Raw genomic sequence first — 72089 nt, forward strand, 5'->3', positions numbered from 1 at the left:
TTTTTTGTCGTATTTTTTTAGTCGGGTAGGTTAAGCTTTGTGTTAAGATAGATCTAGTTATACAAAGTAATTTTTTTGTGATTATTATTCATGAGGTGATAAAATTGAACCAGAATTATTATCATTATATCGTGCAAGTTCATTAGAAACAGGTAAGTTTTTATTCAAAATCATTTAACTAATGACACTTAAGTAAGTAACTCTAACGACTATTGTTATTGTTTGTGACGATAAACTATTCATAGAAATATCTATAAATGGAAGAACACATAATAGATTAGAACAGAGAAGATTTTTTTAATAGTATTTTCTTATTAAAGCGAAAATATTTTGTTATTAACTGATAATAATCGTGTTCTTCCTGTAACGCGTTATTCCTTGAACTGACAACACATCAGTGTGTTCCGAGTAAATTATATTCTAGTCAATATTATACATTGTGCTCTTATTGACGTTGTATTGTTTTCAAAGAACAAGACAATAAAATTTAAAACCCGATAATATAAGTATGAGGCCAAGAGTAACTGCTCATCCTACGAGTATGACGTAACTTAAATTAACAGAGTATTCACTTGTGTCCAAAATTACATAAGATAATGATTTATTTGCTTAAACATGCAATTTTTAATCACTGTCTTACTTTTTTTAACTGAATATAGAAGGGAAAGATACCAGGATTACAGAAACTGCCAAATTCAAACTTTATTTATGATATGATATAGGTTTGTTATGTCTGCCGCATACATCTGAGACGACTTACTTGGATGCATTTTACCCGAATTTGTGAGAAAATAAAATACCTACTATAAAAAATACTACCTATAGACTACAAAACTTACTATGACAATAACCCTCTATAAAGAGTATTCTCTTTGATAATAGGTAACTATTAAATAAATACTCTCATTTGTAAATGTGTTACCCGCTTATTCATAAAACTTAGCGAGTCTGAATTAGTTAAATTATTATGTTTTATCCCTTTCTTACGAATATATTTATTATCATAATTATATAACAAACTTAATACAAGTGCCTAAAAAATAAATTAACTAAAACTAAACCTAACAAAAAAATAAAAATCCCTAAAACCTACCTTCTAAGCCTAGGCCCCTCGGCAAGGTGCCGAGTCTAGCTATGACTCGTTTGTCTTTATCTGTAATTTTGACTTATATATTCGTAAGAAAGGGATATTCAGGCTTACAATGCGTTTATGAATAACGCCATTTAATATAGTTTAACCCACAAAACTGAAATAACTAAACATATAATTTTATTCCGTGTATTTGTTATTCAAATACGCGGAATTATCACATTGCTAATTATCAAGTTTAAAACCCTTTTCCTCATAAACAAGACCATTAGAAAGTACGATATCATTCAAAACAAAATACGACCATATGGGGAACTCCAAAACCATTTACGAGTTCATAAGTTAATTAATATTTACACAGTGCAGTAGCTGATATTATGATGTTTGTACGCTTAAGCGTGTGGTGGAAAAAGGTAGTAAGTCCTATTTAAATAGTTCGAGTTTGTGCCGTTTTGGTTTCGACGGTTGTAGTGGTCACTTGGTCAGAAGGTGAGCTTCATATAAGAATTGTATTGGCTGACCGGTTTAGTTTATGTTCGGTGGCCGTGCAAGCAACACTGGATAGCAACATGAATACTCTTATATTCTGTAAGTTTTTTTTTTGTTTTTTTTTTTATTTATATGTTTAAAGGCAGCCTCGATGTATGATATATAGAAGGAAATATGTTTTTTTAAATGCTATATGATGATATTTTTCTACTATACATAGACGTATCTGGATAACTTTATTGTCTTACCGGCTTATGTAGCTTAAATAATTAGCGTGATAGATTATACTTGTACTAGGTATTCATTATTCGTTTAAATAAAACTTACTTAGCTTTGTGACCTGCAACGCTTCTCCAATTAGGATGTCATCATATTTTAATTTTACGAAATCACATTTTAAATCAACGGTTTCTTTTTTAGGGCATACCCACTTTTTGTCACATTTTGTTGAACTAAGATTAAAATATCAGAGCAATATAAACATGATACAGTAACAGATCCATGCATTATCCGATCAGCAAAAAATTTGATACCTGGGTCAAAATTCTTCTCATTGTCTGGTTTTTGTCCACAAAAAATGTGACGGAGTGGAGCTTTTTGTATGGAGTGATTGTGTTTTTGTTTTTTCTTAAGAGAATTATAATCTACAGGGGAAAGACATGCAATAGCACTCAACTTTGTTATTTATTTGATAAAAGAGAAAAATAGAAGCGTGACAGAGTGGTCAGAAAGAAGACAAGGAAAATAAAGACCCACCGGTGGAAGTATTTTGTTTAACCTACTACAAACAATATTATATTTCAAGCTTGTCCTCGAATATTAAAAATACTTATAAATAAAATTATTATTAATGTTTGTAAGTCATCCTATCGTCTTGTAGCGCTTCTATCTATCGTCTTCGCGTTAGTATAATTTTAAGACAAAAAGGTTGAGTGTTTTTCGACTGTGTATTAACTAACAAGAAACCTATTTTTGAACGATCCTTGTATGTGTGTGTTTTGTATGTGTTTAATTTAAAAACGTATATGGTATGGACACTGGATTCCAGTAATATTTTCGTGGGTAGATAACACGTGTGATCTAACATTACCTACCTACTTTAAATGAAGATAAGTAAGTTTCTTTAGGTAAGGTCGAAATGTATCTATTATGTGATTAGTAGATGATGTTAATTAGGACTTAAAATGTTTCCATTGCTCCTATTGTTAATAATGAATAATAATTATTATCTTATGTTAAACCAGATTTGATATCAATTAAACAGTGTTTTTTCTTTAGAATTTTGTAAATTGGGCTAGTTGATATTTAGTATTATTTAACATTATTTGGTTTGAGGTATCAACAGCGATACTACTACGTATGTACCTATAAACTTCTTCCTAAATTTGTCTTTTTACTATAGTTCGTTTTTTTTAGCATTAGAAAGAACTTGAAAGAAAGTAAGTGATCTTGACATGTATTTTAATTCAAAAACGCTTTTTAAAATTCAGTAACGATTACTTATGAAAGCAGAAGAATATAAATAATCGTATTCGATTCATAATTGTTATATATTTGCCGTAACTTATTTTTAAAATATGTTTTTTAATTAAAAGACACATCAAGATTGTTTATCTTATTTCTAATGCTAAAAGAAACGAACTATAAAGGCAAATTCAATTTTCTTACTGTTGGTTTTCAAAGAGGGTAGTTATATTTATATGTCTCAAATTTAAAATAAATATACTTTGCCCCAAGTATCTATGAATTTCCTGTGATATTTTTCACTATATTATTATTGTATGTTATTAAAATTTTGGAGTATTTTTGAATACTAAATAAAAAAGGCATAATTAGTAGCATAACAAATATGTACGCACGTTTCTGAGAAAATACGATGGAAAACAATTATCTGCACTAAATCTGCAGTTAATTACTTGAATCATTAAAATAAATGTAATTAGCGTAAAATAATTATTTGCAAGTATGAGGTACTTGCGTTCCGGTTCTATAAATATCATTGTAGTAGGCGTCATAAGGTCTATTTTAATTAGTAGTAGTTTTAGTAGTAATTTTTTTATTTACTTGATTTATTAAGCTTCCATACCAGAGAGTAACAATACGATGGTTTATTAGGGAGGTACAACTAAATATGATATGTTTTAATAGTTCTTTCTGTCATATGCACAATATGCAAAATATTAAAAAAATATATCAATCTTTAAGCGTCAAAAGTGACGTTTTTGGTTGAAAAAATGACACTTTTGAAACTGACATATCGTTTTCGTACCACAGTGATGGCTTAAAAGCATTATTCGAATACGGCCGTTAGTCCGACTCTCCGTTGGCAGGTTTTATCACATAGCAACAACCAAATCGTTTTAATGCTTTGGAAAGAATACCTGCCTCATTCGATACACCCATTAAAACACGAAAATAATCAATTAAATACTAATCAAATTTATTTGTAGGCGTAGGCGCGTTGGTAATGTTTCGCCTAAATGAATCTCTTATCGCACATATGCTATGTGAAGTTACTACAAGGTCGGTCTTATACCTCAAAATCGATTTGAGAACCGTGAATGTACTGAAAGCAATTAAGATTTACGTAGAATACAGTAAAGTTGACGTTCGAATGTCAAACTGCCATTGTGTGGATCAAACTATTTCTTCTATGTCAAAAATCACAATAAAATAAAAATACAAAATATACAAACAACACTAAATTATAAACACATAACCAGATAAAGGAAAGAAGTAAAAATAAAAAATAATAATAAATACAAATGTCACAAAAACACAATTATTAAAACTCATTTAATTACGAATGTGAATATTTATGAAAATCATTTAATTTTTACTTTACTGTAGAATTCCCTTATAACCCTAAATAATGCCTTAATCAATTAAATAGGTTTTTAATTTTTTACCAAACAGCTTATAAGATCATATAAAATTGCTCGATATCTGTCCTATTCAATGTACCTAGCCTCTGTAGGTATATCTAATAGTCGTTTCAATACTTTTATTATTTTTTAAATCTGGACATCTTACGAGCATAAGCATACTGAATGTGGTGATGTCATTGTATCTGTATACAATTGGCGCGCCTAGGGTTACCAGATGACAGGAATTTTTCTGACATGTCAGGAATTTTGGCCTTTTCTCAGGAATGGGGACGTAACACGAATATGTCAGGATTTTTTTTAAATTGATAGACTTTTTTATAAAGTAACTTTTTATTTAATTAAATTAATCCAAAAAATATTTGTAAAAAATAATAAATGATGATAAACTTATTAATACAACAATGTAGGTAGAACATCTTGTTTAATCGGACTAAAGTTAACTACTAACGCTACGTCTTACGTAGGCGAACAACGCGCGAACGCGGCGCGGCGCGGCGCGGCGAAAGCGGCCGCCGCCGCGCCGCGCCGCGCCGCGCCGCCTGACATTCGCGTGCAAATCGCGCCGCACCGCATTCGCAACGAGATCGCTTACGTAGGACACTTCTATGGGCATCAAAGGATTGATTTCGCCGCGCCGCGCCGCGCCGCGCCGCGCCGCGTTCGCGCGTTGTTCGCCTACGTAAGACGTAGCGTAAGGCACCAAAATAAATGCACTTTTAGGGCCGCGTTGACGCGGCCGGCTATCGGCACAATCGGGTGGCCATCGCTAAAGGCTAGACCCCCCCCCCCCCCCATCCCGGTCGTCGTCGAAAATATGAATGTCAGGAAAAATATTCGGAAACCAGGAATTTTGTCAGGAAATTCTAAATTTGTATGTGGTAACCCTAGGCGCGCCTAAGTACGCTATTATGGTCTGGGATTCCCTGCCTATTTGTTTGATAAACATTATCCATCGTTAGGAAAAAGGGAGTTAGTGCGAAGAGCTTACACACGTTATGATTTAGGTATTAATGACTAGGAACTGCCCGGGAATCCGTCTATGTCATTTTTGTGAAAAACTCCCATAATAAGGGCAAATCATCTAATTTTACTCGTTGCCATGGTTACTTTCTCCTGACTTACTCTTTGAAACACGTATTCAATCTAGTATACCTATATGTATAATAAAATTTCGATAGCTATTTTACACAGATATTATAGTGATATCGCAAGTCTAGGATGTGCCTTCTTAAAACAAAGTTCATCGATTTTTTTTCTCAAAACTCGCCATAATTATAATGACCATGGGGCCGATTTTTGAAATTCGACCACTCGATTTCGTGTATTTCGTTAAATGATATCTTCACTACTAGGTGTTTAAATTCTACTAATAAAATTGAAATCGAGTGGCCAATACCACTAGATTGCAAATTTCGATCAAACTTATTTCAAAAATTTGCATTTCGCCGTTTTCCATCTTCGAGTGACGAAATAGAGCGATCGAAATTCAAAAATCGGCCCCCAGGTCTAAGAATCTTCTTCTCGTGTCGATATGTCTCGAAATGTTATTACGACATGTCAAATTCATTTATATGTTAGTCGGTATTCCGTGCAGGCTAAACAAAACATTCTTCAATTTGCCTATCACTTACGATCTATAGATCTGGCTAACAAGTTTTCCTCGTCTGGTCACTTCAAGTGTCAACGACATTGTAAATAAGACTCTATTTATATTTAAAATACGTTTTTATTTCGCTTGTTTGATTTGTTATGTCCACTTGACAAAGCAATTGAGACTTTGTTTGTATAGGCATTGAGTTTATTTCTGGCCGCTTGGAATTTAAGACGCGCGGCAATGCTTACTTCGAAGAGCGTGATGCTAATTTAGTTCTTGTTTATCTTTTTTTACCGGCTGGTTGCTATGGAAACTAAGTGATAATAATCGTAGGATAGTTAGTTGTATTAGCATTACAGAAGATACTATCTAACAAAGACATACATATACATAGTGTACATAGACGTGCGTTTGTACGGGGCCATACATATACCTATTGTGGTACCTGGATTATACCCATGGTCGTCCGTTTAAATTTAACACTGACACCTGCAAATGCGAGTATTCCTCACCTCGAAAGTAACATAATACTCGTATGTACCTATATTTTAATTCATAATTTTAACTTGTTTTTCTAACCTTCTTCTAACCTTCCTATCCTAATAACCAATAACCAAGCTGATTATTTATGTTATCCTGCTGTGGTTTTTGTAATGTATTTGCTAATGTAACGTTTATGCTATGGATTTTAATTCATTCAGGTTTAACAATGTGTTTACGGTTTTGATCTTATTTTGATAAGACCTTAAAGGTAGCTCACACTGATTAGTGCATGCGAAAAGAAGTGAAAACCGTTTGTGAGACGCGCGCTAATCACCAAGACGATCGTCATAGCAGTATCAAAACTATAGCAAGTTTTTAAATCTAAATCCAGCCCCAGTAATTTATCAAATTTGAATGACGCATTAGGTTTTACCCGACAAATACAAATTTAAGCAGCAAATAGCCTCGCCCGGACTAATGTATTCAAGAGAGAACATTTTATATAGTTACCTGTCTATAAAATTGTAATTGATTTTCTGAATTCTGCCCAGTGTAAAGTATTACATATTAAAGTTCCACTTTATAAAAAGATGAAAACTATTAAAAACTCGTTTTTTGGCAACCAGTGTGCTAGAGAAGGTCTAGTACCATAACATATTTAATTTAACAACTTAATCATCTAGATAATCATTAATATCATTATAATTATATTCTTTAACTAGTTTTAGTGGTTTGACCACAGTAATTTATAATAGATAATTTACTTTTGTTTGATTTTACAGTCAATATTGTATAGAATTTTAGAACATCAAAAACGTAACCTAAGACTAGGTCAATGCATTTACGATTGTCGGTGTTGGTTGGTATTTTTCCACATTTACGATTCATTGTCGAACTGTCAATAATCCAGGTAATGGAAATCATTCATCGTGGTTATCGATTCTGCTCAGCAATTGAATGTCAAGAGTATTCCATTGTGTAAGCCTTTGTCCACCTCACGTTATGTATCACGCCTATTTTGCGTGCTAATAACCAGGTACAGTCGCCATCAGATATATCGGAGCGGTCAAGGCGCTCACAAATATCTGAACACGTCTCTATTGTCAGGGCGTAAACGGCCTGTTCAGATATTGTGAACACCTTGGCTGCCGCGATATATCTGATGGCGACTGTACCACGTTGAATATTTTGTGGCCGGTTTCTTTATATTGACTTAATATATTTATTTCTTTTGAGGTTTAAATATAACTATGTGACTACACCGCATTATAACCATCGATTTAATTGTCTGCATCTGACTTTTTTATATTGTTTAAAATAGGAAAATGTTCATATAAAATTGAAAAATTAATACCTAATAGATGCAGATGTTATTTATAAAGTTCAATAAAATTTTACATAAGTTGAGTTACAAAGACAATAATCATAGACACTATATGAATATGTTCATTTACATATACTCGTAATGTATCCATCAAATTCTTCAGCTCGCTGTACGTGAGACGTCTTTAGATGTTTTAGCCACCTTGCAAAAAATATTTTCACACTCAAAAATTTGGTACCTATAAGCCGATTTTTAGTTCCTAACATTGTTATGTTAGGAACTCAAAATCATAATTAGCAGTGTTCGATTTAATGTTTCCTCGCCAGACCATGACAAAGACATGCACATTATTTCAAACAACAGCGCCATTCGAAGTAAAATAAAACTGCACTTACATATGCGACATAACTTTAAAACATGTCATTGGTAAAACCGAACATTGAAATCGAAGTGCTCGTAAACAGCGGAACCAATACTTCGCGTTACTGGGTTATTACGTAGCTATGGTAGTATGTATTGTTGTTATTACCTTGTAATGTGTGACGTTTACACAATAAAAGTGCAATGCGAACTACCTGCAGGTCGACATTCTGTTGTCAACTGTCATAGCGTGCAGACGGGTCGCGGAGCACATGCCTGACCAACTGAGTTTTATTTATTACCTCGTAATACAACAACAGAACCTAGACGTCACAATGGCGACGAGGATAAAAAACGTAAGAAAAAGAAAACAAAACCGATGTAGTTGCTAAATATCCGACAAAAAGTGATCAGTTTGAAATTATTTTTTCAATGAAAGGGAGGGAGACAAATAACCCAAATAGCACAGGTATGATTGACCCAATGTGGACTTAAAATATAACTCTGAGCACATAAACATCTTTATAAGGTACACTTCTGGTACTTAAACTATATTTTGGTCGAGAAAAAAAAAACTATTTTTACGCAAATAGTATTACTATAGGGCACATTTCAACGCCTTATTCAGTTTAAATACTATTTAATGCTTTTAGCTTTCCAAAAACGGGTCGGTGAACAGAAATTAAGCCAAATACGGTAAAATAAGTTATTATAAAATAGAAATAAAACTTTTATAGCGACTGTGAATTTATGGAAGCGTGTAAAACTATAATTAAGCTATACGTATAATAAATAAACTGTCGCGCATATTGCTGTATAGTGCTGAATATGTCTGTTCACCGGTAATTTATTATAGGTAACTAAGACAACTAAGTATACCAACGTGGTGCTGTCTGCGTTAACGGTTGTTGAAACAATATCTGGGTCCGCTGTAGTTTATTATTAGCTCACAAATGTATCAAATTAAGGGCAAATGCTTAGTAATACTTCACATAATAAGGTTTATTACTTTTAACCGGAAGTTATCTACCTAAATAAATAATAAATGTACTCTTTATTTCGAGTCAAACTCAATAATAATCAACAGATCAGCTGCTAATGCTGCTATACAATATGTGCTACTTAGTTTACGTGCTACTTAGATATGCATTTAAATTATTTAACCAAATGAGCATAATATATTATCTGAGTCTTGTTTCTATAATGTAAAAGGAAAAATAAGTAAACAAACTGATACTGTCGGTGAAATTTGTCGTAAAGCTTAAGCTCAATACGAGAATTCTCCAAAAAGGGAATTTATAGTTGTCAATGTTGTTGTGTTAATCTGATGGGTAATATTGCACTTACCCTCCTGGGGCCCAGCCATACAAGGAAAAATCTGAACTTGCTATTGAAATCTGAATCTATAATGTAGGATTCAGGGTTGATTTTGTTTTGTTTCAAATGGAACGAAGCAAAACAGATGCAACCGTGCTACAATTAAACACAACCTATGTCGCTAAGGAGCAAAATGTTATTGTTACGGCGACGCTGACGGCGAACATTGAATCCTGAACGAAGCGAGGGATTCTAAAATGGAATACTGAGTTTAGTGAGGGATTCAAGGGTTAACGCCCAAAGTGAAAATAATTTTGCTACCATGTGACCTATACGGTTTTTCACATCACATAATATATAAAGAAAAAAAAATAGTCTAGTCTAAAGAACTTAAAGAGTCTTAAGAGTCTAAAGGGTCTAAATAGTCTAAATAGTCTAAATAGTCTAAAGAATCTAAAGAGTCTCTAAAAAGTCTAAAAGAGTCCAAAGAGTCTAAATAGTCTTAATAGTCAAAAGAGTCTAAGGAGTCTACAAAGTCTAAATTAGAGTCTAAAGATTGTAAGAGTTTAAATGGTCTAAAGAGTCTATAGAATCTAAAGAGTCTTAATCTAAAGGGTCTAAGAGTCTTGAGAGTCTGAAGTTTAGAGTCGTACATGTATGCAGTAAACAGATTTTCCTGAAAATAATTATATTAAAATATCTATTTTCCGAATAGATGTAAAAAATTCAAATTTTACCGACCTTAGAAAGTATCTACTTACCTACTTCATCTGGTAGGACCGTGGGCCTTGGGAAGGTATGGTTAATAATTCTGCCGCGCCAGCAATGATTACGCGGTGATCAATTGCATTTGGAAACTCATGAAATGCTTACCCTGTCCTCCTTAAATAAGTTATTTATTTACAAACGAGTTTTCGAATGCAAGTATCGCGGTTATGGTGGTGGGGCAGGGTTGCTGATGCCGACTATGGTGTATTTAAAATGACTAACTACACATTGACACAACCTTGCCTGTAAATATGACAAACAGGCAAAGTCGAGTTTCATAGACTGAAAAGCCAAAGGTATTAATGCATAGTTTATGCAAGATACGAGTTCCGTATAAATAAATACCTACAATTGGAGTGAAATCTCCGCGAGTGCTGCATGGGATATCGGCCCATGTAGTGCAAATGATAAGTTCTTCATAATTAAAAATTAATATATTTCAGAAAAAAATCCATAAAACATTGTTAGTAATATGTGACTATAATTAACCTTAAAGATTGAAACTCAGGTTATTGTCACAAAGACTCGTCGAACTTTAATGTAATGTCTTGGGGTCCAATCCTATGTATATGTGTCTACCTGTTCTGTTTTTACACGTTGTGTTACTTCGATAACTCCTTAAGTACAGAAACCCGGTAGTTAGAAGGTACTTACCTAACGCACATGTTCCGTGCTTACTTACGGATAGTTTTACAATGATGTCTTAATTTGTACGCTTTAGAATGTGCCTAAGTGTCGTGTGCCTGCTAGCTGCGAGCACTCCTCCAAGTACGCACGTTTTAGAAGCTAGTGTAATGGACATTTTCAAAGTTGCTGTCGACGAATTACACTAATACCTTTCACGGAAACAGATTTGGTATGGTCAATTCATAATTCGACTGATGCAACAGAAACTGGACTTTGAAAATGTGTAATCTAATCTATTCCTAATGATTCTAAACGTGATTTCAATGCGAAAAAGGAAAACGATCTTATTGACAGATTCGTTGAAAATTGAGTCTGCGTGGATCTAAAAGAAATGTTGAATCTAGGGGTTTCAGTTACAATAAACAAGTGATTATGGAAAAAATACAGATAAAATGTTAGGATGCAACGGAAAGAGTTTTGGGCCAACATAACAAACAGGTAGACAGGATTGCGATAATGGCGCCGCCTACCCCCTAAAAGATAAAATGTGCCGGCATGTGATAAATGTGCCTACAAAGGCCAATTCAAAATGCAAAGCACTAGGACTAAATGAATACCGATAAAAGTCGACGGGCCGACTAGATAAAAGTCCAGAAATAAATAAATTACCTAAAGCCAATCAACTAATTTTAGTGCCATAAGAACACATAATTCTATAAATTGACAATCAGGTTAAAGGTAAATTAAAGGTAATGTAAATAGACGCTGGGTCTGTCACAATGCCACACATCGTGTAGGTATCTAAAGTAAATGCTGAAAATAAAAACAAAGTACCAATCAGTGGCGATGCGTGAAACCTTGCACTCCCACTGGGCTACTTTATATATGACTTGTTCCTAATCGTGAAAACATACACATACGAAAATAGTAACCAAGTTCGTAAAACGGACTGCCAAGTGATGGTATCAATATCGGACAATTACCCAGATAGCCATGAGTTTTAAGTGTAATAAAAAGGCACGTTAGAGGGAAATTTTTACTGTGTACGTATAAAACCCTAAGGACCTGGCGTGATCTTGATTGCACCAAACTACAGTTTGCCAAATTGAGGTTGAGACTAACAAATCAAACAAACCTTGTAAATTGAGGTTGCAGATCGAACCTCTTTATATTTTCAAGGGTACATATATATTACATATATTATCAGAGAGTGATTTACTTAAGTCGTTGTTTAATAATTATCGTACTTTCGGTACTTAGTACCAAATATGAACGAAAACCCAAAATGGCCTAGGGTTTTATTAAAGCAACGGAAAAATAATAAAGTAAAGTGAAACCGTGTTCATGGTAATGACATTCCATTGGTTCCTTGTAAAATATAAATAATTAGAGTTAAACAATATACTCGTATGCCACAATCAAGGCAGGAAAATGAACATACACAAGTGCTAGTTTTGCTCTATAATATATTTTTAAATGATTGAACCTAATGGAAACAAAATGTCTATAAAAATAATAATAATTAATGTGACTGTAATCATGATCAAATTAAGACTGTATATTGTAGTCAAGGACTACTGTAGACTATAGTCAAGGCTAAAATCAACTTCCAATTAGTAAGCAAGTATTGGAGTTGTTTTCATGACATAAATATATGAGTAACAGTAAGTTGCTAGATTAACAGAACAGGTATTGATCTGTATTCAGCAAGTATTGCAATTAAAAAACGGTAATAAAATAATATATCCAATCCAATGCAATTTATAATAATAACGGTCAAATATGTAGGTACCTACATCATTATACCTGAGTAATAGAAATCTACTTGTAGGTAGGTATAGATCATGGTTGCGTAAATATCATACCAGGCCGCGTAGCCGGGATACCAATCGCTTACGCTCCGTAGCGATCGAAACGCAGCTGTCACTGTCGCACTAATATCGAAGAGTGATAGAGAGACATAATGCTTTTCGTTGTCGAAGCGATGGCGATTGTAACCTTGGCTAGGCCGGCAATACACAAGTAAAACTAAACAGGTTGTGGTGTATCTTGTAAGACTTTTTACCTTATTTAACATTGGACCATTTACGTATAGGTATTATAAATTGCATCCTATCTATATATTATACTGTATTACCTATCAAACAAGCCAAGTAAAACTGAGCCAATCGGCTGTTGCCAATAAATAATGTACAGGTACGAGATGTTATTAGAAAGCAACCTGCTTGTAACAATTTTATTGGAAACTCTCGAAATAGATATTAATGTGTGAAACATGTACATAGCTTGAATGCTAATGGAAAAACCTAGAAAAGTGTAAGCATCCAAAGAAAATGTGTAGCAATTAAGGTTAAACTCGTAAGATATTTAAACCCCGAGTTATCAATGTGAATAAAAGAAAACAGACTCAAAACTGCAAAAAGGAGAAGGACAGGGACTGACATTGTAAAAGTAAAACCATAATTGTATTAAAACACTTTATTACACTAAACAAGTACATAACAATAAGAGAATAGAACAAATATGTACAAAGATGAACTTATCCTTTTAAGGGGTCTCTTCCAGCTGACCGCTAAGCAACTGAGAGAGATACTAGGAAGAGTTCTAAATATTCCAAGATTGATATTGTTAAAAATGTTTATCGTTGAACTGTTGAGAAATAAATATATATACACCTAGCCGAGTTTCTTCCACCAGTTCTTCTCGGGTCTGAGGTTAACGCTGTTTTCCGGACCGGTGGCAGTAAGTCGGAATTAGAATCTAAATTAACCTAGCAGTTATAAGATAAACAGATGTGAGATGGTTGAACTATTGTTGCATAGCTAACGCATAATGTAAAATAAATAAATCATTTATAAAAAGGAAGAGATGTGACGTTTACACAATAAAAGTGCAATGCGAACTACCTGCAGGTCGACATTCTGTTGTCAACTGTCATAGCGTGCAGACGGGTCGCGGAGCACATGCCTGACCAACTGAGTTTTATTTATTACCTCGTAATACAACAACAGAACCTAGACGTCACATAATGGTTATACTTTTTTGAAGGCGATGTGTTGTTCTTTGATTATAGCTTAGGGAAATCGTAAATCAATCGAGTCATCTTGTCGTTATATATGCGAGTATAATATTAATCCATTTTCTTACGGTCTAAATAGTCAACGTTTGTTATTGCCACATTCTTAAATGCCATGTATGAAACGTACATTGATGTTCATTTCATATAATTTGAAGTCTAAAATATTATTTTATGTTAAACAATCAAAAAACTATCCGTCACATAAGACAGCGTAAAATATATAGGTACCTAAGTAGTTTTCTTATCTCCGCTATCCATAGGTTGTCTTAAAAAAACTGCACTTTAGCGATAAGACCACCTGTTTTTTAACCTCTACTCACATGTGACATTGTGATTCTTCTTTATCAAATTATAAATAAAAAAATATTGTATTTGATTAAGTATATGTAGTTTATTATGTCTTCCGTTTTGCATATTGCAATTATCAAGTCATCGAAATCAGCCAAACCTCTCTTATAACTAACTACCTCCGATCCTGCATATTGTCAAGTGGCCAGTCTATGCATGTATCATATCATATTGTTATGCCATTAAAAACTATGTGAGGTAAAACAGTGATAAGAATCACTTTGTTACATTTTTGTTTTAAGTGTTGAAAATTCTTGTATTTAATAACGGTAATGCCCGAGTTATAAATGAGTTAGTCACCAGGACTCGGTCATATTTGTAAGCTTCTTTGTAGTGAAGACATTATCTTTCTACAATTGCGTTTCAGAGTTTCTTTACATTCACTTTACAGGCCTTCGGTACCAACTATCATATAACGCGAGATGATGGATGACAAGCTGTCCAGCATTTACGTTTAATGTCACCTTATATATTTCATGTGTTTGTATACTGTGTGTGTTGCAATGTTTAATTTCTCGGTGTATTGGCTTGTCTGTAATGCCGTGTAAATATATTGTTAACAAAAAAAAAAATAACGATTTTGGAAACTAAATAATTTGATCATTTCTGAGGACAAAGTTAAGCACAAGAGTAATAAAGAAAAGGAATATGTACAGTCAAGGAATTTAAATTCCGACCCATTTCGTACTTTGTCACAGTGACAATCAATATGAAAGCCGCTAGAGACCTCATACGGTTGTCACTGTGGCAAAGTACGAAATGGGTTGGAATTTAAATTCCTTGACTGTACTAGGTAGTTCGTTATACAGAGAAGGATTTAATGCAACCAAAAATGATTTGAGTATAACTTCAGTACATAATTTAGTCGTAATTGATGTGTGATCTTAACACGATAGGAAGTATTTTCTAACGAACATATTTGGCTGTTATTTGTTTATTTGACTTTACCTTCCTTTTACAGTTGCAGCCGCCGTGGCCATGGCTTCAGCCACTGGTGAGGAGAAGATCCTCAACGATGGAAACAACGTTTTTACCGCCAACATGTTTTCGGTGAGTGCTTAAATAATTATACTTACATATACTCGTTTAACTGTAAAGAGTGTCGTGTAGGACGTAGAGGTAGACACAGTGATAAGCAATTCGTTTACAATTATTGCGGCAAAACTTTAAAACCTGCGCGATGGGATCTTGTGTTCCCTTCTTATTTCCTGGCTTTACGCCTTCTCTTAATGTTAGCAACCGTTCTTTCTTCTTTGCAGGAGGTGGTAAAAGAGCAAGCTGGCAAGAGCGTGGTGATGTCCGCGTTCTCTGTCCTGCAGCCGCTGGCTCAACTCGCCCTGGCCTCCGTCGGCGAGTCCCATGACCAGCTCCTCAAGGCCATCGGCCTTCCCAACGACAATGTGGTAACTACCCTCACATTTTACTTCACGCCCGAATTTCACATGCTCTTGATTTGCAAGTTTTTTAATGGCACTATGAATTAATTGTCAATTATGGTAAATTATTTTATAATTCTTTGCGCTTGCTACGCATTGAATATTCATTTGGAAATTCATTCCTTTCTTAGATCGCTGGCTCAACGCTAGCGGGCAGTGGGGCGATGAGCATCCGATCAAAGCCATTCATACATTACGCTCGATCAAATGCGAGTTAACGCATGTCATAAAATATATGAGCATCATAATATTACATAGTTCACTTCGACTGTTTTAAATTCCAAGGAAGCTACTACACATCTATTTTATTTTCAGACCAAAGAAGTTTTCCCCAAGGTGACCGCTCAACTCCGAGCAGTAAAAGGAGTAACACTGAAGCAAGCCAACAAAATATACATTCCCCCCAATGCTGAAGTAAAGGAAGACTTTGCAGCCCTCTCAAAGAGCGTCTTCGGCTCGGAATTCAAGAACATTGACTTTACGAAAAATGTGCCTGCTGCTAAGGAAATCAACTCATGGGTAAGAATGGGGGACGTAATCTTCTTCACCTTTAAGCTTTCTCATTGCATCTTACAGCAGCCTAGGATCAAATCGTTAGAATTAGCCCACGCGCTGGTTTCTACGATAGGAGCTACACTTCGATCAGGTCCAAGAAGGGCTGATTGAATTTAGTCTGGTTTCTTAAGGATGTTTTCTATAACTAAAGAGCTGGTAGTTATCAAATTGAACTTAACGTTATGTTCTAAGAAACGCATTGGTTTGAGTTAGGGTTCGAACCCACGACATCCAGATTTGAAGGTACTTACACGCCTTACCACTTTGACACTAGCGCTCAGTGACATGATAAATTACTTTTGAACAATCATAAAAAATCCAATGTGATGATCAGGGATTGCCCTGAAAGCATTTAATGTAAAATATCACTTCCTACTGAGTTATTTTCGTCAACCCTCTCTTTTTAAATTTTTCAATTAGATTTGTGCTTGTTCAGGTGGAGGATCAAACGAACCACAAAATCAAGGACTTGGTCGACCCCAACTCCCTGGGAGCTGACACTCGTGCCGTTCTCGTCAATGCTTTATACTTCAAGGTAAATTACACGTCTTTTAATATAAGTAATACTGCATTCTTGTGATCGTCACTATAAAATCCACAATATTAAAAAATAAGGAAAGTCAACGTTCCACGCTAATTTTTTTGTCCCATTTTCTTAGTCTTGGTGACTGAATTAGCAGACTATGTCCGATAATAATTGTGTATGATGGCTAACTTGATGTCGCTAACTGAAAAACTTTAAAGTTACTTAATACATTTTATTTATCTTACAGGGTTCATGGGAAAAGAAATTCGATAATAAGATCACTACTGATCGTGATTTCCATGTTACTAAAGACAAGACAGTGAAAGTGCCGACGATGTACAAGAAAGACGACTTCAAATATGCCGAGAGTAAAGAGCTCGATGCTAAGGTAACTTATATCTTTAAATATATCTTTCTTTTTATTTATTTTATACGATGTATCCTTATGCGGCGTATAAATGCTTCCCCCTGTTATATACTCCTATTTTTATACGCAGCTGTTGGATAAGATTTGGGCTCGAGTATAGTTAGGTCACTTCATGACCTTGAAGAACAAATTTTTATATAGTTTCTTTTCCTAGCTCCCATATAAAATTTTAATAGACCAGGCCTTCTTTGAATTTTGCTGTTTTAAAACCCTTTATTTTGCTTTTAGCTCTTGGAACTGCCATATGAAGGAAAGGAGGCATCTTTCCTCATCGTCCTCCCCAACGAAATCGACGGTCTGGCAGCTTTGCAGGAGAAATTGAAGGACCCCACCGCCTTGGACAAGGCTGTTGCTGAGATGCGCGAAGTGGAAGTCAACGTATACCTCCCTAAGTTCAAGATTGAGACTACTATCGACCTGAAAAAAGTTCTGCAAAAGGTAATGAATTGCTAATAACATTAATGCTCCAAGCTTTGTATCAAATACGAATGTAATGCCAATTTCTGTGAAGTGATCTACATTTTGATCACCTTTTATTTTTGACAATGAGAGACCACTTTGTCTTTTGTTATGAACGTTTAAAAATGTCTAGATTGAACATTTTTGGTTTTGCTTTTTGATAGGATTGTTAATTTTTCTGTAGGTACATATGTTTATTTATTTTTATTTTCTTATTTCAGATCGGCATTACCAGCCTTTTCGACGCCTCAAAGGCCAAGCTGGACAATCTCTTGAAGAACGAGAGCGGTCTGTACGTCAGTGATGCCATCCAGAAGGCTTTCATCGAAATCAACGAGGAAGGCGCCGAGGCAGCTGCAGCTAATGGTAAGTTTTCTAATTTATGACATTTGACACTCGTAATCTTACATTTACTTACATAGTAAAAGTAGTCTGTTTCACTAAAACGTCTGTCTAAAGTCTTAGTGAGTCACGGGCGTTCTGTTTTTGCTTTTTTTAGTGAAACGAACTATTTATCCGTTTTTCAGGCAAATTACTATAATTATATATATTTATAGTGATACTCGTGTGTGCGTGTGTGTTTTTTTGACTTTTTGGTGGATATTTTTTTTATTGCGGGATTTCTTCGTATTTGGATTCTAGCACAGGGAAATCTTAGATGTTATTTTGTTTTTTCTCAGAGCACAAGTGGTCGTTGCGATATTTCCTTGTACCTATAAAAAAAGAAACTGGTTATAGTTACCTACTGAGATTCGCAGCCAGTTGTGTTGGGACTTCTCTTTAACAACGGAGTATTAATTATATTTATCTTCTCTTTATCCTAACATATCAACGACAGGTCGCTCAGTAGACTTAATCTCGTTACGTTTTAAAGCACCATCAAATTAAGACAAAATTCTTGTCTGTCTTCTTACATCAAGTCAAGAATTTTACCTCAATTATATTATGTGTTTTATACGGAATTTGCGCCCTGCTTGAAAACTTGTTATTAAGTTTTTAATACCGTCGACGAGTGTTGGGTGTTGTGTGTGTGTGTGTGTGTCTAGATTTTTTTTTGTTATTAACGTATCGACAATTCCTACATTTTTGTGTTTGTTTTGTAAAGATTATACAACTAATATTAATAGAGAACAAGAATATAAGAAGGGTTTACAGTGTTTACACTGTGCCTGTGGAAGTTAATTGGTAGAGTTTCTAAGTATAACTGTGCGAATTTACAATTTGTTAAAGTTATTGTTATTAGAGGACTGACATGAATTGCTGTGCATTTCGTACGCATCAATCATTGTGAGCAATTATGTACCTATATCAATTATTCACACCTTAACTGATTTTTTTTAAACTTGAATACCGGCTACCTATACAATCTACTTCATATCTAACTACTCCGATTCAAATAATAATTATACTCTCTTATAATTATTATTATTCATTAAATATCACAATATTAACAGCTTTTTATTTTGATGATGCAAAGTTTGATTTTGATAATTTTTCCATCATTTATTTATCAATGCTCTAATTGAAAAAAAAAAAATTGGTTAGTAGTAATGTATTAAAGTAAAGTTAATATAAACAGAAAAAATATTTAAATTGCAAATAATACATTAAACTTTTAGCTTAGACCTTAGATACCTATAACTACTAACTAATATCTACAGGTTTTCTCTTTGTAAAAATTAAAGTTCATTACAAATTTAAATTTGTTTACCATTATGTATCTTAATATAATTAAATATTCCTTCGCGTCGTAAATTAGATTACGAGAGAAAACATTGTCGTAAAAAACATGATTTTTTCGTTTTACTTCCATATTATTATTATTTTTAGCCCTCCATAAAAATCTATTATTTAAATTATAATTTAACCAAATGTGATTATTATAATATGCATATCAAAAACATTTTCTTTTTCTCCTTTCAGCATTCCAAGTCGTAAGCCGATTAGGCAAATTCTACTACGTTGAACCAAAAGAGTTTAACGCAGACCATCCCTTCCTCTTCTTTTTAAACAGTCACTCTAACGAGCTTTTCAACGGAGCTTATATTAATTGAATTAACTAATTTCTTTTTAGCGTTAATATAAGTACATATGCATGATAATTTTACGAGTACCTATACCTATACTACCTCAATTATAAGTAATTCGTTATGACTGTACCTGCCAAATTTTATAAATTACAATGTTTTATGAAACATATTGAGATTTTCATTCATTTTTGATCCTCAAACTAATAACTAGGTAAATACATTTTTGAACATTTTTATTTTTACAAAAACAATGTTACATGGTTTAGCACATCTGGCATGAAAAAATGAAAATGAATAGTAAAAACGCTTTAACATGAAATAAAGTTAAGGCAATAACAATTGGTAATAAATATTGGTTATTGAATAAAAAAATGACCAAATACTTTTTGTGCCGTCTTAAATTGAAAGGATGTTTACAAAAACAACATAACTGCTTAGAGCGGAGGACACTTTTTTAAGAACATTGTCAATAGTTTTAGGTGTCAACCAGTGTAGTCAGTTATGTTGTTTTTGTAAACATCCCTTCAATTAATTCAGCAGTAATAATATAAGTAAAATATTGGTACGAAATAGTACTTTTTAAAACTTTATTTGTCTAAATCAATTCAAACAACTTATCCTTAATTTATGGGCTGGCAGTACCTACTATGAAAACTGCAAATAAATAAGAAACAATCGTGACTTGATTAAAATAAAGAAGATATGGTGTCACCAAAAAGTCGTTTTCCTATGTATCTTGTATTACAGGATTCGGAATATTTTACGCGATGGCGGTACTATATACAGGAATACTTTTATACGCAAGACCAACCGTTCCTATTCGTTCCAGCACTTTATTCAGGCCTCTTCCAGTCCTAAGTACAAATTATATATTCACACAGAATGCATGCACGAATGAAGGGCACGAATGTAACTAAAAGGTCATATTAAAAAAATATGTATGAAGTCTAATTGCCGCGACCCATACAAACTATTGTATGAAAAGAGAATACGCAACCGTATACCTACATAATTCTTAGATAATGACCCTATTTCAATGAAATATCACATTATTCTTTTATAATCTTTATTTCTCGAACATCCGTTCTAAAATTGACTATTCTTTCGTTATATTTTCATCACGATGTGTAATCCCTTAAGGGTAAAGGCCTCTTGAATATTTTTCCATTTCCCTTTTTTTGTAGCATTATTCTCCCAAGTTTTTCCTGCAACTGCTGATGATGTTGTCATCCCATCTTTCTTTAATTTTTTTGTTTTCCTGAGTTTGCCTAGTGGGCCTTTCCATTTGGTTGTTTGAATAGTCCACCTCCTGCCTTTGTATCTAGCCAAATGTCCAGCCCACCTCCATTTTTGTCATAAAATAAACTGTAGTGCGTCTGTCAGTTTTGTTGTCATCCGGATATCTGTGTTTCTTACTTAATTTATTCTTCTTAGTTTCAATAGGCTTCTTTCCATTGCATGTTGGCAAGATAAATATTTTTCCTTAACTTTCTCGGTGAAGACCCATGTCTGGCAACCGTAGGTTAACCTCGTGCCGCCCAATGTGCAATACATTGTACAAAGTGACACTCAGCATAACTGCCCAGACTTTAGAAATTAAATTCAGAGCTAAACGCCCAGTGTACAATACGCTGTACATAAAAGTTTATTAGATGTAAGTTTTAAATTTTCGCGCATAATTCGAATTTACCTAGAGGTCGTGAATGGTCGGTTCAGTGGCGATCATTTTGACAGCTGAGGTTTGACAGATATTCATAGACAAGTGTTGTACTTCCGCAATTATTCAAACACGCGCGACACATGGGTATATAATCTTAATTTATTAAATGAATCATGGCTTTTATAGTTTAGAGAGTGAAATAAAAATTATCCTAAATGTTTGTTTTATTGAAATATACTGTTATTTTTTTACAAAGGCACAAATAAACATTTTTTTTCTTAATCGTAAGATTATGTTCATCATATTGCACATTGGGCACTACTGTTATAAAAATACATAATATAACCTACAACTGAAGGTTCTTTTTTGATAGTTTATTTTAGGTCTGCATGATGATTTACTTGTTGAATACGAGCTGGAAGACTTTTTGCAATCACACAATAAAATTTGTGATCCTGGTGATGAACCAGATATTTACAGTCTTAGTGAAAAATAAAGTTTCGAAGGCAGTGGTACTGAAACACAGCAAACATACAATAACTTATATATATAATTAAGAAGGATATTAAGTTGTATGTTAAGGAAGTTTATTAACTATTTTTCAGCCCTTGTTATAAAGCATTTCGATGTCAAATATGAATGTTAACATACATAAAAAAGTAGCCCAATATTAATTTTTTGTTTCTAATTATTTTTGACTTACGTGGCTTATTATGTAACTATTTAAGCAGAATAATAATAGTCAGAGGCTACGTTATCGCAATTACGTGCCTTAAAGTTGATTTTAAAAAAATATTTTATTACTTTATAACGTCAATCAAAAACCTAATGTGCATTTAAATGAACAAAAGATACGAAGGTGGAATTCAGTTTACTGTATTCATTTTTATTCACTTATACCCAGAAAAAAATAAAGAAAATCCTGCTCGAGTTTTGTGTAAAAAAAAATGTTTTAAGTGCGTGGGCAGTTACGACTTCAAAATATTATGGCTCATATATTGCACACTGGGCGTTTAGCTGATCTTGCGTTTTTTTTCTTGGGCGGCACGAGGTTAAACTGGGGAGAATGCGGAATCCATAACTATTTTCTTTATTTTTAGGCTATAATTTCCTTTTAGGATTTCTTTATGTGACCAGTATTTTCTCCAGGCTATGTTTATCCTCCTGTCCGCCTCGTTTACGTTGCTATTGGGATCAAACGAAATTATTTTTACCAAGTATACATAGTTGCCCACATATTCTATTGGCTTTCCTTCTACAGTTATACTTTTTTTGTGGCTGTACGTGATCTCATAATATATAAATATATGTCGGCAAAATAAAATAAGACGGTCTATTGACTAAATTGAGGCCCAGGTGCGCCTCAGACCAGATGGCGCCACCTAACGGAACTTCGGAGCGGTGCGGCGACAAGTAGTGGGAAGGCATAAAAACCGGTCCACTGCACCCGCGCCGGCATTCTGTTGCGAACCTCCGACGGATCGTTGTGCCTCTTGTGAATTGCCTTAGAATATTTCTAGTTAATTATTGTTGTTGTTTAATTATTGAAAGTAATTAACGTGTTATTTGTTTTGATAAATACACCGCATATTAAAAGTGTTCCCTTGTTTTACTTACTACTGCCGAAATAGTCGTCTTACACGCCCACATGTTAGATCTTGAGCAACCCAAAGAGCCTAGCAACGGCCCTAAGCCGTCATCAGAAGTGACAAACGAACCCAATGACGACAAAGGCAAATGTGAAAGTATGGAAGGCAAACCATCCGCGAGTGCAAACAATAATGACGCTGATATTTTTATGCGAGTATTGCATAATATGGCAAGTGGTTTACAATCTGAAGTGACACCTTAGTCGGCGCCTGGGCCGCCACTGAAGCTCATTCGTTTTGATCCGGAGGATGCTGACGCTGATATCGAAGGATAGTGTAACATAAATGAGGTTATAATAAAACAAAGGAAACTTGAAGGTACCGATTTGTTATTGGCTTTAACACATCGATTGCGTGGTCGTGCAGCTTCTTGCTTAACAAAAATTAAAACTGACTTCATTACGTGGGACAGTATAAAGGTATTGTTATTATCCAAATTTGCTAAACCGATGCTTATGCAGGACTACTTTGATAGTATCATTAAATTCCAAATAAATAACAAAGAAACTGCTGCTGATGCTGCTGTACGATTATGGCAATTAATTGAAAAGATTCCTAATCTTGATTTACCTGAGAATGTGATTACAGGTTTTGCCATATCGGTTCTATCAAATATTGACCCGAATATTAGACGCGAACTAAATGCTCACGTTATAACTGCAAAATCTTATTTGTGCCGAGTTTTGCGAGGTGTATCTCTTCTAAAGAGGAAACACGATGATTTCGAACAACACACCGATAATAAACGACTACGGTATTTTGATTCTCGCACTTTTAGCGACACATGTCATCAATGTGGTGAAGTTGGTCACAAAATAGTTAACTGTCATCTGAATCCACCTACTAGTTCACAGATTCCAAAGCAGCCCTCCTCTCGACCGGAAGAAAAACGCCCTGTTACCTGTTTTACCTGCGGCAAGCCTGGACACCTGTCATCAACGTGCCAAGTCGCCAAAGGAAAGAAAGATAATGTGACGATCAAGGAAGTTAACCTATGTTCCAAGCAAGCGGTATCTGGTGAGCTAAATATAGCAGGTAAAAGCTGTCATTTTAATTTTTGATTCTGGTTCTGAAATTTCAATGGTTGAACGAACGGGGTGTCATATCTAACGAACAGTTGTGATAGTCATTATGTTGCTGTTAACTTGCAAAAGTTGACATTAGAGGTTTTGCTGTGCGTCGTTAGTGATAGTAGCATCTGTATTAATAGGTCGTGAATTCGTGATATTCTTTGAATGGGGGTACGTATTGATATCGATGATAAGCAGGGCTGACCGAAGTGGCTTAGGCTATTTGTGAATTTTGTGATGAGATTTATAAGGAGGATGAGACCGTGTCGGCAAAATGAAAGCGATACTTATGAGAATAGTCCGATGGTAAATAGAAGTTGAGGTGCATAATGAGATGAAAGACATTCCGGTAGTCGCTGGGACTAGCCGAATGGATGGTAGTAGATGTTGAGATTGTTGAGGTGCATTATGAGATGAAAAACATTCCGGTAGTCTCTGGGACTAGCCGAATGGATGGTAGTAGTTGTGAGGTGCATAATGAGATGAAAGACATTCCGGTAGTCGCTGGTACTAGCCGAATGTAAGACTGTAGTGTTTTGTGTAAAGGTGAGCTGCATATTTGTTGACTGGCTGCAATCTTCTGGCTTGCCTCACTCTATATGAGTGTCGGCCCCCAGTTAGAGGCGCAGAGCTGTAACAAGTGCAGGACGAAAGCTGTTGGAGTGACTGATGAATTGATTTGTAGTAGTATGAAGTGATGTTATGGAGGACTGTAAATTTAGTTATGATGAAGATTAAAATGAAATTTATGGCAACTGTTTACAGATTAAGCGCCCGAGGACGTGCGAAAGTCAGGAAGGCCGTGTCGGCAAAATAAAATAAGACGGTCTATTGACTAAATTGAGGCCCAGGTGCGCCTCAGACCAGATGGCGCCACCTAACGGAACTTCGGAGCGGTGCGGCGACAAGTAGTGGGAAGGCATAAAAACCGGTCCACTGCACCCGCGCCGGCATTCTGTTGCGAACCTCCGACGGATCGTTGTGCCTCTTGTGAATTGCCTTAGAATATTTCTAGTTAATTATTGTTGTTGTTTAATTATTGAAAGTAATTAACGTGTTATTTGTTTTGATAAATACACCGCATATTAAAAGTGTTCCCTTGTTTTACTTACTACTGCCGAAATAGTCGTCTTACACGCCCACATGTTAGATCTTGAGCAACCCAAAGAGCCTAGCAACGGCCCTAAGCCGTCATATATATATACCTACATTTTTTTTTGCGAAAGGATTTTTTTTTCTTCTTCCATATTATTTTCTTTTTATATCTCCCGTAATATCATTATTTTTTTCAAAATTAACCATGTGTGATTATAATATCCATATTGGTAAAAAAAAAACTTTTTCTCCTTTCAGCATTCCAAGAAGTAACCCGATCAGGCAAATTCTACTACGTTGAACCAAAAGAGTTTAACGCAGACCATCCTTTCTTCTTCTCTTTATACAGTCTTTCTAACGAACTTTTCAACGGAGTTTATATTAATTGAATTAACTTATTGATTTTTAACACTGATATAAGTATAATGCATGATAATTTTATACTACCTCAATTATAAGTAATTCGTTATGATTGTACTGGCCTAATTTTATAATTTTATTACAATGTTTTGTGAAATATATTGAGATTTTCTTTCATTTTTGATCCTCTAACTAAAAACTAAATTAATTATAGAAGATTTTTAATGGAATAATAACAATGATGTATGGTTTAGCACATTGTTCAGTGACTGGCATTAAAAAAATGAAAATGAACAATGAAAAAAATCAAAACAAATTTATTAAGGCAATAGACTAGAATAATAAATATGAAATAAAAACTGATGAAATATTTTTTGTGCCCTCTTAAATTAATTTAGCAGTAATAAGTAAAATATAGGTACGTAATAGTACTTATTAAAACTTTATTCGCCGTAATCAAGTCAAATAGATTTTACACAATTTATGGGCCAGCAGCAGTTATATTATATGGGTAGCGGCAATTAGACCTCACACATATTATTTGAGAATGACTTTTAAGTGGCCCGCAGATTACCAGTTCGCCAAACGATAATCTTATTATATGAAAACTACAAATAAATACGAAATAACCGTGACATGACTTAACTAAAATAAAGAAAATATATGTATCTTGTATTACAGAATTCGGAGTAGTTTACGCGATGGCGGTACAGGAATTATTTTTTACGGCAGACCGGCCGTTCGTATTCCTTCTTAACGTCGGTTCCAGCACTTTATTCAGCGGCATCTTCCAGTCCTAAGTACAAATTATATATTGACATAGAATGCATGCACGAATGAAGAGCATGAATGGCTCTAAAGGATAAATGATTACAAGTTCGCCGGACGATATCAGCCTCTCAGTTAAACGCAAAATTTGACAACTCCGGACAACTGACAGGCTAATATCGTTTGGCGAACTGGTAATCTGTGGGCCCCTTAAAAGGTCATTCTCAAAAAATATGTATGAGGTAATTGCCGCGACCCATACAAAACATTCAATGAAAACCGTAGACATATTCTCAGAGAATGACCCTAAAAATATCATTGGTCTAAAAGTACGGGTATGGTGTCATTGGGATATAGGTAACCAAAACATAAAAAATTCAAGGACTACGAGTATTTGCTTCTGCGTCGTTTTCATAAAGAGATAGATTTGTAGGTACCTATAATCATTACTAGTTTTTAGTGGCATCCCTTTTAAAAATTAAATTCTGTTTTACAAAACGTGAGTAATGAACAAGGTCAAAATACATAGTACGTATTTTTACATTATAGGTAGCTAATAATAATAGATATTCGTTTGTGGGAGACTGGCTATTTCTTTTCTTTTTATTTCTTTTTAATTTAATTAGCATGAATGTAAGTTTAACAGAATCTTTGTCAGACAATTCCCTTCAGTGGTGAAGGTCGGATTTGAAGTATTTAAACCGACGGCGTCTTTACGTAGCTATCGCGGCTAACGCCATGAACCTAGGCCACTTCGCCACTCATGGGGTTCATGGCGTTTAAAGTTATTTTATATATTTTTTGTACCAATTTCATTTGTTGGTGTATTTTATTATATTGTTATTTCGAAACTGATTCCTTTCTTAAGACACCTATGGAATATATTGTAGGATATCTAGATAACCCGTAACAGCCTGATTGAGCATACTATAAGACTAAATTTGTTTGTATAATATCATTTTCCCTAGTGGATCAGAATACACGTAAATTGGTTGTATACCGGGTGTGGCCTGTAATAGGTATGAGCAAAAAATTAAACTGTAGGCTGTACTCCTCATACTGACCAACATTTGTTCAGCGACTTTTAAAAATAACTTGTGGTTTCATTTTTAATACACTTTAAACTTTATTCTAAGACGCACAACAAACAATTAAGCGACACTTAGCACTTATTTTATCACCTTAAGACTTAGAACGGCTGTAGAATAGCTACATATTCTAAGCTTACAGGCTCTGGTGACATCAAGGTCTTTAAGAGGTCCATGTATAGCTTTAAGATCCACAGTAGCCGTTTTGGCCGCTATAATGCATCTTTAGCCGCTAGTGTTATAGCTCAAAGTGAATTCTACCACCTTAATATCTATATGAGTAATAAGTAGCTGCAATTTTCACTTAAGGTTCTAAACAGGTGATAAAAAGTCTTTTATAGCTCCGTGTATCATAAATGCTACTTAACTCTCTTGTATCACTTACAGTCGAAAAGAGAAGTTATGAGTCACCGTTATCGATCATGTAGTCGCAGACGAGCGTTATTCAATACCTTAGTACATCTTATACTGTTATTAGAGTCTTACTTAGAACCTAAGCCTATAGCGCCATGTTAAGATGACCGATGAATCAATAAGCAAAACAAAAACTATTAATTAGAACGTAAATACTTCATAAAAATCGATACTTTTACGCAATATTGACTTAATGTTAGTATCGTTATATTTAAAACCGGATTTCACGTATATTGAGAAATTTTTCGAAAATTAAATACGGTGGACCACAAATAAAAAAATATTATATTCAGATAAATATGCAAAGGATCAGAGGCCCATTAAAATTTTGTTAGTAATACATATAGTTTTTGACAGTGTAATTAATTTCGCCATCATAAATCCGCAGATAACTCCTGCATCAGTGAACTAAAATAATTATTCGCTTTTTATTATCCGCCATTACATTTCACTTCAAGCTGTCACAGAACAAGCTTACGAATAATATGTAATACAAAATTGAAACATCTGCAATCAAAGCAGATAGGGCTAAGGAAAAAATGTGCAATTACCTTCTTGAGTGTTACAAATATTGACTTTAAATGCTAATATACCATCTAAAGCTGAAAGTATCATCTATATGGCCCTACACTACTACTCAAATAGTTAGTATTCGCTTATTTGGCACCCTTTTAAATCCTAAGTACTTAATCAACGCTATTACAACACTACTTTAGCGCTCTTCTACTACAACAGTTTGTAGTCACCTATATGCAACCCTTCTAGCTCCTAAAGAATTAATTAACACTATTGTAGCTCCACTATACCGCTCTTATGTCTCTTTTTTTATCCGCTAACCCTACTGTAGCACTGTTATAAATCTTACGGTGATAAAATTTGTGCCCAATCCGGGGTTAAAACGGGGTTATAGCCGGCTATAACTCCTATTTTTAGAGTACTAACAACACCTAAAGAGTAAATAGGCGCTTATATAAATCTTTTCTAACCCTTAAATTTAGCGCCTAATGTTAGTTGGGAATGTATTGCCAATTTTGTTATGTTTAAGGCGTGACAAGCAACGTCAATCACAATGATATGGCGTGGCAATGGCGTCTATTGAAGATAATATTTATTTTGTATGAAAAATAGGGAGTCTAAATACTTTATAATTTTTAAAAGTTGTTGAACTAAAGTGTCACCGTGTGAGGAGTACAATCTATGTTTTAATTATTTGCTCGTGTTACAGGCCACACACGGTATAATCAGAAAAACAACGAAAACCTCTTCTTACATGAATCAATCCATTTAGTTTTAAAATCTACCAAAACAAAACAAATGCAACTTTGTTCTAATTTAAAAAATTCGGAATTTTTTGTGAGATGTGTGGCTTTTATAAAAATTGATTATTATTGTAATATTACAGTGTTCACCGTAGATAGAATAATGATGATACCGGAAACACACTTGTTTATGGCGGACCGACCGTTCTTGTTCTTCCTTAACGTCGTCGGCTCCAGCATCTTATTCAACGGCTCCTTCCAGTCCTAAGTACACAATTACATAAAATTAATGCATGCCTGCTGGCATCGGAGTCCTGGGGGAATCTCTCTCTTTTACCCCCATTAAGGCGTAATCAGAATGACAGAGAAAGATACCCGCAATTTGCGAACTTCGGTTTTCGCGGTTGTAGTGCTATCATCACTAATGTTCCGTCGGAATTTTTCCAAAATTGCACCATTTCCGCGTGGTATCTAGAATTTTTGATTCTCATATTTTTGCACGGGAATTGAAATTTTCCATTTCCAAATTTCCCTATTTTCCCGAGAATTTTTTTAAACTTTTTGGAAACCTTCCGCAACTTTGCACATCCGTAGGCACGTAGTCTGCATTATCTGCAAGTGCTTACGAGTATCATGCCATTGGGACATAGGTAACCACAACATGAAAAAGAACTGATAATTTATTGGTTCTGCCTTGTTTTCATAAATACTTCCGATTTTCGTAATATTACTTCTACATTTACTAAGAAAACTAATTCTTTTTATCATCTCTTGTAAAGCATAGGTAACCACATAAATATATTTTATGACCCCGCTATAAACATAACACCAACAACGTTAATAATATAAGTTTCACAGGATCTTAGTCATCAAAGTACCTATGAATATGACGATGTACAATTAATACAAATAAAATATATTCTATTCTATTCTATTCTATTCTATGGTATTGTTACAAAAACTGATACGAAATCAGTATTTTACGTTTAACCGTCAATGGTTTGTTTAAATATCGGGAAGAATATATTTTTATATATAAGTATGTATTTATTGTATTACAGAATTCACCGTAAATAGAACAATGATGATACCGACAACACACTTGTTTATGGCAGACCGACCGTTCTTGTTCTTCCTTAGCGTCGGCTCCAGCACGTTATTCAACGGCTCCTTCCAATCCTAAGTACACAATTACATATTGGCGTAAAATTAATGCATGCCCGCTGGCATCGGAGTCATGGGGCCATCTTTCTCTTTTACCCCCATTAAGGCGTAATCAGAGTGACAGAGAAAGATACCCGCAATTTGCGAACTTCGGTTTTCGCGGTTGTAGTTCTGTCATCACTAATGTTCCGTCGGAATTTTTCCAAAACTGCGACATTTCCGCATCGTAAAAATTCTGGTACTCATATTTTTGTGTGGGAACTGAAATTTTTCATTTCTAAAATGAGAGATCCCTTTGTTTCCTGCAATTTCCGAGAATATTTTGGACTTTTTGGAAACCTTCCGCAACTTTTCACATCCGTAGGCACGTGGTCTGCAATTGCTTACGAGTATCATGCCATTGGGGCAGAATCACAACATGAAAAAGAACTAATAATTTATTGGTTCTATTATCTTGGTTTCATAAATACTTCCAATTTTCGCAATATTACTTATAGTTACATTTACTATGAAAACTGTTTCTTTTTATCATCTCTTGTAAAATTCTATGAATCTATTCTTATGAAAGCAATAAACATACTCATTACAGAAGAAATAGGTACCACATTCCAATGCATAATATTATTTTTAAATATCAATGTTAACCTATATTGTAAACGCATAAATATATTTTATGACAAACGAAATTTTTAAGCCTAAAATTAAAAAAAATACAATTTTAAACAGTTATTTAAAAAAGATTGAGCGATAATCAATTTGTATTACAGAATACGGTGTAGTAATGCTGAGTGCACGTTCTGAACAATATTTTATGGCGGACTCGCCTTTCATTTACTTCATAAGAATCAGAGCGCTGGATATTTTTACCGGCGCCTTTCAGGCATAGGTACAAACCTCAATACTGTAATAGACTCTAGCTGTAGAATTAGATAGTAGTTTTAGTGTCTGTATCATCACTAGTATTATTTCGGGTAGCTAAGAAATATAAATAAAGAACATTAACCTATACGTAGTCGAATATCACTTAATTGGCTAACGCACAAGAGTTCCTTGCACGGAATATAGCTTAAGCACTGACAAGTTTCTTGTGAGTGCGAATACAATATTCGCAATATAAGTCTAAGTCAGAAGAATAACTAAAAACACACACAGTTATCCCTTTTATATTGGTGATAGATTTGCTTATGAATAAAATGGACGTTAGCAGCACTTTGTCAGAACGCAAAGGCCTCCTCCCACTTTCTAGTTTCTAGTTAATTCTTCTAGTCTTCTAATCTTTCTAGTCTTTCCAATCAAATATGAAACATTTATTCAGCAAATAGGCCACAAGGGCACTTTTACACGTCAATCCAGGGTAGTCTCTGGTTGTTCCTTTAAAAATGAGTCTAAAGCGGTCTACCAGATCCTCGTTTTGCCCTGGGCTAAAGTAGACTGTTTACAAATCGAAATCGCAAACGTAACTAGACGACTACGAATTTGGGATTTTTTCTGTTTGTTCTAATTTAGGACCCTGGATCTTTGTTATAATATAGCACTGACCTTTAGTGCAAACTACCAAAATATTTTTTACTAACTGATACATTTAACATTTGTATTACAGAGTTCGGAATATATGTAATGATGCTAAAACCAGAAAAATGGTTTAAGGCTGACCGGCCGTTTTTCTTCTTCCTTAACGCGGGCTCCACTGCTTTGTTCAGCGGCTCCTTCCAATCCTAAGTACAGAATTCAAAATTAGGGTTTCGTATTTTGCACGTGCATTATCTTCATTATGAACATTTTCACTCTCATTGACCGCCGGGACAGGCTTCATTCTTACACTTTTTTGAAGCCAACCTCAGCCTCTCAAAAGGAGTCTAAGTTATTTTATACATATTTATTAAAATTTAAAACTAGCTAAATTAAAACATTAAGGTGTGTTACATCACTAGTAGACATAGTACAGTCAACGGTAAAAATATGGGTGTAGACAACTTACTCAAAAATATGTCCCATAGTTCTTAATTCACTGACATAAGAGTTATGGGACATTATTTTTGAAATGATTTGTACACCCATATTTTTACCGTTGACTGTAGGTTGTTCTTGTTAGTTACTCTAAATCTCGTAGTTCACTTTGATATTTTTACAAAAAAACTTGTTTTAAGTATCATATCTTATTAGTCTTATTACTTTGGTTTTTCACGTTAAGTGCATTGGGATAGCTTCGAAAACGGGATAATTTTGAAAATCACTAATATCTACTACTACTTAAACTAGCAAGCACTTCATACTTTGGTGACACGCTACTGCAACGCTTATCAAGGCATCTTGTTTACTGCTGCTTTAGCATAAATGCTTCTAGTTTATTAGATATTTGTTATTTTCAAACTTACCCCGTTTACGAAGCTATCCAATATTTTATATCTTCTTAGAATAAAAAGTCTATTCATAAATGGTGTGCTTTCGTTTGCTTAATAGGGCCCACACTAGTGTTTCCCGAGCGTTGTCGTTTATTCAATTCTATAGCTGCTTGACGCAACGTTGACGCAACTGCGCAGCGGCGCTATTTTCCAGAGCTGACTATATAATAACGCCGACGCTCAAGCTAGTAGTGTGCAGTGGCCCTAAGATTCAAATAAACGTCAAATTGCGTTTATATAATAATAGAAATGTTTCTACGAAAAGTGTCACACACAGCGAGACCTGAAGGTGAAATTACAGTGAAGGATATTATGTGTAACTGTACCAAGTATAAATATTTATTACCTAACTTCAGATAAAGTTTTTTTATAATAGATATGCTGCCTACTGCATTTTATTTTAGAAAGCAGCATAAAAGCCTAATAGTGCTAAGACTGCAAACTTTGAATATCATTGTTATATAATTATATATTTAGACATTGACCAAGAAATTGATACGGTATATTTGGTGTGAAATTAAATTCACATAAAAACTCCAGAAATCGGAAATCAAATCTTTTTATAAAACATCAAAAAAGATATAACATTTTTGATTTTGCGTCTTTCTATTGATTTGAAGACTACAATACAATTGAATTTATCAGATACGCAAAGTATCGTACACTGGAGTGATCGCCTTCAGGTTATCGCAATACAAACAGGTTAGCTTTTCAAATTATTGATTCTAAACTTGCACATTTGCATGCTGCACGGACTTTTTGTTTGGGATGTATCAGAAATAGTAGCCAGGGAGCTTAGAAAGAGTTTGCTTTGCTTAATGAAAACTGCCACACCATGTATAATAACCGTGAGAGACGCAATATTTAAAACAACCAGTTTGAAATTGGAAATTTTTTAACGTTGTAGAAAATTTGGTAATAGGTTGAGCAACTTTCGAATGTCATGATTGGTTAATAGACGTCGTGGGCATTGGGCAAGAGATGATGGTGTAATGGTGTTCTAGATAAAAGTGGCCAAAAATGGAAACACAGCTGTACCTACTCATAGATTTACTGACTGACTTATTCTAATACACAGTAAATAATGGTGATATGAAGTTTGTTTGCTTTTCCTGCCACTTTTGTTACTACTATTTTGACTTTACTTCAATTAATCTTCTTATTTCCAATAATATTATATGTCTAGCAATATTTATCTCTGCTTTTCCTCTAGTAAGGTATAAATATTACCACCAAATAATTATTTACGTAATATCTGACAATACTTACTTAGTACTTACATACAAACTGATCGGTCGGTACATTTACAGTGAAAATTGTAAATGTACCGATATGATAATTATAATTATGTATCCTCAATATTATAAATTGTTAACGTATTATTTTCTCTATTTTCAGAATTTGTAGGGTTTGGTTCAGCTCTCCTACCGCTGCCGGTTAAGAATTTTGCAGTAGACAGACCATTTTATTTTGCATTAAAATCTACGTACACTTTATTTAATGGCTTTCAGACATTTAAATAATATTATGAATTCCCTATAAATTATTACTTTGTTTTTGGATTACAGTGGAATAAAATTTTCGTTGTTTAATGTTCGTTTTTTTAATTTAGTATATCCTTCCGTACCTACAAGGCATAGTAGTAGACAGGTGGCGGTATTATGGCCCCAGAATTAGGTAGAAAATATTAAAAATAAAACTTAGTAGGATAAACTCGTACCTACAATCAAGATTAAAAAAAGTACACAATGTGAAACTGAGATAGATTAAAAAACTACACTAGCAATCATTTTTACACTCGCAAGCATTATTAGCATGTATTTATTAGTATTGAAATACCTATTTCGATAAGAATATTTACCTATTTAATCTTATAGAACGTTAAATATTATAATAAGCTCAATTTAGGGCAAAGACTAACGGCCCGATTATAACTTTCTTCTTCTTTATATTTAAGAGCTGTGCTCTTGTCGGTGGAGCAATCTCCAACTCGTCCGATCCTCTGCCAACTCCTTGACCTTCTGATATGACACGACCTGGACTTTTTCTTTTATTTGGTTAAAGTAATTGATTCTTGGTCTTCCTCTTCCTCTCTTTCCCTCTATTTTTCCTTCTATGATGTTCTTTAGGAACATGTCGTGTCGTAGCAGATGTCCAATTAGTACTCCTCTTCTATTTTCTATTGTCTTTATTATGTTTCTTTTCTCGTTAATCCTATCCAGAACCCTATCATTTGATATTTTTTCCGTCCAATTATTATAACTTTAAGATACGTCAAATATTACGACAAGATACGATATAGATTAGATATGTCAGTGTCAAAACTGGCGTTTTTGTTTGAAGATACGTCACTTTTGACACTGATTTATTTAATCCATATCGTATCTTGTCGTAATATTTGACGTATCTCAAAGTTCGCATCGGGCAGTATGAAGGTGACAGTCCATTTCCAACGACAGCTGCACTACTGTTCATTTTACTATGGAAATTGACAATAACGCGTTCAGTACTTAACTAGTAGTGCAGCTGTAGTCAGAAATTGAATGTTACCATGACGCGTGTGCTGCTGGTTGTAATAATTATATCAAAATTAAATGAATGATGTTACTTTCACATCGCTTGCGGTTTTTCTAAAACAATAGGCAGAAGTCATTAAAATACAAGGCCATTACGCACATTGAATGTCGATGTAAATATAACACCACTTTCATTGCGACTATATCAATCTAAATCCTGTATTGTACCAATAATGATTATCTTTATCTTATCTTATATGTATAGAGATGCAACAAACTTTGGTAGATAGATGATGATTGAGACTGTCATACCGCTATGAAAATACTGTTAGGATATAATATGAGAAACAATTTTACAGTGCCGCATAATGATGGAATAGGTTTTTAGTGTTCCGTACAAAACTTTGTTTACGGAACACTTATTTCGTGAACATTCCAAACAGGTTTGATCTTTTGTTTCCTGCACGTTTTGCATGTTTGGTGGACTAACTTAAGGGGGGTAAGAAAAACAGTATGAGGGTTCCCTACAAGTATTTCCGTTACCCCATCTTACTTTAATATTTTTATGGAAATGGATACATTTTAAATAAAGTCTGACAATTACTGATGTATATGTAATATACATTTCAAGCTTGGTTGTGGCCTATATATTTCCTTTTTCAATGATATTATGATATGTAGCTGATGATGATGATGCTTCCTTATAATATTTGTCAAAAATAATTTCAAATTAACAGTAAACTCTATGTGGTTGCATGCTAAGTAGATTTTAAATGTTTTTTTTTAATATATTTTTTCTTAATCATGTTTTCTCTATTTTCAGAATTTTATATTCGACCCCCAATGCCAGCTGTGCCACCGCTGGAACAGTATTTTGTTGTGGACAAACCATTTTATTTTGAATTAAAAGCTACTTACACCTTATTTAACGGTATTCAGAAGTTTGATAACGTTTGAAAAACATTGTTGTTCGAGCATTATTGATAAATAAACATTGCTTACATTTATTTGTCGTTTCATTCTGTTAACTCGTAATCCGAGTTAACAGCGCCATCTATATGAGTTCATATGAACTTACTAGAAACCTAGATTGCTTGTCGATAAAAGATCGATTATCAATACGCATCTAATATAGTACGCAGTTCGCAATGCAGCCCATAGGTGGCATTGTTATCAAAGTATGAGATATATGCTAGTGAATTTAGAATAAGTACATCCACCGACATCTGTCCACGTGTGCCAATCTTCCAACATTTTCCAAAATCGGTTAACAAAAAAATACCTTATGTTTAGGAGAAAGACTGACTGAAATAGCAAGACACGTTATAAGTTTAATACGTTAAAAGAACATAATTATGCACTACATCTGTACTTATTAGGTTTCGATATTATGATATCAGAATGATGAAGCTCTTTTATAATCGTTGTCAAAAAACAATTCCTATTATCAAAAAACTAATATGCTGTTGCATCCTAAGTGGATTCTAAATATTATTTCTTACTTAAACATGTTTTTCCCTATTTTCAGAATTTATCATTCAACCCCCAATGGCTGCTGTTCCACCGCTGGAACAGTATTTTATTATAGACAGACCATTTTATTTTGAATTAAAAACTAAAACATATATTTCATTCAACGGTATTCAAAAGTTCAATAACATTTAAAAATGTGTTGTGTATTGATAAATATAAGGTTTGATCAAGCATAATTAACAAATAAATTGTTTGCACTTATTTGCCGTTTCTTTTCAAAATGGATTAGCAAATAAACCTTACTTTTAGCATTAAGAAATAAGTAGCTAACTATTTACTGTTCAAAACCTCAAAACCAATTTGTGATTTTGTCAATAATTTGTAGTAGCCATGAATTTAGTGAGCATCTAATTACACTACAAATTATTGACAAAATCACAAATTGGTTTTGAGGTTTTGAACAGTATCATTATCACGAGTTTGTCACTGTTAATTTTTTTAGCGTTTGAGTTGACGCAGTCACTAGCCTTTAAAGACGGAGGGTACTGGTGACGGTATAGTTAGTGTTAGTGTTTGAAAATATTAAAGTCAGGCAAAAACTTTTCTATTTCAGCGTTTTTGGTGGCGGAGTCGTTTTCCCTAGTCCAAGAGCTGTACTTTGACGCCGACCGTCCATTTGTTTTCCATCTTAGGCAAGGAGCCCGCACACTTTTTAACGGAGTCGTTATTTTTTGAATTTAATGTCATACCAGTGTTTATAAAAAAGTTTTAGTTAAGTACTTAGACTTTTTGATTGATTTTTAGAGGTGTAAGTAGGATATTATATTTTTCAGTGCCTTAACTATAACTACCTACTCTAAATAGTTTGTTAGTTAGTATTTTTGTTTTGCTAACCACTTCTACCTTGTGAACTATTTTTAAGATTCTCACTGACGAACAAAAAATAAAGTTGAATTTAATATAAAAAAAAATGTTTTTATCATTATTTCCTTACCCCTTAAGTAATATATACGCAACAAGAAGGGTATCTAGATAAAGGACTTGTCATAAAACTACGCATTTATTCAATGTATGTACGAGTAGCTATTCGTTTAACTTTTATTTATTAACTTATCGTCACCCGACACTTTTCTGGAAAGCCCCATTTGCTGACAGATCGCCAGCAGAGGGACACCTGCCTTATCGTGATGGACGCATTTGCCTTTTTCAGAATCCGGTGTAACGTACCTGAGCGCATACGTAACGCCCGATATCTACTTCATGGCTGACCATCCATTCATCTTCGTTCTTAAGTCGGGAGAAAGCGCCTTGTTCAGTGGCGTTTACCATAATTAGGTACTTTTAATTTTGCCTCCGTTATATTGTGGTTGGGGTTTGGTCTACATTTAAGGTCATTTGGGGTAAAAGTGAAAAAGCAGCCAAAACTTATTATTTTGAATCAACTGGTTGCAGTTGTAAATGAAAATGATACGGTCGTCACAAATATAACTTTGCTCAATTATTTTGATTGCTGCAAAATAAAATAAAATGTCTTACCCTTCTGACTCTCAATTTTGAATGTCATTATTAGCAAAAAAGTCAAGATTTCGGGCGTTATCATAATGTCAATAGTTCTATTTGCTTTTAAATTTAAGAAAAAACCTTTTACCCTATTTGACCTGATTTTTTTAAAGCCCTACGGGCGCTTATTTTGTTACATGTAGACGCATAAAACGCTAACATTCGTTCAAAGGCTGCAATTTTCTATGTGTGAATATTAATTGGCGAGTAGGTAAGCGCTTTCTTATTACAAATGTAATGAACCTCAATATTTTTGAAATATATGAACTAGCATGATCTACTTAGTACTAGAATAACTGTATGTTAAACTGGGGTTACTTTGGATCGTGGGAAAATATTGATCATCGTTTTTTAAACTCAAAAGTATTGGTTTCTGAACGCTTTCATCATTATATTTCTGTTACAACCACATCATTAATTGCTTTGTTCACATTCAACGCGCTCCGCACATAGGGAATGCACATTTCAATTAAACTAGTGGTTAAACTACATATTTGCTCACTCCGGATAGCTTTGCTTTCAAAGATGAGTTCGAAACACGGAAGAGTAAACCAACTAAATAGTTTGGATACAAAATGGAAATGGAAAAGTGTCTATTTTAAAGTTCTATTTACTAAACTAAAAGGGTATTTACATTCCAACTTTTTCCATGTATTAGGTACAATAGGAATGGACATTGTGTAGTAGTAAATTATTGTTTGATTTATGTACTATTTACTAATATGTAGGTAGTATACTTATTGTTTGTTAGTTGGTATTATATTGGTATACATTAACTATTTGCATGCTCGGTAAAAATAACTGTGTTATGCTTACTTACTATTAATACCTTTTTAAAATAGTTAAAATCTTGTACCGTCTTATCCTCTATTCAACTGTGTAAAATATTTTTTATTTATTTCAGGGACATCGGTAAGCAGGTCCAGCTGCATTGTCATACAAATTCAGAACAAGTGTATTTATAATATAATTAATAAAATTTCAAAATTTCTCTTGACATTTTATTTGAGTCATATCAATGTTTAAGGTGACATTCGAATGGCAAATACTGCTGCATTGCTGCTCCACGTCCAACGGCTCAACTGTCCAACGTCCAATCTGTCAATTATTTTATTAATTAAATTAATTAGTTTACACAGTGAGAAAGTCAGCATCAACGCCGGTGCAGTCGCTGCTACCGCAGCTGCAGTTGCCATTCAAATGTCACCTTTAATGCACCCAACTGCCAATGAAAGAAGCAACCTAAAACTATATTCAAATGTAATGGAATCTAGTAACATTGTGTAGAAACTTGCATAATTGCATAATACCGGGTGTGGCCTGTAACACGCCCAAATAATTACAACATAGATTGTACTCCTCAAACTGTGACACTTTTGTTCAATAACTTTTAATAATCATGAAGTTTTTAGTGTGTGTTCATACAAAACAAATCCATTATCATTGTCATTGGCGTTTCTTGTCACGCCTTAAGAGCCAACAGGAGTGGTCATTTCTCCAGGATACAAACGTACTCGACTGTTTCATCCGTGGGTTCTGATGCTAGAGCAATGATTTTTTCAACACAGATTAATATTGTCAATATCTGTGTCGGACCGTTTTGCTTTTTTTGATATTTTTGTTTTTTAAGGCGCTAGAGCCCTTTAAAAATGGCCAAAATGGCCTAATTGACTATGCCGCAATGAGAGGCGTAGTATTCAAAACTGATATCAATTAGCCAAAAAAGCAAAACGGTCCGACACAGATAATTTGAAACCTAATCATTTAGATTTCCAAATTTGGTTACGATTGGTTAAGTTTTGGAGGAGGAAACAGTCGAGTACGAAACCTCGATTTTTGAGATTTTTACGCGGGATTTTTCGCCTTGTCCTTATCGCACTAGTTTTACAAACCGCTTCCGTTAGCGAGACGGGTATATTTACGTAAAATATTTAAAACTCAGCTCCTGTTTCGTCTTAAACATAACAAAATTCGCAATACATTGCGTCTTATAATAAACTTTATAGTGTAAATCAAAACACAAGTTATTTTTAAAATTCGCTGGACAAATGTTGGTCATTATAAGGAGTACAGCCTACAGTTTAATTTTTTCTCGTATTAGAGGCCACACCTGGAATAAATAAACAGAGACTCATTTACATTATATGAGACATTGCTATTAATTAAATATGAACTACTTAAGGTGTATTCGGGTAATACCGAATGTCGGATAATTCCGAAATTCAGATGAAAATCACCCTTAATTCCATCATAATAAAAGTCTCATTTCGGAATTATCCGACAGTTTTCGACATTCGGAATTACCTGAGTAAACCTTACCTACTTGTATGTGGCTCTTATCTCATATGCCATAATTTATAAACTGAACCAATATTTACAGAGTCTAACCACGCTGAGGGTAACATTCCATTTCCAACGACAGCTGCTGCACTACTGTCAATTTTACTATGGAAATTGACAATGACAGCGACGCGTTCAGTACCGGTAGTGCAGCTGCGGTTAGAAATGGAATGTTACCATAAGTCGCATAGGTACCTACATTGTCATTGCCAAGAGTGCTAATGCTGACAAGAATTCACAGCGATACGATACCGATCTGTCAGTGTGTAGAGTGATATTTTTTCAGAAATCAGAAATCAGAAATATTTATTGTGTAAACTGTGTAGGTACAAGAACTATAACTAAGTACATTTTTTGATGAGTATCAACAGTTTTACCCTTTTCGGGCATACAATTTATTTTATCTTAAACTAGGTTTTTATATTTTATCTTAAGCTAAGTATTTATATTTTATCTTAAACTAAGTTTTTACATTTTATCTTAAACTAAGTTTTTTATATTTTATCGAACGAGCGAGCGAAGCGAAGCGAAGTTCTTACATTCGACTTGGATCACGCGGCTGGCTAGCGGCACGTCCCGGCATTTCGATGTTTTTAAGCTGAACTATCAGAAGATAGTTTGATACTCAAGAACTTAAGTAAATTTGTTCTAATTTAAATGAAATTGGGTAAACGTGTAGTTGACGGCATTATATTATAGTCATTAATTTTTGAGCAGGCTCGAACAAGAGGTTATTGAGCTAGAAGACCTTAAAATGCTAAAAAGCCATTTGTGAGGGGTCTTGCTATTCTGGTCATTTAATTGCAAGAAAGTATGGTCGAGTTTGGTATCAAATGAAAGTGCTCGGTTTGTTACACATTTATAATATTGTTTTTTTTTTAATTTAAGTTTTTTTTTCAAAAATGATGACAATTTTGGAATCCAAGATGGCGGCCATGCACTATGTCATAAAAGTTGTCATGGGTGTCGTTTTATAGGTTTTAGGGGGCGCAGATTTCGAAAATGATGACCATTTTGGATTCCAAAATGGCGGCCATGCACTATGTCATAAAAGTCGTCATGGATGTCGTTTTATAGGTTTTGGGGGGCGCAGATTTCGAAAATGATGACCATTTTGGATTCCAAACTGGCGGCCATGCTCTATGTCATAAAATAAAAATCGTCCTGGGTGTCGTTTTATAGGTTTTTGGGGGCGCAGAATTCGAAATTGATGACCATTTTGGATTCCAAAATGGCGGCCATGCACTATGTCATAAAAGTCGTCATGGGTGTCGTTTAATAGATTTTAGGGGGCGCAGATTTCGAAAATGATGACCATTTTGGATTCCAAAATGGCGGCCATGCACTATGACATAAAAGTCGTCATGGGTGTCGTTTTATAGGTTTTTGGGGGCGCAGATTTCGAAAATGATGACCATATGGGATTCCAAAATGGCGGCCATGCACTATGTCATAAAAGTCGTCATGGGTGTCGTTTTATAGGTTTTAGGTGGCGCAGATTTCGAAAATGATGACCATTTTGGATTCCAAAATGGCGTCCATGCACTATGTCATGTCGTCATGGGTGTCGTTTTATAGGTTTTTGGGGGCGCAGATTTCGAAAATGATGACCATATTGGATTCCAAAATGGCGGCCATGCACTATGTCATAAGTCGTCATGGGTGTCGTTTTATAGGTTTTAGGTGGCGCAGATTTCGAAAATGATGACCATTTTGGATTCCAAAATGGCGTCCATGCACTATGTCATAAAAGTCGTCATGGGTGTCGTTTTATAGGTTTTAGGAGTAGCAGATTTCGAAAATGATGACCATTTTGGATTCCAAAATGGCGGCCATGCACTGTGTCATAAAAGTCGTCATGGATGTCGTTTTATAGGTTTTGGGGGGCGCAGATTTCGAAAATGATGACCATTTTAGATTCCAAAATGGCGGCCATGCACTATGTCATAAAAGTCGTCATGGGTGTCGTTTTATAGGTTTTTGGGGGCGCAGATTTCGAAAATGATGACCATTTTGGATTCCAAAATGGCGGCCATGCACTGTGTCATAAAAGTCGTCATGGATGTCGTTTTATAGGTTTTGGGGGGCGCAGATTTCGAAAATGATGACCATTTTGGATTCCAAAATGGCGGCCATGCACTATGTCATAAAAGTCGTCATGGGTGTCGTTTTATAGGTTTTAGGGGGCGCAGATTTCGAAAATTATGATCATTTTGGATTCCAAAATGGCGGCCATGCACTATGTCATAATGGTCGTCATGGGTGTCGTTTTATAGGTTTTAGGGGGCGCAAATTTCGAAAATGATGACCATTTTGGATTCCAAAATGGCGGCCATGCACTATGTCATAAAATAAAAATCGTCCTGGGTGTCGTTTTATAGGTTTTTGGGGGCGCAGATCTCGAAAATGATGACCATTTTGGATTCCAAAATGGCGGCCATGCACTATGTCATAAAAGTCGTCATGGGTGTCGTTTTATAGGTTTTAGGTGGCGCAGATTTCGAAAATGATGACCATTTTGGATTCCAAAATGGCGTCCATGCACTATGTCATAAAAGTCGTCATGGGTGTCGTTTTATAGGTTTTAGGGGGCGCAGATTTCGAAAATGATGACCATTTTGGATTCCAAAATGGCGGCCATGCACTGTGTCATAAAAGTCGTCATGGATGTCGTTTTATAGGTTTTGGGGGGCGCAGATTTCGAAAATGATGACCATTTTGGATTCCAAAATGGCGGCCATGCACTATGTCATAAAAGTCGTCATGGGTGTCGTTTTATAGGTTTTTGGGGGCGCAGATTTCGAAAATTATGACTATTTTGGATTCCAAAATGGCGGCCATGCACTGTGTCATAAAAGTCGTCATGGATGTCGTTTTATAGGTTTTGGGGGGGCGCAGATTTCGAAAATGATGACCATTTTGGATTCCGAAATGGCGGCCATGCACTATGTCGTAAAAGTCGTCATGGGTGTCGTTTTATAGGTTTTTGGGGGCGCAGATTTAAAAAATGATGACCATTTTGGATTCCAAAATGGCGGCCATGCACTATGTAATAAAAGTCGTCATGGGTGTCGTTTTATAGGTTTTAGGGGGCGCAGATTTCGAAAATGATGACCATTTTGGATTCCAAAATGGCAGCCATGCACTATGTCATAAAAGTCGTCATGGGTGTCGTTTTATTGGTCATGGTCATCATTTTCGAAATCTTCACACCTGTTACAAATAAGGTATCCTAGTAAGTCAACAACATCTATATCTACTATGGAAATGTACTTTTTCTCAAAAATGGACGGCAAAGTCGACTTTGCCGTCTAAAAAATAGATCGCGAAGCGCGTAGTTTATGGTCAGTCAAAAATTAAAAAGTTAAAAACATTGCAGTCTCGATTTTGGGACTGCAATGTTGCATACAAATTCCATTATTTGTCGAATTCCAAATTTTTTAAAAGTTGAAATGACCATATCAAATGAAGGCACAGGCCCATTAAACAGCCAAACAGATGATTAGTACCGCGACTATTTAGATGTCTCAAATAGGTTGGCGTATTTTCGGCAGAAAAATACACTTCTATTTTTTTATTAAAAAAAATAAAAAGGCGGCAAGGACTTTTTTCTGTCAATATATATATGTAAGAACGTTGCTTTTGTAAAATATTTCTATGATATTTATATTTCTTGCACCATTTTTGAGAAAAGCACTATATATGACTCGGCTGGAAGGCTACTTGCTGGCTTCGGATTCAATTAAACGGACTCCCAAGGTCGTCCGTTTAAAACGAATCCTCAGCCTGCAAGTAGCTACTTCCGAGCCTCGACAATAATGTACTATTGATAGTAGTAGTACGAAATGTAATCTGAAAGGAATCAAGTAATATATTCCTGTAATGAGGAATCGACATTGATTCCAATTACTAGTAATTGTAATATTCGAAAAATTGATTCCTGATTCCTCAAATGGAATTGTAGGTTCTTAGTAATTCGGTATTGTTAGATTACAAAGTAATCTGGGAATCTGTAATCAGATTACAAAGTAATTTTAAGTAATCGTGGAATCAGGAATCAATTACGAAATGCCCATCTCGGACTTAGTAGCACTGCATTCAATTGATCTTTTTGGCGAACCGCGAGTTCACAGTTCGGGGCGAACTACTAGTCTTAAACTAAATTTCAACCAAACAACGTCCGTTTTTAATACTGACAGGTCGGTATCGTATCGTTGTGACTTCTTAGCAGCATTTTTCGCATCAGGGCGTTAATCTGGGTGCAAAATTTGGCGTGGTGGATGGACTTTTAATAAAATGTTTTTCTAAAAAATAATGTTAATGGAAATTCAAAGCTGCTAGTTCAAAATCTTACATCACAACATTAAAATATGCACACTTTATTATTAATCTTTTTTTCTTAGTTCTTAATAAGTTTTTCTACTTAAAGGTTAAATTAAGACTTCGTAAACCAAACTATAATTTTAATAAACTTTATAGTTTACTAAAATTATAGCTTCGTGGCTTAAGCACGGTACTTCACTCAAAAGCTTTTTAACCGACTTCCAAATCTCAAAGAAGGAGGCTATCAATTCGGTTGTATGTTTTTTTTAAAAAAAAATTTTTTTTTATTTTTTTTTTTAATATTTTTTTTATGTTTGTTACTCCATATCTCCGTCATTACTAGATCGATTTTGAAAATTCTTTTTTTGATTGAATGTATATGCATACAGATTGGTCCCGTTTTTGTCAAAACCCAGTTCTGATGATGGGATCCATGAGAAATCGAGGGAACTCCTCAAATCTTAAAGGGATACATATAGTGATTTTTGGGTTTTTATCAACAAATCAAGCATATACACCCAAAAAAGTGACATTTGTTGAAGTGGAACTGCTGATGATGATCAGAACGGAACTCTTTAACGACGCATAGTTCACGGTTGGCGATTTGTCCTCTTCGTTATGTTTGTTAAGCAAGTTAAGTTTTTAAGCCACATTTTTGTCAAGCTCGAGTTCTGATGATGGGATCCATGAGGAATCAAGGGAACTCCTCAAATCTTAAAGGCATGCGTATAGAGATTTTTGTATTCACACCAGAAAATCAAGCATTTTCATTAAAAACTGTTGCATTTGATGAAGTGGAACTGCTGATGATGATCAGAACAGAACTCTTCAACGACGCATAGTTCACGGTTGGCGATTTGTCCTCGTCGTGATGTTTGTTAAGCAAGTTAAGTTTTTAAGCCACATTTTTGTCAAGCTCGAGTTCTGATGATGGGATCCATGAGGAATCAAGGGAACTCCTCAAATCTTAAAGGCATGCGTATAGAGATTTTTGTATTTACATCAGAAAATCAAGCATTTTCATTAAAAACTGTTGCATTTGATGAAGTGGAACTGCTGATGATGATCAGAACAGAACTCTTCAACGACGCATAGTTCACGGTTGGCGATTTGTCCTCGTCGTTATGTTTGTTAAGCAGGTTAAGTTTTTAAGCCACATTTTTGTCAAGCTCAAGTTCTGATGATGGGATCCATGAGGAATCAAGGGAACTCCTCAAATCTTAAAGGCATGCGTATAGAGATTTTTGTATTTACATCAGAAAATTAAGCATTTTCATTAAAAACTGTTGAATTTGATGAAGTGGAACTGCTGATGATGATCAGAACAGAACTCTTAAACGACGCATAGTTCACGTTTGGCGATTTTTCCTTTTCGTTATGTTCGTTAAGCAAGTTAAGTTTTTAAGCCACATTTTTGTCAAGCTCGAGTTCTGATGATGGGATCCATAAGGAATCGAGGGAACTTCTCAAATATTAAAGGCATGCGTATAGATTTTTTTTGTATTTTCATCATAAAATCAAGCATTTACATTAAAAACTGTCGCATTTATTTGATGAAGTGAAACTGCTGATGATAACCAGAACAGAACTCTTCAATGACGCATGGTACACGTTTGGTGATTACGAATTTCGATTTTGACTTGGACTGGGACCCGGACTCGGAGTCATACCCGGATCCGGTTCGGACCCGGACCTGGACTCGGATCCGGATTCGGACCCGGACTCGGAACCGGACTCGGACCCGGACTCGGATCCGGACTCGGACCCGGTCTCGGACCCGGATACGGACCCGGACTCGGACCCGGACTCGGACTCGGACTCGGACCCAGACTCGGACCCGGACCTTGACCCAGAAAACCACTATGATACCTTAACTAAATAAACAACTATGATTACCTACCATAAAATTAATGTAGGTATAAAGTACGATGATGCCAATCTTACTAGCCCCTCTCGCTTAAACCCCCGTACACCGCACGGCATGCGCCATTAAGTGGGTTAGGTTCGGTTTGAACTGCGATCCTCACAGAACCGAACAAGGATTAGGTTAGGTTAGAACTGCGAGCCACGAAATGCTACTTGAAAAGTGGGTTTGATTAGGTTCGAACTGCGAGCCGCACAGAACCGAACTGCTATCTGAGGAGTGGGTTAGGTTAGGCTAGAACTACGACCTTCATGGCTCCTCTTCACGATAGGCCAACGCCGGCCACTCCAAGGGACATTTATGCGTTAGAGGGAGCAAGTGATATTGCTATCTCATTCTACCGCATGGCTGCGTCCCTTGGAGTGGCCGGCGTTGGCCCATCCTGTAGAGGAGCCATTATACAGAAGCAAAATGCTAGTAGAAAAGTGGGTGGTTTTACCTCCTTTTCTACATAGTGTACCATCTACAATAATCTTTCATCGGCCCCCATGGAAGTCGGTTTTTTTTTCTTAAAAATTATTATTATATCACGATTGTATAAAATTTGCGATTCCGTTGCAGCGGTGTGTCTGAAGGTTTGTTTTTTTTTCATTAGATAATCGTCTTTTTCTAGCTTGAAACATTTCTTCAAATGTTTAGTGAGTGTTGAGTGTGTGTATGTGCTAATATTGCTATTATCTAGGTGACCAAGCCGCTTGCATGTGTTTTGCTTGACACGGTTTTGCAATGTTTGCTTGTATAATAGTTTCAGGCACTTTGTCATTTCTACAAAAAAACAATGTTAAGTATTAACTAAATATTTTCGTACCACAAAATCATAAGATTTTAAATTAATTTGTTTTCCTAGAGTATAATAGAAAAAAAAGCGGCCAAGTGCGAGTCGGACTCGCCCATGAAGGGTTCCGTAGCAGCAAGTAACATAATAAAATTGCGGTTTACGATTTATGACGATTAAAAAAAAACTACTTACTAGATCTCGTTCAAACCAATTTTCGGTGGAAGTTTGCATGGTAATGTACATCATATATTTGTTTAGTGTTATCATTCTCTTATTTTAGAAGTTACAGGGGGGGGGACACACATTTTACCACTTTGGAAGTGTCTCTCGCGAAAACTATTCAGTTTATGATATTAGAAACCTCTATATAGTTTTTGAAATTCATAGATACCCCACACGTATGGGTTTGATGAAAAAAAAAATTAAGTTTCAGTTCTAAGTATGGGGGACCCCCGAAATTTATTGTTTTTTTTCTATTTTTGTGTGAAAATCTTAATGCGGTTCACAGAATACATCTACTTACCAAGTTTCAACAGTATAGTTCTTATAGTTTCGGAAAAAAGTGGCTATGACATACGGACGGACAGACAGACAGACAGACAGACATGATGAATCTATAATGGTTCCGTTTTTTGCCATTTGGCTACGAACCCTAAAAACGATCGAATATTTTTTTTTATAAGGTAAGGTGGGGTAAAGACTAACATAGTTTATTTTTGCTCAGAGCAAGACAAACAATATGAGAATTCCGTACAAGTGATAGTCTTACCCCACCGTACCTTAAGCCGGCCACTGACGAGCCTCCCAAATGGATGCCGTTACAATGGATTCATCCAAATGGCTGGCATCCTAATATTAAACGTTGTACGTTTTTGATTTTCACGGACCGATTTTGGATTGCAGCCACGCTATTTGGACTGTTGGAAGGCTCGTCGGTTGCCCCTTTAGAGATGTCTTTATTTTCTTTTTGTGTATCTACGTAACAATTGTTTTTTGCCTATCGATTCTGTAGCTAAATTGTAGCTTTTATTTATTTATTTAAACTGTATTGCACAAAACATAAAAATAATGTACAAATGGCGGACTTAATGCCTAATGGCATTCTCTACCAGTCAACCAACGCTTAGCTTAACATAGCTTTTTTGATTTATATTTGTTATACTCGTAATCTTTATAATATTCCATAATTCTGTGGTCACATTCAATCCTTTTAGGGTTCCGTACCCAAAGGGCAACAATTACACTGTCTGTATTACACTGTCCGTCTGTCTGCCACGAGGCTGAATCTCATGATCCGTGATTCTGTGGCCGCTATGACAACAAATATTTACTAAAAAGTACGGAACTTTCAGTGGGCGAGTCCGACTCGCACTTGTCAGTTTTTTTCATTTATCTCTAAATAAACACAGATTTGTTAAAATACAATACAAAGTACAAATCAAAAACTGTTTCGTTTGCGTATTTGTAAATTTTGCAATATTAATAAATGTTATAAATTTCAGCGTTCGTTGCACTAACTGCAGCCGCTTACCCTCCTCCACCGGAGATTGAGTTTAAGGCCGACCACCCCTACCTGTTCCTGCTGAAGACAAGAGGCATTCCACTCTTCACTGGAGTGTTCGCCAACTAGGCACGTAAACCATACCATACCATTCCCCCCTGGTTCCCCATAATACTTAATTGTAGTAATTTCTTGAGTTTTCTTTTCAAATTACGAAAATAATAGTAGCCCGAAAATTGAGCATAAATAATACATTATATTTTGGCATATACAAATATGGCTGAAATAAGAGCTAGTTGGATCTTAAATACACTTTTATGTAATATATGTGCAACTTGCATTTAGACTGCAAATTGATGATTAAATGTAACGAAAATTGGACCTTGGCTAGATAAGTATGCTCAAAATAAGAAAATGAATGATTTTTATTTTGACAATTAAACTAATATTATAAATAAATATAAAATTCAAAAAACAAAAATTCAGCACTATCGGCCAAGATTTTAACTCTCCGACGTCTAGTAGAATTGCTTAGTACAAAAATGATTAATTTTATTATCATTGGTTTTAGGCTTCTTTTTTTATTTCGTTGTGTGTACTAATTTAGCTTAATTTGGTAATTTGGCGATGTGTTAAAAGTAATGTATTTCCACTAGTTTTCTAATCCACCACTGCAATGTTTAATTGTCAAATGTCAATCATACATATGGATGCTGTTAAGCAATAATGTGTCAACCCACATTAATTTTTCAATAAGTTGTCAACTCAAAAGATTGACGCTTAAAGTTGACATTCTATTGAAAAATTAATGTGGGTTGACACACTATTGCTTATCAGCATCCATATAACGATAGGCGCACTAACTATAGTTATAAGTCTTATTCCATTTCAGAGTCCCGGCTGGAAAATATGAGCAGTACACACAGCCTTCAATAGTATTTAAGAACATCTAGAGTCGCACAAGAAACTAATCGCAGATTATGTCTGAACAAAATTAATAAATCTGAATCCGTAATTATTTATTTGTGTTTTATTACCGTATGCTTTTCAGTTTCATTATTTACTATCACCAACAATCTTAAAGTTTTGTCAGAACACTAAGCCGATGTCAATCCCGTTCATACTCTGGCTAACCCTCAAAAAGGGAACGGCAATAAATTACAAATTTGGTTGAGATAAACCATTTTTATACTGCGCGCCCTCAAAAGCACCTACGCACGGTCACATCTAAAGTAATCTTAAAGACGGTGGGCGCACAAATGAAAAAATGGTAAAAACAGCTGGATATTTCTAATAATTTTCATATGATATGAATACTCTAGGAAAAAAGTACCTTCATCGTTGAGAATTTTTTGGTTGTACCTACACTAAACTCTAAACCCTTGAACCGCTCGAAAACTCGGGAGAATCTCAAGATTTTTACATAGGTACAAAAAGGTAGGTTCTGAATTAGTAATGAATAATAATTGACATCTATTTGAAATCATCAAACGAAGTCGCAAGTACAGTTAGATTGAAATAGGTAACACATGCAATAGGTAAAATTAAATTTAGGGTAGGTCTCATCTTGAACTATTAACTGGTATTTTATATTTTAACCACATCCAGTTAAAATGTTAATACCTAACATTAGTCTGCTACTTTTGTTACTACACTAAATCGTTATCCGTACCAACTTTTAAATCCTAAAATGTCACATACACACACACACATCTACTAAAACTGGTGCCAGAAGTGAGCCAATACAAACTTACTTCTTACTTGATAGCACGACACCTTTGGGTTTTTGGTTTTCAAAAAGTCCATAATTACAGACGAGTCCTTCACGTAATAAAGTGGAATTTAGCTCGACAAAATTGTGGCTTTCCATTAGAAAAGAGCCCTTATGCTTCATGTGCATAAGGACCCTTCTATGTCAGAAATGTCACAATTTCGGGCAAAATGGGCAGATCCTCGAATCAGATCAAAATATATGCCAAGCGCTATTCGACTTTACATCATAAGTAAACATAAATAATAATAGATTTTAATTATAAAACTCTAGTGGGGTTCAAGCATGTAATTTAAGTAGAATTTCGCTCGATTCGTTTACAAGTATCCTCGAAATATTTCGAGCGAAATTCTCCTTAAATTTACAGAGGGACCCGTTAAACTTTATGTTTAATTTAAGGTTGACTCACGCTAGACCGGGCCGGGCCTAGGGCGAGGCGTCCGACATGCCATTTTCTATGACGGCTGATTGGCTGACCAGCCCGGTTTAGTGTGAGTTATCCTTTAAGTAACTACATACAATTTGAGTTTGAGTCTCACGGGAAATAGGTACCTACTACTCGCGCTTAAAAAAAATTTACTTACCTAAATAATTTCTATTCCAGCGTTCGTAGCTGTTGCGACGAGTCTCGTGATCAACTCGAGAATATACGAGATCCGTGCCGACCATCCCTTCCTGTTCATCCTCCAGGCAGGAGACAGAACACTCTTCAGCGGAGTTTACCACAACTAGGTATAGACACTACAGCCCAAGCCCTCTCGCGAACCCTGTGCCCAGCAGTGGGACGGGTATAGGCTGAATTATTATATTATTTTTATTATAATCATAGACATAGCTCACAATGGTATAGTACTTAAATGACTTTTGCTTTATTTTCCGTCACCCTAATACTTATATTAAGCGATTAGTAAGTGTTTTCGTAACTAGTCTAAGTCTTAAACTTTTGTTTTTAACAGACTTCAATTTTATAGAAGGAGGAGGTTCTTCATATATGTAGTTGGGAGCTTTTGGACTAAATTTGGGTGGGTTTTAGGCCCCCCCTCACATCTAGCTTCTTTCGAGCGTCGGCGTCTACAATTCTATGGCCGGACGTCGACGCAACCTCGACGCAACTGCGCAGCGACGTCATTTTCCATAGCGCTGACCAGACGCCGACGCTCGAAAGACGCTAGATGTGGGGGGGGGGGGACTTACGGCATATGGGTTGGTATTTATCGTGTCTCTTTTTCTTTGCAGGCTTATCGCCGCCGAAAGCGTTGCTGTGAACAATCGCAGGCCATATGTCGTAATGTACACACTACGGATATTAATTAATGTTTTCTGTTTTAATAAATAAATACCTATTTGTACTTACGTTGAATCTTTATATTTTGTTGCATAGTGTGCCTTATTTTACTGATTAATTATTTATAGTTATTGATATCGTAGCGCATCACGAGCACACTCTAAGTACCCTCACACTAATATGGCAATGTAACAAATAAGTCGGTACACCTACGATACAAGTGACCTGCACGGGTTATTTTAAATGATATTGGAGGCAAACGAACATACGAATCGCCTGATTGTGATGAATCAAAGTCCTTCGTACAATCAATTACTTTTATTTTACTCCAACTTCTTACTTCAACACTCTTTGACAATATTTAGTTAACAAGCCGTAACCTTCGTGCTACATGTTACTGGTTCAAGCGCCAAGCGAGAATGATCCCTCCATCCCATGGTAAGTTACATTTTATACTTTTTCCTCATTAGAATTGGCGGGTAGGAGAGAAGGGTCATTTTCGCGACTACCCACAGATTAATTAACAAATATTCGGGTAAACACAAATCACATTTTTAATCACTACTTACTGAATGCCATAAGTTTAACATAACTCACGCAAAATAATTATAATTTATTCTTGAAATCTTATGAAATATCACACTCGGCCATCCGACTGCGTGCTACCTCCGGTGCACGATCAACAATAATATTAAATTTAAAGAAAACAGAAGATCTTTGGGGCCTGTCTGTCAAAGTATTAGATTCCATCATTGAGTCAATTACACCATACTTAGCTGAGATTTTCAACAGATGCATTGATGCTGGAATTTTTCCAGATATTATGAAACATAGCAAAATTATCCCTCTGTTTAAATCAGGAACGAGAACAGATCCCACGAACTTTAGACCGATTTCAATACTACCGGCATTAAGCAAAGTGTTCGAGAAACTTATTCTGAATCAACTATTGTCACATTTCAACAGAAACAAACTGCTTGATAGCAATCAATTTGGTTTCACCAAAGGTCGATCAACTACTGACGCCGGTGCGGTACTTCTAAAACACATCTTTGATGCTTGGGAAAAAGCTCAAGATGCTGTTGGAATTTTCTGTGATCTGTCAAAGGCATTTGATTGCGTTGATCACGAAAATTTAAAGAGAAAATTAAGCCGCTATGGGATAAAAGCTAGTGCCCTTGACCTGGTCTCATCGTACCTTTCGGATAGAACTCAGCGAGTAGTTATTAATGGAACTCAATCGGCGGGGTCCCCGGTAGCCCTCGGAGTGCCTCAAGGTTCAATTCTTGGTCCCTTCCTGTTTTTGGTATACATTAATGACTTACCAAAAGTTGTGCAAGATAGACATGATATAGTGTTATTTGCAGATGACACTTCCCTTATATTTAAAGTGGACAGAAAGGAAAATAGCTTCGAGAGCATTAATGACGCGCTATCTACCATTGTAAACTGGTTTACGGCAAACAATTTGCTTTTGAACGCCAAGAAAACCAAATGCATCAAGTTTACGCTACCTAACGTCAAGCAGGTAAATAACGGCAAGATTAAAATAAAAGGTGATACGCTGGAATTTGAGGACCGAACTGTTTTCCTGGGAGTCACTTTAGACTCCAAACTGCAATGGCATGCACATATAGGCACTCTAGCCGGAAAACTTAGTTCAGCAGCCTATGCAGTGAGGAGAATCAAACAGCTGACAAACGTAGAGACGGCCAGGCTGGTATACTATAGTTACTTCCATAGTGTTATGTCTTATGGAATTCTGTTGTGGGGAAAAGCGGCAGATATTCAGACAATATTTGTGCTGCAAAAACGAGCTGTACGTTCCATCTATGGACTGGGCGCTCGAGTATCCCTAAGAGAGAAATTCAAAGAAGTTAACATTCTTACCGTTGCATCTCAATACATACTAGAGAATATTATGTATGTTCGGAAAAACATCCACGAATTCAAGGTTAACAGTGATATCCATAACTATAACACTAGAAACAAACATAAACTTGCCGTGCCCGCCCACCGCCTCCGTAAGGTTAGTACGTCTTTCGTCGGGAACTGTACACGTTTTTATAACAAAGTCCCCACTGATGTAGTGAATTTACCACTTCACAAATTTAAGTCGCACATTAAGCACTCCTTGTTATGTAAGGCGTACTACACTGTAAATGATTTTATAAACGATAGAGATGCTTTTAAGCCGGTAGCTTGATTGGTTTCATTAGTATAATAAGAATTAAATAAATATTGTTTTTTTTTACACTGAATTAAATATGCTAGTGTCCAGTAGAATTGACACATGAGACAATGATGTTCTCGCTTGATTATATTGTTTAATTTAATTTTAGTTTTGGACACTTGGAGACCTTATACATCTCTAAGTACATATTTATTTATTTGATTTTTATTTTTGATTGTACATACTTACCTATATTTTTAATGTTTCTGACACTTAGAGACCTTTACATCTCTAAGTCAACTTAGGCTAGTAATTATGTGAAGCTATATTACTGTCTTTTTATGTAACATATGAGCACAAAATGCCGTGTCTTACAGCTACATGTTATTACTATTTTAATATTAATATAGGCCGGTAGCTTGAACATGTCATGCTCGCTTAAAAGTCTTTGCTTACGGTGGCGTTGTTGATCGGGTCGCCACTTTCCCGAATGAAGGTTGAGGGAGGCGATGGCTGAGATACGCGTCATACTCGTGAACGGGTGCTGTTTGTGGAGACTGGTCTGTTAAGCTAACACGAGCTATTATACTTAGTAACTTTTATTAATTAATTACAGTGAGACGCCTCATTCTGTTCTCGTATGTTTCTTTTCTTTTAATGAATGTATTAATTATACAGGATATTGACTCTTGGAGACCCTATACATCTCTAAGGATAACTTGATAAACTATATAATCTTATAGTTCTGACACCTAGAGACATTTACACCTCTAAATATTATAGATTTTTTGTGTGTGTTTTTTTATCTGTATTTTGTATGTAATTCGACATTAAGAGACCATATACATCTCTTAGTAATTGTAATACGTTAGATTGAATTGTTAGTTTTAATTTATAAAATTGTTGATGTTATTATTTTTGCTTTTATGTAAATTCAATGTTGACGTGTAAAAGTGCCCTTGTGGCCTATTTGCTGAATAAATGTTGATATTTGATATTTGATATTTGATATCACACTCGGCCGTGTTGCCTATTGCCTTTTCAATCCTATTTTAGTTAAAAGTAGTCTGTTTATACAATACCAATACTCTTCATTGTACACCAGAATACAATAAAATAATACAAAGAATTACAGCAACTTAAGTAGAGGTAAACTTCAAATTATTTAATTTACTCATGGTAGCAGGTATTGCAGAAAGTAAACGGTATTTATTCTTCAGACTAGTATTATTGTTACATAAAAGGGATATTTAAATACCTACTTATACTACTAATCATGTAAAGGTTCACGAAATACATCGTCCACACTGTCAAACCCTTTACTTTTACTAAAATTTACATCCCCATACGATAAGATATTTTACCTAATTACACGCAGGGTTATAGACACATTATTATCGGCACGTGCTTATAGAATATAAGCCCAAATTTCATTGCATTGATTTTAGTACTGTAACATACTTATTTTCAATTAAGTTCTACTTATAACAAACATGAGCAATAAAATTTTGCCTGATATAAGAAGAAAGAAACAACTTCCACAGCATGAGCGATAATAATTGACATTAATAATCGAATTTTTAGACCTTCCATAGTAAATGTAGGAACTGTTTATGGAAATAATATTTTGGGGAAGCTACGTGATTACATTAACGGCTTAATCAGGTTTGTAATTAACAGATGCAATTATCTAATGATTTTTTTCTCTGAAATCAGATTTTTTTTTCAAATGACAATACTTTAGTTACAAACTTGATGACGTCCTCCACTGTAAGTCCCTCTTGAGCGTCGCCTTCTTCGTACTGGTCATCTGAGAGAGGCCCCCGTCGTCAGCGCCTACTGTGGTGACGACATCTGTCTTCAGGCCCCTCACGCTCGGCTGTCGCAGTCCACAGCGTCCTCTGTGGTAGATTCACCGTCGCTGACTTTCAGCGTCTGCCGCTCGCGACTCTGCATCCGTCGTGCTCGTGACGACAGTCTAGGTGATCTCGGGGTGTCAATATCGGAATCCATTTTACCCTGTAATTAAATTTCAGTGCGCTGCATGATTGGTTGTTAAACTTTGTTATCACCCTACGCCAGCGAGTTGTTAAACTCTTTAAACTCAAAATAAACTGTTTAACTCAAAATAAAACTCTAAACTGTTTAACTCAAAATAAAACTCTTTAAACTGTTTAACTCAAAATAAAACTCTTTAAACTGTTTAACTCAAAATAAAACTCTTTAAACTGTTTAACTCAAAATAAAACTCTTTAAACTGTTTAACTCAAAATAAAACTCTTTAAACTGTTTAACTCAAAATAAAACTCTTTTAACTGTTTAACTCAAAATAAAACTCTTTAAACTGTTTAACTCAAAATAAAACTCTTTAAACTGTTTAACTCAAAATAAAACTCTAAACTGTTTAACTCAAAATAAAACTCTTTTAACTGTTTAACTCAAAATAAACCGTTTATTTTGATTTTGATTTGATTTTGAACTCAAAACAAACCGTTTAACTCAAAACACACAGTTTAACTCAAAAAAACAGTTTAACTCAAAACAAACAGTTTAACTCAAAACAAACAGTTTAACTCAAAACAAACAGTTTAACTCAAAACAGTTTAACTCAAAACAAACAGTTTAACTCAAAATAAACTGTTTAACTCAAAACAAACAGTTTAACTCAAAACAAACTCCTTAACTCAAAACAAACTCTTTAGCTCAAAACGAACTCTCTAGCTCAAAACGAACTCTCTAACTCAAAACGAACTTTCTAACTCAAAACGAACTCTCTAACTTAAAACGAACTCTTTAACTCAAAACGAACTCTTTAACTCAAAACGAACTCTTTAACTCAAAACGAACTCTTTAACTCAAAACTAACTCTTTAACTCAAAACGAACTCTTTAACTCAAAACTAACTCTTTAACTCAAAACTAACTCTTTAACTCGATCCAACTCTTTAACTCGATCCAACTCTTTAACTCGATCCAACTCTTTAACTCGATCCAACTCTTTAACTCGATCCAACTCTTTAACTCGATCAAACTTTAACTCGATTCAGCTCTCTAACTCGATTCAGCTCTCTTACTCGATTCAACTCTAACTCGATTCAACTCTCTAACTCGATTCAACTCTCTAACTCGATTCAACTCTCTAACTCGATTCAACTCTAACTCGATTCAACTCTCTAACTCGATTCAACTCTCTAACTCGATTCAACTCTCTAACTCGATTCAACTCTCTAACTCGATTCAACTCTCTAACTCGATTCAACTCTCTAACTCGATTCAACTCTCTAACTCAATTCAACTCTAACTCAATTCAACTCTCTAACTCAATTCAATTCTTTAACTCAATTCAACTCTTTAATTTAATTCAACCTTAACTCTTTAACTCTTCAGAACCTAACTCTGACTTTCGACCACATCTATGGACTCTCTGGCAGCACACTACATGGCCACACTCATAAACAACACAGCTACATGGCTGTAGACTCTAGCAGCACACTACATAGCCGCACTCATAAACAACACATCTACATGGCCGTAGACTCTAGCAGCACACTACATGGCCGCACTCATAAAAAGCACATCTACTTGGCTGTAGACTCCAGCAGCACACTACATGGCCGCACTCATAAACAACACATCTACTTGGCTGTAGACTCCAGCAGCACACTACATGGCCGCACTCATAAACAACACATCTACATGGCTGTAGACTCCAGCAGCACACCTACATGGCCTCGCCCATGAACAGCACATCTACATGACTATCGACTTTCTAGCTGCGCACTACATAACCGCACTCATAAACAACACATCTACATGGCTGTGGACTTTCTGGTAGCACACCTAATAGATGGCTGCACTCATAAACAGATGCACTCCTAAACAGCTCGCCTACATGGCTCAAAATAATTCAACTAAATAATCAAAGCGATCACACATAACTGGCTCATTAGACGTTGGGTCTAGCTATAACATACCACCTCCAAACAAACCTAAATGGTACCCGTAATATAGTAGTCTTAATATCCATTTGCAGTGAACTCAATAACAGATCTCATGTGGTTTGTTTGTCCTGTACCCAATGATACTATCAAAAACATATATATTCAAACCACTAATCATAGGATCAAGCTCTTGTGTACGTAGTATAATATTAAATATATGTAGGTAATAACGTGGCAACTAGATCGTTCTTCCCGTACTCAGGTAATGGAACATCGGGTCCACGAGCAACATAGCACTTACAAGTTAACTAACTACACCATAACAACCTACATAGGTAACTAACCATTAAAACTGGTTATAGGGTACCGCCTATATGATATGTTACGATATATAGCTTCCCCATAGTTCAACAATTTATCAATCAGCGCAAGAGTTCTCATATTTAATAAAGCAGGAGCGATAACGGACCGCGCGCGCCGTGTGCATACCCCGCCATCAACTCGATATTCATTCAGCCGGTGACCGAAACAATAAAAATTATAAAACAACTCAAAAAATAAAATAAAAATAGTCTTGGAGTCGATGAAATCCCGCCCGTTCTTGTAAAGTTAGCACAGCCACTGACAAAACTGATTAACCAGTCATTTAATCAAGGAATATTCCCGGACTTACTTAATATCCATGAAATATCCATTATTAAACCCATATTTACAAACGGTGACGTAATCCATCCAAACCAATATCGACCTATCGCACTCTTACCCGATTTTATCTTAATAAATGGAGTCTAAGACAACTTTTTCGTAAAGTACAGTATTTTATCATTTACATTTTATTAATACATACAGAACATCTTAGGTCATAAAGACAACAGAACACATAGTTTAGGATTTTTGGTGGACATGACAAAAGCGTATAAAAAAGTATCACACGAAATCTTACTCTGTAAATTGTACGGGATGGGAATACGCGGCACTCTGTATATTTGGTTCAAATCAAATCGTACCTCTGAGACCGTAAACAATGCGTACAAGTAGAACACTTAGATAAGGACCGCGAGGAACTAAAGAACGTGACATCAAAATCGCGTCATATTGTTTATTCCATTATGTCAATATTTCAGGGAAGCGTTTGTGGATGCCTACTATTTCTTGACCTGCCAAAGATACTTAACACAGACACAACCTGCGTTATGTTTGCTGACGAAGCCTTTCTTCAAGATCATGGACTAACACTTTGTAATTCAGTGCAGACTGACATAAAGGAATCAAAAAGTGACACAACATTCAACAAAAACTGAAATCATTACTTCTAGAATACGCTTATTACTCAATTGACGAATCTATATTATCTATGCAAAACGATCATTGATTCCAACACATCGTATTGAATAGGGTTCTAAGTCCTAACAGTTACCTCCCATTATTAATTACTTATTTACCTACTATAACATTTTCACTTATTATAGTTAATAATAATTTTATTTGTAAAAATCGAATGACATGAAAAATTTACCAATAAAAATCTGTATAACAAAGACATTAGGGTCTGACCCGTCTGACTATGATGGTACACCACCTACATGGTGACTACACTGTTAATGACAACGTGTCATTAACCTAATGGAGCCCTTTATTCATTTCAGAAACCAATCAAAGGCGTTATCATGTATGACTTTACTTATTAGATCATTTAGCTCATACTATTTATTAGAATAGATTAAGATCAGTATTCGAAACTCACGTATATATTTAATATGCATGATGTAAATACTTACATTTTAACGACAGCAAGTATTTAAACAAAATCTGCATGACAACAGAGCACTTCACACTGTATGTTTCTTCACAATATGGGCTATTTAAATTTAAAACCACTCTGGTAAATGAAATTGTTCCTTTAATGACAATAAACTTACCTACTTGCCTATAACCGTACACGTACAATTATACATGTTTGTATCTTAATTGCTAATGGATTCATTAAATTTTTATCCAAATCGTATCCAATTTCACTATAATCGCGATCACGTATCGTATATGCCTATGCTCGGCTAAACATCGATATTACACAAAAAAATAACATACTACTACACTGTACACACTAATCGTAAGTAAGTATTCAAATTCTAAGACAACTTGTAACCACGGTCTTATCTTAAACATGGCTCTTGTAAAAAAAAAGGTTAACTCGCTCAATACCTGTACCGATTTTGATTACCAGCAGAATTCTAAATTATGTAATAAGTCTGCATTCGTTACTTCAACTTGACCATGATCGCGAATCTACATGTATTCTTAATCAGGTTTTGAGGTTACAAGCATTGCAACTTAAAACTTACTACCATAACGTCTGAGTATATAAAATATGTATATGTATACTAGGTACTCACACGTTCTAGTCCTTTTATGGGCGCCGTTGATCACCGCTTCTGACTTGTGATGAATCAAAGTCCTTCGTACAATCAATTACTTTTATTTTACTCCAACTTCTTACTTCAACACTCTTTGACAATATTTAGTTAACAAGCCGTAACCTTCGTGCTACATGTTACTGGTTCAAGCGCCAAGCGAGAATGATCCCTCCATCCCATGGTAAGTTACATTTTATACTTTTTCCTCATTAGAATTGGCGGGTAGGAGAGAAGGGTCATTTTCGCGACTACCCACAGATTAATTAACAAATATTCGGGTAAACACAAATCACATTTTTAATCACTACTTACTGAATGCCATAAGTTTAACATAACTCACGCAAAATAATTATAATTTATTCTTGAAATCTTATGAAATATCACATGATGATAAGCAATTACCGTCGCCCATGGACACCTGCAACATCACAGGGGTTGCAAGTAAGTTAGCCTTTAAGATGGGAGTATGCTCTTTTCGTGAAGGTTTGAAGGTCGTATCGGTCAGGAAATACGGCAGGCGACTGTTCGTTCTACAGTTAGCTGTGCAAGGCAGGAAGTTTTTGGATAAACGCACAGTGATGTTGAGATTATAGTTTGAAGCGGCTTCTGGACCTATATGGCCAAGTAGGTACCACTGGTTTGACACTTACATATTTGCTAGGGTGTGCGTAACTTACTTTCTATGCATCTCGCTCGCAGAAGCTGTAAGGTATAGAAAGTAAGACGCAGACGTAAGCAACATCAGTTTGACACTGCTATAAGGCAGTCGTGGTAAGGCTACTAATGACTGCGAATGTGAAATAGCCATCACCTGCAAATTACCGTGATTTAGCATTGTTGTTAGATCATCCTTTCTCTCAACCTTAAACGAACGTACTAAATAGAAATGTAAGATAACACGACAGCCTATTCACTTAAATACCGGTTCTAAAATCTACTGTTTAAGTGAAATCATGACAGAGCTCAAACAATAGCAACCATAAAGATAATATGGAAAGCTAAAGGTAGCCCACATTAATCTCTGGTTTGTTCCTCTGACAGCGTTCATTAAGGCACAAAAGCGTGGTCTATCATCTAGTTTCCGCGCTAGCCCTAACCATCTAAAAGGGGTTGTTTTGTATGGAAAACTGAAGGTGGTTACGTCGTTTGGTTCTTAAGTGATATTACGCTTTTACAAATTGGTGCTGTAATGCTGGGTGCGCCGGACAATGGGTGAGTTAAAAGGTACGTATGCTAGCCGAAATGTTAGCTTAGTTATTTAAGTTAAGAGGGGGCGTGAAGCCAGGAAATTAGAATGGAGCGAATGTGACGGCGCGCCGCGCGAAACTTCGACGAAAGAGTAATCGTGCGGGTTTTAACATTTTACCTCCGATATTTATACTTCTGTTTAAAATTTTGCTTGTCAAATTACTTGGCTATTTCACTAGCATAATTTATACCACAGAATAAAAAATACGTAATGTCTAGGTACAGAAGGTTCACCCTAACAAAACGCGTTTATTACGAGAGATACAAGCGCAAGCGCGAGCAGCAGGTCTCCGTTCCTTATCGGTGCGCGGCAACTATCACTACTGGACACCAAAACTGGTGTGGCCGCATGTACCTACTTGTAGCGACGCGATGAAATCGCGGACTGACCCACACCTGCTTATACTATAATTTTATTTTATTGCTGTGGTATGCATGGTATCGATATCAAATTGAAATTAAATAAGTAGTTATAAGAAATGCTTTCGTGATTTATTTCCATCGAGCAAAAAATTTTTAAGTTTTTGGTTAGAATCTGCCCTAGCAAATATAATCCAGTTTCCGTGTGAATGTTTTCTTAATATTTACCCTTGTCTTTGTATATAAAAATTTCAATATTATAAGTCTACTATTTTGCGATAGCCTCCTCTTAACATGCGGCGAAATTCTATTAGTACCTACTGTTCTATGAGGATTTCCTTTCAAACATGTATGTACCTATTATAAATAGATAATTATGTATTACTTGATAATAAATGTGTCGAGATAAAGGATGACTCACGTTAGACCGGGCCGTGTCCGGACCGGAGCTTCCGGCGCATCGTTTTCTATGGAAAGCATCACGTGATCGCCTGTCATATCATGGAAAAGAAAGCTCCGGCCCAGACACGTCCCGGTCTAACGTAAGTTATCCTTAAGACCCAGCGTTTTCGAGGAAGAAAATGTCAATTTCTGAGATTTTTACGCGGGATTTTACGCCTACGCCTATGCTGCAGTTGATATTTATTACCTAAATTCTCAAATCTGACTAGAGAAGCTGACCTTTTCACTGTACGGTTTTTAGAGCTTCTAAAAACTGGTGATTTCTAGTGCGATTATCTTCGTTTCAAAATATGGCCGTGCTCGGAGGGTCTACCGCGAACCACGTTCGACGTGTTGCCTCCCTATCACACTTACATACGACTTTAGAAGTGCGACAGAGAGGCAACACGTCGAACGTTCGCAGTAGGCCCTCTGAACTAAGCGATGGATCATAGTCTAATAAAACATGGTCTTCTCTTCCCAGAGTGACACAAGACTACGTCACAATAACATAGCCGCTATATATAGCGCTATCGCATATTATCATATAGCGATGTCGCATGATGACGTAGGCTTGTGTCAGTCAGGTGACCTAGAAAAGACGGGAAGAGTGTACCAGGCGGAATATATTATTAGCAGAGCTCGGCGGGGGTGAGCTGTTTTCAGAGTTTGCACAACATGGACATGCCTTGTCATTCGATGATATATGTGGTGTAATTTAATAACTAAAGAAATTATTTTAATTAGGCTGCCTTTCCGCTACGATCTTTACGTCGCCATTAAAACAAATAAATTGTATAGCAAGCTTTATTAGTAAACCTCTTCAAATAATATATATATCCATCCATATGCTACTATTAAAGTTCATTTGTACATAAGGCATTGTTATTTTAGTTTAATTATATTTTTTTTGGGGTCTAAGTCTAGTCTATTCTTTATTTATAATTAATAAATTTTTATTTTAATATTTCTTTCCAAGGTGTATCTATATTAGTATAAACATTTGACATAAGTGACGTCAAAATGGCTCACCCCCGCCGAGCTCTGATTATTAGGTATACCATGCGATGGATCGATCCAAGCAATAAATACATAAGTACAATGCTGCACGGCTTGCAGCATTGTATCGAGCTCTAATGGGTTCCATTACGATGCCCGCCACCTGCGTAATGGCTCAGAAATATTTAATTGATGGAACAGTACACGGTACCCTTTCGTATACGCTTTTCCTATATCATATTTTTAGACTAAAATGGTTAAAGATTTTTGATTTTCAGCTCTGATATTTATTTAGGCTGAATTTAGTAGTAGTAGTAGTAGTAAACACTGTATTGCACAAAACAAGTACATAACACAGAGAGAATACAGTAAATGTGTACAAAGGCGAACATATCCCGTTAAGGGATCTCTTCTAGCTAACCTTTAAGTAACTGAGAGATACATATGAAATGGTAGTCAAACTAAGATAAAATGTACATGACGGCGAGACTTAAAAGAAGTAGCTAACCCTAGAAACATAACTAATTTTGCTATTAAGATGATTTATGTATTTATGTGTGTGTATGTAGCACATAAACAAGTTAACACTAAATATACGTAACAGAGTAAAAGACGTACTTGTAACAAAGATGAACAATTTTAATACTCGTACAAAGGCGAACTTGTCTGTAATAGAGATCTCTTCCAGCTAACCTTTGAGGTGATAGTGAGTGGGCGACCGCTTCTCTATCCAGGTCTAGAGACGTAGTCCCCATTTTCCTCCCTGCGCATTGCGCAAACTCAGATTACACGCATTTGGGCGTTTTCAGAAATAAATATTGAAAACCTGATTCTTTCACATCTGGACGTTCTTGGGCTCATTCTACTCAGAATGGACAGCATTCTCCATCCTACCATTAAAAAAAGATTTCCCAAAATTCCTTTACCTCACGTTTTAGTATGAAACTTTTTTTCACTTGTATGTGCGTGACGTAGTGGCATGTACAATTTTCATACAAATTTTTGGGACATTTTATTTTATCATCAGAATTGAATATGCTAGTGATTCTGAGTTGAAAGAACCCAAAAACACCGGGATCTGTGAGAATCGGGTTTTCGATATTTATTTCTGAAAACTCCCATTTAGGACCAAAGGAAAGTATTAAAATGACTTGCAGCTTGCAGTTTACAGCAATTTTATTCCTCAAAACGCTATTTTTGGATCTAATTTGATTGAACCAATTTTTTTAAACAAGCAGATACGCCTGCGAGCGATATTTCAAATTTTATATGAAAGGTAAAAATTGAAAAAGCTAATTTGATTGGCCTAAGTAACCCCGGTTTACGGTATATCATCAAGCAATTACTTTAATTTCATGTATGCTGGGTAAATTACCGTAGGTGGGTATTATTATTCACATTAATGAACAAACTGCTCGCAAATGTACATTAAATAGAGATCTCGCGTTGACTGAATTACACATTTGGCAATCAGGACCCCTATTCGACAAGCGACGTTTGACGTATCGTGTTGATATCCCGTTGATGTGGGAAAAATCATAAGTTCTCGAATACGTACAATGTCAAAATTTGACATTAACAATCCACAGTTAAGGTAACAAGCAAACCAAACCGAACCACCCTTAGTTTAGAGTGGAGTTTTGGTTGTACCAAATGATATTATCCACCGTTGATCGAATCATAACTCAGTATGCGATAAAATCAACTGTTGATTTGACGTGGATGCGAAATCTGACAGTTGTACGTGTCGAATTTGGCCCCAGGAGTATCAACTGTTGCTTCATGTAAATGTTATTGTTTCAATTGTACTGAACCCCCAACTGAATGTTTACACTAGGGGTACTCTACTCGGTGATTTTAGCAATTAAGTTTTACATCATTTGGCGGTTTTTTTCTTCTTCTTCTTCTTCTCTAGGCAATATAATATCATATTAATTATATATGTTACGGGTAATGGTAGAAGGTTAATTAAACTCAGGTTTACCCTGCTAGTTATAACTAGTATTACCAGAATTGGGTAAAGTTTGGGTAAAAAAATTTACTACATAAATCTGTATTCGGCGTTTACCCGTTCACATCTGGGTCTACCCAATACTGGCTGGGTAATGTTATGGCTCCTCTACACGATGGGCCGACGCCGGCCACCCCAAGGAACGCATTTATGCATTAGAGGGAGCAAGTGATATTGCTATCTCATTCTACCGCATGGCTGCGTCCCTTGGAGTGGCCGGCGCTGGCCCATCGTGTAGAGGAGCCATTAGGTATTGCATCATCACTTCTGAATCTTCTGATATTATCCGCCCAGTTTTGGGTAGACCTAGTCAGATGTATACGGCAAAATACCAAATACCTACCCAACGCTTGGGTAATACTAGGTACCCATTTAAACTTAAGTTCGCGGAGGCGGAAACCCCTGACATACTTTGCAACCTATATTCTTGGAAATAATAGTATTTTATGCAACAGTTTTATAAGAGGGGTCAAAAAATGTGAGTGGCGTGGGTAACAATGTGAGCCGAAGGCGAACATTGTTAATAAATACGCCATGAGCATTTTTTGACTACTTATACAACGTTGCATACAATGCTTTTTCTATGAGTAGGCAATATTAAATAAAATACAAAAAAATATAAACAAAATTTTATTTATGAAAATGTCAATGTAAATTTTGGATAGTAGGTATTACTATATGTATGTAGCTCTTGTCTGCGACAAGCACCCATAATACCAAATATTACTGCAACCTGTAACAAGAAAAAGGAGAATTAAATAATATTCAGTTTCAATGCAAAAATATAAAATGTACATAAATATAGCTCGTTGTACTGTGTACTCTAAAAATGTGTATCAAAAATTTTTATAACATATACCAACCTTGCTTAAAAGATAGATCTGATCCGGTGCTTCCAATTAGTCTTTGAAAATACACCAAAGACGTTTTCAGAGAATGACGAAGTTTTGTGCTCCAATCTCCACGCCATGCACTTCTCATAAGATTTGTCGTATAGGTGCTGAGATTTAGTACTTAGGCAACAAATTTTCGGTCGTTGCTTGTGCTGCAGCGGATATTTCTTCAGGTGTAGAAACAATGTAGTCCTCTTTGTCCATTTTCAACACTTTTTATGAACGCAAAACAAATAGTAACGCAAAGTACTCAAAGAACAAGAAATTACCGGGAAAGGCGGGAAACGAGAAACAAACGAGTAATGTCTATGGTTATGTTTTTTTTTAAAGCCGTTACACACTACCGCACCGCACAAGGGTCGTGGTGCTGTAGGGTATAAAAGTATTTTTTATTATGTTGGTAGCAATGAACTCAGTACAAATTTGTTTCTTTTTTAATAAAAACCGTATGCATTCAATCGTTTGTCACGTTGGTAGCAATGTACCGGTATGTGCCACCTGCTACCCTGCACTAGCTTACCGTATCGTAATGTCTCTAAAACGATACAAGTGCTTTTTTGGGCAATAGACTATAGACTTTTAAGGAGTATTAATAATGTACGCCCTTATATGTTCGTTCGTGACTATGTAAATGACAGATAAAAGTACCCGAGTAGAAAAATACTTTACCTTTATCCTAATAACCTAATTTAGGTTTTTTTACATATTTAAGTGACCATACAATATTGCTACCTACTAGCAAAGACATATGTAACTTCGTATAAGATGAATAGTCTAAGGAAAAAACGTGCCTCGGAAATCAAGAAAAAGTCATTCACGGATAGATGCCGCACACACCTTTAGCCTATACTCGGCTAGATGGCGTGACGACACCGTTTCATATTTAACAATTTTAACACATATATATTATCAGTGAATGAACATGGATCAAAATGAAATAAAAATAATAAAATCATTTATCCATATATATATATATTTTTGTTGATAATTTTATACGTTTTCATTTTGAGTTTTAGTCGTGTGTCGATAGATGGCAGTAAATTTACTGTGACTACAAAATTTACAATGACAGGAACTCTCTACACTATCTATTCTTTTTGCTACTAGATAGACATAAGTAACGAGTTCTCTGCCTAATCATATTTAATCAGCCCACAACAGCGTCAAAGCGCGTCAAATTGCAGGGCACAAACGCTATTCATTAGCACTAGCGTAATTACCTGAGCGGTGAGCTGCGTCAGCGAACAGCGCAATTTATTAGACTATGCACACGACGGGACAAGAAAAACGCAGTTACATTACACTTTGTATCTAAAACTATAGTCTGTATCTTTAGGTACTGTAAAACGGGGTGAGTAGGATTCGCGGGGAGAGTTGGGTTTTGAATGGGGAGAGAAGGTTTGAGAGGGGGGTGAGAAGGGATTTTAAGGCAACTGCTACAAAAATAATGTATTCCAATTTAAAATGGGGCTATAGTAATACGCATAATAAAAAAAATCGATTCAACAATCTTCCAAAATCACCTTTGTATGAAAAACCCTCTCACCCCAAATACGAGGCACTACGGGGTGAGGTGGGTTTTCCTCTTTATCGTCAAAGTTCTGAAATGGAACCCAAAAAAAAAAAACAATCTAAAATACAAACGTCTGAACCACTTACTATACACACCATTCAGTTTTCACATGTAAAAAATAAAATTTTATCGAGGTTTGAAAGTAAAATTTCATCCAACTCACCCTTTTTTACGGTATTTAAATAAAAGTAAACAAACAATTTGTAAATTTTCGGGCAGTTATAACACATAACATTTATTGGTTAACCGACCCAATACAAAACCGTCTGGATCAGTCACTGAACGACCTGACTTTAACCTACATTATTCGATCGTGTAATGTTTTCATTTACCCTTAAGAGCCAACAGGAGTGGTCATTTCTCCATACAAACGTAGTCCTCGTTTTCCTCCGTGGTTTTTGAAGCTAGAGCAATGATTTTTTCAACACAGATTAATATTGTCAATATCTGTGTCGGACCGTTTTGCTTTTTTTGATATTTTTGTTTTTTAAGGCGCTAGAGCCCTTCAAAAATGGCCAAAATGGCCTAATTGACTATGCCGCAATGAGAGGCGTGGTATTCAAAACTGATATCAATTAGCCAAAAAAGCAAAACGGTCCGACACAGATAATTTCATAATCATTTAGATTTCCAAATTTGGTTACGATTGGTTAAGTTTTGGAGGAGGAAAAAGAGGACTACGAAACCTCGATTTTTGTCATTTTTACGCAGGATTTTTCGCCTCAGCTGCAGTTGTCCCTATCGCACTAATTTTAGGGGCGGAGTCAAGTTTCTAAATACGTACACAGCCAGAAAAGTGATGGGCAATAGTCGACATTTAATGTCGATAATCTAGTGATGTAAGAAGTTATCGATAAACCGTCTTGTGTGAAAATATCTAGATCCTCCTAAGACACAAGGGGTTTTGCGTTGAGAGGGAACACATTTTTGTAGTTACATAGGTACAATCTATTTTGAACTTTTTGATTCTAATATTTCAAATTAGAAATCAAAATCAAAAATATTTTATTGCATGGTTATGGGTTTACAAAATTTTTAGGTACAGTCACGCTCCGTAATTGTCGAGCAATTTAAGGTCCTAGCTAGGGAATGCAATCTCGCACCAAGATTGGCGATTCGAGATCTCGCACGAAAAATCCGAATCGAGATTGGGTGTTTCGAGATCTCGACAGTCAGATTTTCGGGATCGAGATTAATATCTCGACGAGATCGAATTTGACAAAGTAACTAAAAATGTGTTATTTTAATCAATAATCTCTAAGAATTCCATAGATATAGACATCGTAAAATCGGGCGTATCGAGATATTCCTAGGAATATAATGAAACGCCGACATTTCATGATCTGCCTAGCGAACACCAGCCATTTTGCGCAAACAAGGTGTGATATTCTGATATTCCTATAGTCTATAGGCAAATTAAACAAAAGTCGTCTCCTTCACGATTTTCGTCGACATCTCTTCTAAATACCTAAAACTGGTATGGATGTGTTCCTCGTGATCTCCAGAATATGAATAAACCGGTTTTTATTTTATGGAGGGGGGGGGACGTGTCGAAAAAAAGGAAGGAAAAAGTGGGCGGCCGACCAGCATTGATATTTGTTCACGTCTTTAGTCCTTTGGGACCGATCGGTTCGTGTGAGATGTCGTTTGAAAGAGTATTAAACGTGCAATTATTGTTTTATAATAACCGTAGTCATGACTGTAGTCATTTACAAAATATTTAAAATATATGATTTTTTACCGTGCATGGATGGCATAAGTACTGACAAAACATGCGTCTAACTCAATAAATTATAACTTTACCGCAATTAATGTTAATATAAAATATACGAAAAATTTCATTAGCTTTCCAAAAACATAAGTTTTATTGATGTATGATATTATACATATAACAAAGTAATGATGAATTTTGTTCCGTCACGTAAATGGCGGGCGACCGACCTCAACTGATCATTATTTCTCGGGTTCTATTTTACTGATCAATTGGTGATGCATACCATTAGAAAGAATATTAAACATACTATAACCACTTGACCGTCCGACGATAGCATAGTATCCGAAAAAAATATGCTCTTAACCGTCCGCGGGAACCTTACTATCCAAAGGGGTGGAAGAAAGATTTGATTTCAGAGCCATCTAACGGAACATTTCAGCATTATTTACTAATTCTCTTGATGCGACAACGTAGCCTAACTAAATAGTTAGCTCTAAAAAAATTTAGATGGCAGTGTAGTTATAATTTTTGTAGAAAATTGTGAATGCGCTGCGCGGGGTGTGCGTCGCTAAAAAACCCCGGACGGTTGACAGGAAAACAGTCTCGTGGGCCGGACGGTTGAGTGGATAATTGGTTTCTAATAACCGCAGTCATAACTGTAGTCATTTACAAAATCATTGAAAATATGTATATGATTTCTCGATCAATTATTTTACAATGCGCCCGCTATGAAGCTAGGAATATCAAAGAATGCATTGCTCTGATGGATCTGCCGTCTCTTTCATAAGGAAGATCGTGATATGCCTGGGTTAATATTAGATCAGGAAATGGTGGCGCTTCATGATACGCCAAGGATTACGATTTTACGATATGCCGCCGACATACTACTTATTTAAGGTACCTCATGTTATATTTTGAAAATAACAACAACAAATTAAATATTTAACATAAAATCAATTTTAATTTTTACTTTACTTCTATGAAATGCTATCGATGTTAAACCACTATTTACCTTTACTTAGAAACTGCGTAACAATAATAGAGCTAAAGCCGGGCACATAATAGCACTGCCTGAACAACATGAATCTAAGGTCATATATTACTTAAAACAAAGTGTTTCACTTTCAGTCTTGTTCGAGATCTCGAATATATTAATCGAGATCTCGACCGAGATTGCATATATCGAGATTTCCTGTCAACTAGGTTAAATTTCGAAAATACGTGCGAGATCTAGCGAGATCTCGAAATTGCGAGATCTAGATAGCATTCTCTAGTCCTAGCTGAATTGGTTGTTTCATACCCCAGGTAGCAAACTGACGTCAGCGACGCACAGACGACGTCATTTATAGGTCATAATAAGGTCGGTCATTTATTAGTCGAGAGTAGACGTTTTACTGACGTCCATTTGGGGTCACTATCAGGACGTACCTTTTAGTCACAAAATTGACGTTTTAATGACGTATATTTAGGGTCACTATCAGGACGTACTATTTTAGTCACAAAGTTGACGTTTCACTGACGTCTATTAGGGGTCACTATCAGGACGTACCTTTTTGGTCACAAACATGACGTTTCAGTGACGTCTATTTGGGGTCACTATCAGGACGTACCTTTTTGGTCACAAATACGACGTATCACTGACGTATATTTAGGGTCACTATCAGGACGTACCATTTTAGTCACAAAGTTGACGTTTCACTGACGTGTATTTGGGGTCACTATCAGGACGTACCTTTTTGGTCACAAATACGACGTTTCACTGACGTCTATTAGGGGTCACTATCAGGACGTACCTTTTTGGTCACAAACATGACGTTTCAGTGACGTCTATTTGGGGTCACTATCAGGACGTACCTTTTTGGTCACAAATACGACGTATCACTGACGTCTATTGGGGGTCACTATCAGGACGTACCATTTTAGTCACAAAGTTGACGTTTCATTGACGTGTATTTGGGGTCACTATCAGGACGTACCTTTTTGGTCACAAATACGACGTTTCACTGACGTCTATTTGGGGTCACTATCAGGACGTACCATTTTAGTCACAAAGTTGACGTTTCACTGACGTCTATTTGGGGTCACTATCAGGATGTACATTTTTGGTCACAAACATGACGTTT

The 72089-nt window shown here is 35.5% G+C and overlaps 1 protein-coding gene across 19 annotated transcripts; it reads left to right on the top strand.

Moving 5' to 3' along the window:
* The first annotated feature begins 1558 nt into the window (after nucleotides 1–1558).
* On the top strand, nucleotides 1559–54421 carry LOC134666087 (alaserpin-like). Of its 19 annotated transcripts, XR_010098451.1 has the most exons (11): nucleotides 1559–1678; nucleotides 15329–15417; nucleotides 15627–15770; nucleotides 16119–16322; nucleotides 16795–16893; nucleotides 17132–17272; nucleotides 17540–17749; nucleotides 17992–18136; nucleotides 37929–38053; nucleotides 38422–38489; nucleotides 39183–39268. XR_010098451.1 is itself a non-coding variant. In XM_063523208.1 (10 exons), the coding sequence occupies exons 1-10, from the start codon at nucleotides 1660–1662 to the stop codon at nucleotides 54404–54406; spliced, it is 1491 nt and encodes a 496-aa protein (XP_063379278.1). In that variant the 5' UTR covers nucleotides 1559–1659; the 3' UTR covers nucleotides 54407–54421. The 19 variants fall into 19 exon arrangements, 18 of the variants coding, with proteins under 18 accessions (XP_063379278.1, XP_063379284.1, XP_063379283.1 ...); XM_063523208.1 differs by lacking the exons at nucleotides 37929–38053; nucleotides 38422–38489; nucleotides 39183–39268 and adding exons at nucleotides 36069–36176; nucleotides 54075–54421; XM_063523214.1 differs by lacking the exons at nucleotides 37929–38053; nucleotides 38422–38489; nucleotides 39183–39268 and adding exons at nucleotides 51520–51647; nucleotides 52152–52268.
* The last annotated feature ends 17668 nt before the right edge of the window (nucleotides 54422–72089 follow it).

The sequence above is a fragment of the Cydia fagiglandana genome, chromosome 7 (genome assembly GCF_963556715.1).
Source record: "Cydia fagiglandana chromosome 7, ilCydFagi1.1, whole genome shotgun sequence".
Lineage (NCBI taxonomy): Eukaryota > Metazoa > Arthropoda > Insecta > Lepidoptera > Tortricidae > Cydia > Cydia fagiglandana.

What these genes read in the sequence shown, in the direction of transcription:
- LOC134666087 (XM_063523208.1), top strand. An exon ending in CTAAGGAAATCAACTCATGG is followed by an intron (nt 16,323 to 16,794) that starts GTAAGAATGGGG and finishes GTGCTTGTTCAG; the next exon opens with GTGGAGGATCAAACGAACCA. An exon ending in TCAATGCTTTATACTTCAAG is followed by an intron (nt 16,894 to 17,131) that starts GTAAATTACACG and finishes TTTATCTTACAG; the next exon opens with GGTTCATGGGAAAAGAAATT.